We start from the raw sequence: 72,089 nt of genomic DNA, 5'->3' as shown, positions 1-72,089 counted from the left end.
CAACTTGCAATTGTAACTTTCATAACTGCCATTGTAACTACCTCCCTACTCCCAAGCCTTCAAACTTCATCAAACCTTCAAACCTCCCTGTCGAACAGCTCTTCTCTATGTTACCACATGTCCCTCAACACTTTGAACACCATATCGACAAGGGAAAGCACTCCATTTCGCACATGCTCCTTTCTGAAAATAGTCCACCAAGTCCATGACTTCATCTGATAACTGCTCCACCAGTTGGACCAGCCTATGCACGTAATCAACTTTTTCATGCCACATGTTCCTCTGACTGATGAAGGGTTCTCACTTTGACTCTACCCTGTGTCATCCTTTGATTGGTCCACCTGTCAACAAGAATTTTACAAAAATGAGTGTAAATAGTTAGTATATTTTATTTACATCTCACCTACCATTTCTCTTTCTCTTTTCAAATCTCTCTCTAAATCCTTGAATCAGATGCAGGGTGTCAATGTAATTTATCCAAAAATAATTCATAACAAAACTTTACCTTTTGGTAAAACTTGTTGCCAGCTCCATTTTAGCTTTATTTTCGATGTTTTGAAAAACTTCTCGGATTATAAACACAAATTGTCTTTTCAACTTATTATGCTAAAAAAATAAATAAACAAAATAAATAAATAAATAAATTATTAGAAACTTATTAAAAAATTCTTTTTCAAGTACTTATATCTCAATTAGTTCATAAGATATTTTTAATATTCTAATAAGTTCTATTATTTTAAATATTTGATCCACAAAATCCAAATTGTAAGGCCCCAGAAATTTATGGATAATGATGGTACAACAACCATGGTTCCTTATCATAAATCGGAATAAATCCCCAACACTTTCTTTAAATGATCATGAGGTTCGTACAAAATAGTTTCACATGAGAATATACATTTAATGGCCCCTAGTGCATGAATTTATAGCATGTAGAACATTCAATCCATAGATAAATAAACACCCACAAAGACTTACAAATTTCAAGGCTTAAGCCCGGTTACATAAAAATGGTTTATCGAACCCCTACAATTTATAGCCCTTGGCTTACAAAAAAAAATTCATTCACAACAAAACAAGAGCTTTGTGCTCTCAACACGCACATCCACACCCTTAGTTAGGCGGAACCACCACATCTTTTCCTGCACAAAATCCCATAGCGTGAGCATAAAGCCCAGTAAGAAATTCTTAACAAAGTATATACATTTTATACAAGCCTCACAAAATGAAATGCACATGCCATGCTAAGCTTTTTGAAAGAAAATCACATCTTCATCTTTGGAAAACCATCAAGCTCAATGATTTCTTGAAATTTCAACAATTCAAAATTTATCAATTTGATTCAAGGGGCGGTAAATACGACATAGGTAATCCCTAGGTTGCTGTCTGCAAGTAGGCATAACTAGCACTACCAAAACCACACTTTACCGGTAACTAACCGGAAGGGAAGTGGTACCTCCTCCGCGCGTGTTTTCGGTCTTTCGCCCCGGACACTCAGGCCAACTTAATCAATTTCATCTACACCACCTATCCAAACTTACCAACGTATTTATCCCAAAGCAATTCCATGAAAACTTATTTCACAACATTCTTTTCTCAATGCAAACGTTTTCAAATCTAATAATCAAAATTTATCATAACCAGATGAGTTGAAATGCAAATGCAACAATTAACACTGCGATGCAATATCTCTTCCATTTTCAATTCTTTCACACAATTTTTCTATTTGTGATCACCATTCCCAATCCTCTTTCCATACAAATCCCACGTGGTAATTACATATTCGTTTATATCCATCAAAAGAATGACACAATTCCACATTTCAAGCATTCTCAACAATTTAGTCTCTTCATGACTACATTCACATTTTTTAGCAATAAGCCTCAAAACCAACTGTAGACGTCCCCGAACGCCCCAGGAGGAAATCCCGTTTTGTTCATTGGGGGCTTACTACAGTTCGGACTCAAATGTCACGGTTCTGAATCTAATCCCGCAAAGTGCAATGTGAGACCGATAAATCACCAAAGAGTCCAAATCTGGCAAATCATTTTGAAAAACAGATTTTTTGAAAGAAGTGCCAAACATGGACTGCTTTGCCAGATACAAAGTCGCCACCTAAATATTTTGTTTTGGGGGAATTTAGGAAACCCTAACTCGTGCCTAAGGTCACGTGTCCGTCATCACCAAAGTTGCCTCGGCTCGGGAACTAAAGTACGATTGGGGAAGGTCATTTCATGAGCACCCCCGCTCGCCCGATCAAAGATCGGCCACTACTAAACATGATATCGAATTTTTGAAAACACATGTGCTCTTATTCCGGTTTATTAGCCTAGAATTACTATGTGATGCGCATAGCATACAAGTATAGACTGGGTTGCCTAAGTTGAAACAAAGCATCGCATATCCGTTTGTTTTGAAAATGGATTGAAGTTTGCTACTCGCAAGTAGGCTAAAACACGGGTTTCGACGAATTATTCCAATTCAAGCAACCCAACCTTCACCCACAGGCATTCAGGCAGTTTTATCACATAAGCACATAGCCTTATGGTAAGCATGCTATCATGGCAGTCACTCACACACATGCAAGGATGCTAAAGCATAAACACTTGCCGAGTACTCTGAGCCAAAGAAAGAAGCTAATTAGAAATCATGCATGAATCTTAACTATGCTAAGAATGCCTAATGCAACACATGCAAAAATGCAACTACAATAGGCTCGGCTATTCTAAGATGGCATATGAGATGCAACAATCGATACATGTATTCAACTTGGAATTGAAATACAATGCAATTAGCATGATGCGCCGAGCCCAGTGCATGCAATACAGATGAATGAATGCAAACATGCGAACATATAGATGCTAATTGAAACATGCCCTAAAACTAACCATCATAAGCTGGTAAATAAAAGGGAGAAAGACGTGGGGTTGAAAGACATACATCACACACATGCACACTTATTACAACATTGCCCTCCTCGGAGGGTCCGAATAAATAATACACAACTGAATGAATAACGAATTACAGCTAATTATTACATAACCCTAATTAATTAACAAATTAACTAAAATAAATAAGCTAGCATGCAAAACATATGAAATGGACTGCCTCAGCTCGGTCTTGAATGATAAGGAATGCATGCATGCTCGAGTCGGCTTGCCGAAAAATCCATCGCGATGCCCCGATTTGCCTCTGTTTGTAACTGGTCCCAAAACACTGTACAAAACTCCAGAAGGCTGAAACTCCGCCATGCTGTAGAGATACTACCGACCAGTTTTTGTTGCTGGATTCCAGTTTGCTGCAACAGAAAGCAAGAAAGGGGCATGGCAAAGTATTTTCAACATATGTGTGCACAACCACTCTCCCCGTCATTGCATAAGCTCTAGGGAATGTAGTCCTCGATCCTCGTGCCACCAATCACGCATCTCGATGCATGATGGCCGAGGAGTCGAATTGCATGACTCAATGTCAAATGGATGCACAAATGAACACAATAAGGCCTAAACTCCATCATGGGTAATCAAGAGTGTCGGCGACCAGGAATCGAAGCACGTTTCGTCACTTTGAGTACGACACGTCCCTCGTTTCCCGTGTTTGGACTAAACCCTACTCCAAACACTATGCAACAACTAGAATGGCATGGCATGCAAACACAATGTAACAACTAGCATGCAATCCTAAACGAAATGCAACTAAGACATGCAAACATGCAAGGAATGACATGCAAAGGTGCAACTAGCATACGCAATGCTATGAACTACGAATGACGTACTCAATGCACATGACGCTATATGGCATACACAACACACATATGATGATGGACATACACAAAGGCATAATCAAGGCATACACAATGCGACGATCAAGCATGCGACAACATGGACATGGCATACACAATGCAAGATGGACTTAAACTAAAATGAATGGGCCTCAGCCACACGCAAATCAGTGGCCAAACATGATGAAATTAGGCAACAAAAACACATGCAAATATGCACAAATGCAAGGGACCAAACCTAAGGCACCAAATGCAACTCTACCAAAACATGGCAAGGGATGAAATATGGCATACAATCACACATTTTCCAGCTCTAAAATGACATGCAAGATGGTCCCAAATCATGTAAACATCTCACACAATGCATGCTAGATGGCCCGAATACCGAAACTAGTGAAGTGCATTACACTAGAGGTAGACAAAGCGATGCTCAAATGACCTAACCAGCCCCAAACAGTCACTATGCAAGTCCAAGACAGTGGGAAAATGGTCTAAAACAATGGCTCAAAATGCATAGAAATGAAACTCATGCAATGGTCCATAAATGAGGTATTCATGCACAACTCTCAAACATGTTTAAAGAATAGAAAACATGGGAATATGGCACAAGTATAGGCTCTGAAATGACATGCTCAATGGCCTCAAAACATGAAAACACCTCAGTATAAGCATGCAATAGGCTTCAAAACTCAAGGCTAGGCAAGGGTATTACACTACAACCATGCATAGCAAGCATCATTCGACCATGAGGTATAAAAACAGAGCTAAGGAAGTCTAAAACATGCACAAAATTAGTTTAAGGCATGGCCAAAAAGTGCTAGAATCAAAGACCAAAATAGTATGCAATACAAGCTAGTAAAGAGGGTTTACACTACAAGTATATGAAGCATTCAAGAGGTCACTAAACCAGCAAAATTTAGAGGTAGACATGCCAAATAAAGCCCAAAAACTCATTGAAACATGGTCAATGCATGCAAAAAGGACATGCTCCTTTGATAGGCTATGAAGAGGGTTATTCTACACATGCGAGATGGACACCCAATATGGAAAAACAAGCTCTGGATAGAGCCTATGCAGGCCCTAAAACTCACCAAAAAAGGCCTGAAACATGGCTTGAAAGCATGCAAATAAGGGCTCCTTTGTTAGGCCAAATATGCTAGGAAACAAAACAAGGGAAGAGAGGGTCACCCCTCTCTCATTTGGCACCCCAAACAGCATTGTAGCCACTGAAAATCCATTGGATTTCAATGGCTAGAAGGCCAAACAAAGGTCAATGCAAAGGCCCTAATGCATGGCCCAAAATAAGGCAAAATGAAGCATGCAAGGGGGTAGACGACCCCCAACAGGAAAATAATCTTAAACAAACATGTTAAGGACCTCAAAATAAGACTTTTTTAAGTTTACACTGAAGCTCAAAAATATTTTCAAGTATGGCTAAAAGATGGAGCAAAATAAGACTCAAAAGAGGGAATAGGGTGTTACCCTTGTAGCTCAGCAACTCCAGCAGCTTATGGACCAAAAATGCAGCTCCGTAGGACTTCTCAAGACCCTCCAAGAAGCTTAGGTTGGTGTTGGAGGTGTTAGGCTAAGAGGTAGTGTGCAAAGGGGCAAGAACTTAGCACTTTGGAGCCAAAATATAGAGACAAGGGGGAGATGTATGTATGTATGCTTCAGCCAAATTGTCCAACCCTTGCAAAGGAAGAGGAGGCCTTCCTTTATAGACAAGAGGGACTAAAGCTTCTCCAAGAAGCTTCAAACTAAGGTGGAAGATCTTTTATACACGTGTATGGAAGATCAAGTCTGTGCCTCCCAGCTGGCACAGCTGGAATCAACTCACTAAGACAAGACAGGAGGAAAGGAGCCGACCAGTTCAGGTGGTCAGCCGACCACTTGACCTGGTCGGCCGACCAGTTCAAAAGGTTTAGGTGGTCGGCCAGCCACTTTAGGTGGTCGACCATCCAGTTCAAAAGGGTCAGGTGGTCGGCAGTCCCATTTGGTGGTCTCCCAACTGAATGCAAGCAAGTAGTATGGTGGGAGACCAGTAAATGTGGCTCAAAAACCAAGGAGACCAGCCTCCTATCAAGAAAACAGGCCGGCGAAGAGAAAGGTGGTCTCCAAGAAGAAAAGGTGGTCTCCCACCCTAGTACCACCTTTCAAACAATGAAAATAGGGTCCATGCCAAAAATGAACCAAGACGGATGCAAAACAAGAGTTCGGGGGCCAAAACGCGCAGCCGAGTGCCCCGAAAACTGACTGTTAAGCATCAAAAGTGGCGTACAACCACAAAGGTGGTCTCCCGGGCCACAGTGTCCCTCTAGAGAGAGGAAACAAGGTGTGTGCCAAAAACCGGAGCAAACGGAGAAAGTCAAGCGGTCCCGAACCGAGGGGCACGACCGACGGTTCCGAAAATCAGAAACTGGTCTCCAAACGGGAACAGTGGTCTACGACCACGAAAAGTTGCCTACGGCCACTGAGAGATGGTCTACGAGACCTCCCCTTCCTTCGGGAAGAGAAAACAGAACCTAGTTCGCAAACCGAGGCAAAGCACAAAAGAGTCCCGAAGTCCGGAGGCAAGGCTCTCAGCCGAGACTCCGTAACCTCAGAACGAGCACAACATGCGCAATCACCGAGCGCTCAATCGATGACGTCTAAGTCTTAAGGTCGGTCAAAAATGGGGTGTCTACACCAACTAGTTTTCATATTTCATGAAATTTCCCATTTTTATATATCCACAACAAAATATAATTTCCAACTATTCATTCATTTTAACATAGTAATAGGTAAACACCCCTAAACCTTCAACATCTCTCAAAAAAAAAATCTCAACTTTCTAAGTTTTTGCCCAAACTAGACATTTCTTCATCTTTTGAAAGATTCCATTACTAAAACATGTTTCCTCAACAATGTAGTTCAAACTCTCAAGAAATTTTAAGCAAAAACAAGGTGTAAACCCACATTTAAGATCACCACACTCTTGAGCCAAAAATCAAATTTCAAAGTTCATCCAAAAGAGTTCAAAAATCAACAAACCTTGCAAAAAAAAATATATATATATATATATATATATAACTCTAAGAAAATCTCTACCTCAAGTTTTGGAGAAGAAGAGAAGAGAAACCAGCAAATTTGATGGTGTTGAAATCTAATCTCCACCGCACAAACGAAGCCCTTAGTTAGCTCTCCAAATTTAATGAAGGATGTTGGGTCAAAACTCTAATGGATTTGAAGAAATCAAGGTTTTGATCTTGTTTGTTGTAGGTAAATATAGAGAGAATGTAGAGAAATTGGTTTTTAGAGAGAGAGAGGTATACAAAAAGTGATATACACACAGCCCAAGAAGAGAGAAAATTAGAATATTCGGATTCAGCAGAGTCCCGCATGTACGGAGCATACCTCCCGCATGTGCGGCACTCACCCCCACACATGTGGCACTTCCCCACACCTCCATCTGCACCTACATATATTGCAATAGAGCCCTCAACAATCCCCTATTTTCCACGCGTGCGGCCCAAGCCCCCACACGTGCGGCTTTGCCCTCCAGCAAAGAAAAATTTTCAGTTTGGCCTAAGGTACTCCAAACCCAACTTCGTACCATCTGAAACAAGAGGAACTCAGGATAAGAATAACTAAGAACAAAAATTTTTTAGAAAAAGTTTTCCAAACAACGAACCCAATAGTTAACACGACCATGCATTAAGACCCGACATTCTAACGAAAGTAAATCCAACACAACTCAAGAGGACGAGGGTACCCAGTTATCACAACCTTCCCACCATAGGAAATTTCATTCTTGAAATTAAATCAAACTACCCAAACAAAGGGGTTTCCAAACGATCGAAACCACGCTACTATATTTTCAAATCACAACATTAATTCTCAACCAAAAATTCACCATTATTATCATGGCTACCACATTAATGACAACCGTACAAGATAAGCATAAGCATGAAGCTTTCCAATAAAAGTAATGACAATCCACAACAACCTCATGCTTAAAATAACAATACAAATAACAACACGTGGTTAACAATTTTAATATATTTCCCTCAAATACTGGGGAATATTGCAAAGTAAAACAACTTAAGCATTTTTTTAAACAAATCCGGATACTTGGAGCGGACTTCCGCCTCCTATTCCCACATCGCTTCCTCAACCCCATGGTGTCTCCACAAGACCTTTACCAATGGTATAGTTTTTCCCCATAGCACTTGCACCAGGGTATCTAATATTTGAACCGGTCGCTCTTCGTAAGAGGCATTCTTATCTACCTCCAAATCAACCCAATCAAGCACATAAGAAGGGTCAGGTTTATACTTCCTAAGCACAGATACATGGAATACGTCGTGAACCCCCAAAAGTTGTGGTGGTAAAACTAACCGGTATGCCACTTCCCCAATTTGTTCCAAGATCTCAAAAGGCCCAATGAATCTCGGAGACAATTTACCACTCTTACCAAATCTCATCAAACCCTACCTTGGTGATATTTTAAGGGACACATGGTCACCAATCTTAAAAGACAAAGGTCGTCTCCTCTTATCGGCATAACTTTTTTGTCGGCTTTGGGTCGTGGCTAACTTCTTTCCAATGAAAGCAACCTTCTCAGTTGTCTCTCTAACAATTTCTGGACCCAACAACAGTGCATCATCCACCTCGGCCCAACAAACCGGTGATCTAAAAGGTTGGGCATACAAGGCCTCAAATGGTGCCATCTCAATGCTAGCTTGATAACTATTGTTATAGGCGAACTCAATCAATGGTAAGTGCCTCTCCCAAGACTCTTTGAAATCAAGGACGCAAGCTCTAAGCATGTCCTCCAAAATCTGAATGGTACGCTCTGACTGCCCATCGGTCTGAGGGTGCTAAAGGTCAACTTAGTTCCCAATGCCTCTTGAAGGCTTTGCCACAACCGGGAAGTAAAACGAGGATCTCTATCCGATACAATGGTTACAAAAACCCCATGAAGTCGAACTATCTCTCTAATGTATAACTCTGCCAAATGCTCAACTAAGTCACCGGTGCGCATCGGAATGAAACGTGTAGACTTAGTTAACCTATCAACTATCACCCAAACGGCATTATTGCCTCGCTATGTTCTAGGAAGCCCAACTACAAAATCCATGGTGACATACTCCCATTTGCACTCGGCTATCAATAAGGGTTATAGCAAACCCACTGGCCTTTGATGTTCGGCCTTCACTTGTTGACAAGTAAGGCACTTCAATACAAATAAAGTGACATCCCGCTTCATACCCCTCCACTAAAACTGGCGACTAAGATCATGATACATTTTGGTGCCTCTCGGATGTATCGCAAGGCGTAAGTGATGGAACTCCCGAAGTACCTCCTCTCTACAAGATTCTATTACAAACAAATGGTCTAGATAACGTACACTCAAATCCGAGTGAATGTTCAAACCCTTCTCTTCCTTCCCGTTGGAAATTCTATCACGGATTGACTCCACCTCACGGTCCCCTTGTTGTGCCTCTATGACCTTGCTAATCAAGGTAGGTTGAACATTCAAAATAAACAAGGTAGCACTCTCGTCGGACTCACCTAAGTGCAAATCAAACTTGCCAATATCACCTAGCATAACCCATTCCCAAATGGCCACACTTGCCAAACTACTCACAGATTTTCGACTTATGGCATCAGCCACTACATTGGCCTTCCCCGGATGGTAGTGCAATTCAAAATCATAATCTTCCATAAATTCCATCCATCTATGTTGACGTAGATTTAAGTCTTTTTGGGAAAACAAATACTTTAAACTCTTATGATCCAAGAAAACCTCAAACTTCTCGCCATACAAATAATGTCTCCAAATTTTCAATGAAAAATTACCGCCGCTAATTCCAAATCATGGGTGGGATAATTTTTCTCATGAGTTTTTAATTGTCGTGAACCGTAGGCCACAACCTTTTCCCCTTGCATCAAGACACAACCAAGTCCATCTCGAGACGGATCACAATAAACAGTGTAACCCAAACCCCTTTTCGAAATTATGAAGACCGGGGTAGTAGTCAATCTAGTCTTAAGTTTTTGGAATGACCTTTCGCAAGCTTCACTCCACACAAATCTGACACCATTCCTTGTCAACCTAGTCAAAGATGCAGCTAATCTAGAGAAGTCCCTTACAAAATGACGATAATACCCGGCTAATCCTAAGAAACTCTAGATCTCAAAAATATTTTTCGGTTGTTTCCAATCCTACATGGCATCTATCTTTGAAGAGTCCACAGTTACTCATTTCCTTGACACTACATGCCCCAAAAACTTCACCTCGGTCAACCAAAACTCACATTTCTCAAATTTGGCATACAATTGGTGCTCTCTCAACAAATTAAGTACTAACCGCAAGTGATTCTCGTGTTCCTCCTCGGAGGCAGAATAGATCAAGATGTCATCCACAAAGACAATCACGAAGCGGTCTAAGAATTCTCAAAAAAATTAGTTCATCAAATCCATGAAGGAAGCAGGTGCATTGGTCAACCAAAAAGGAATTACAAGGAATTCGTAGTGGCCATAACGTGTACGGAAGGCCGTCTTCTGGATGTCCTCCTCCCAGACTCTCAACTGATGGTACCCTGACTTCAAATCTATCTTTGAAAAGTAGCGAGACCCTCTAAGTTAGTCAAATAAATCATTTATTCGAGGTAAAGGGTACTTGTTCTTAATCCTAACCCGGTTCAACTTGCGGTATCAATACATAACCACAATGACCCATCCTTTTTCTTCGCAAAGAGGGTCGGCGCTCTCCAAGGTGATATACTAGGGCGAATAAAGCTCTTGTCTAAAAGCTCTTGGAGTTGAATCTTCAACTCATGTAATTCGGCAGGTGCCAACCTATGCGGCGCCATGGAAATCGATACCGAGTCACTAAGTCAATGGAGAACTCGACCTCCCAGTGGGGTGGCAAACTAGTAAGATCCTCAGGAAAGACATCCGGGTATTCACAAACTACCCTTGGCAATTCAACACGGGCCCCGTCACTCTCACTATCCAAGAAAGTCGCAAGAAGGACACTAAGCTTGCTCCTAATACGAGGGTCAAAAACTGGTGACAAGACCTTTTCAACTCGGTCCCCCCGAAAATAAAAACAATCACCACTCGAGGTGCACACTGTAACTCTCTGAGAGTAACAATCAATCACAGCTTGGTACGAAGATAACCAGTCCATGTCTAAAATGATATCAAAACTTGACATGTCTAGCAACACAAAAGCAAACGAAAGTCGACGCCCGACAACCTCTATCTCACAACCATGACATCCCCGATCTAAATCAATCGTACCCCCAACTGGTGACTCTACTCTGAGTGGAGACACTAACTGTGCCACCTCTAACCCCAATGTAGAAGCAAATGCAGTAGATATAAATGAATGAGACACACCCGTATCTATCAACACATTAGCCAAAGAATTACACACAACAAAAATACCTCTCAAAACTGAGGATCCTAGAAACTACTCTGGTGCGGTAACAGCATACACGCACCCCTGTGGCCTCTAGTCAACTTGCTCATCTCTCAGAGCATAGGCCTGCTGCATTGACTGAGCCAAAGCGGCTCCCTGATTAGCTCGTGAAGTCTGAACAAAATGAGCCTGCTAGTGGCTCTGAGTCTGCTTCGACCCTGATGCGCTAGATGTTCCTCCCAACTGTGGGCAAGTCCTCTTCATATGCCCCGACTGGCCACACTGAAAACAAGTAAGCCCTTGTCCTCTATTCTGGGACTAACTTTGAGACCGGTTAGGTGGTGGTGGTAACATCTGCTGCCCTCCTCCATTTTGTGGGCACGAAAAGGCCTTGTGACCCAGTTGGCCACGTTTGAAACATGAAAAACTACCCGGTGCACTCTTTCTCGGACCCGCACTAGGCAAAGGAAAAGTAGATTTAGACTGTTGTGGTTGAGACTGTGATGAAAAGGTGCTCCTGCTCTTCTTGTTAGGTCTATAGTCTCCCTGTGACTCCTGGTCCCTAGACCTCGAACCCCGAAGTCTCTCCTCCTCGGCCTGCACGATAATCTCTACATGTGTCGCCACCTCCACAAGACGGTCATAGCTCCGAATCATATTTCCAGCAACCTTGAACAAGATCTTAGTTCTCAACCTCTTCTCAAATTCAATGCAACAGAATTCTTCTGTTGCCACTAACTCCGGTGCAAACCAAGACTAGAAAAGGTCGTCTCAAACTAGGCCACGGACAGGTTAAGTTATTTGAGGTCCTGAAACTCTTGCCTCAATCTCTCCCTAGTAGTGGGATGTAGGTACTTGTCTTGGAAAGCAACCACAAAAGTTTCCCATGTCAGTTTCCACCCTACCCTTGGCACTGGCCCACATCCCTCTTAAGGTAATAACTCGCTAGAGTCACCCTTAACTCACTATCTTCAATGTGAAGCATCTCAAATGTCTTCGCCGTTTGCTCAAGCCACTCATTTGCTTTCTTGGGCTCGGGGCCACCATGGAACTCATCCGGTTTGGCTTGCAACAACTCTCTAGTGAGAAAACTCACCCCTTGTCTCCGTGACGTTCTCTCTAGCTTGGTTCTCCGCCCTTAACATATTCATTGATTCACTCAAAGCCCCTGCCATTTCTCGGGCTAGGGCCCCCATTGCGGTTTGACCCGCTTGTTCCGAAATCCCCGCTTGCTCCACTTGCTCGGCCACATTAGCTTGGCTCGCTTGCTCGGTTGCATTGGCTTGGCTGAACCCTTCCTCTTGCACCAAAACCTCATGGATCGGTACTTCATGCACACCCCGGTGAGGTCTACCACACCTTCCACCTCTACCACCACAGGCTTGACCTCTTCTTAACATCCTAATAAGGGACAAGAGAAATAATTTAGCACACGAACCCACATGTGCTCACAACTTGCCTCACATGTTTGACCACAACAATTCTATATATTTCTCTACCATAGAAACAATTTAATTTCACTCCACATAAGCACTTAGTCAAGTAAACACACACAGATTATTCTTTTACGATGACATTCGTCCCACGAAAAACCAAGAATTCTTAGTAGAACGAGTATTGGTCAAGTACCCTTTTAATAAGACCTCAAGGAATTTAATAGGCGCAAACAACATCCCAAAAGTCCAATCCCATACCCATCTAGTCATATAAACATGTTATCATATAGTCACAAAATATACAACACTTCATAATCATGCAAAATGAACCCCATGTGGTAAAACAACCACTTCCCACGAGCCCCAAGTATTCAAACCCAGTAGCTCTAATACCAAGTTGTAACGCCCCAGAAATTTATGCATAACGATGGTATAACAACCATGGCTCCTTATGATAAACCGGAATAAATCCCCAACACTTTCTTTACATGATCATGAGGTTCGTACAAAATAGTTCCACATGAGAATATACATTTAATGGCCCCTAGTGCATGAATCTATAGCATGTAGGACATTCAATCCATAGATAAATAAACACCCTCAAGGGCTTACAAATTCCAAGGCTTAAGCCCAGTTACATAAAAATGGTTTATCGAACCCATACAATTTATAGCCCATGGCTTACAAAAAAAATTCATTCACAACAAAACAAGAGCTTTGTGCTCTCAACACGCACATCCACACCCTTAGTTAGGCGGAACCACCACATCTTTTCCTGCACAAAATCCCATAGCGTGAGCATAAAGCCCAGTAAGAAATTCTTAACAAAGTATATACATTTTATACAAGCCTCACAAAATGAAATGCACATGCCATGCTATGCTTTTGAAAGAAAATCACATCTTCATCTTTGGAAAACCATCAAGCTCAATGATTTCTTGAAATTTCAACTTGATTCAAGGGGCGGTAAATACGACATAGGTAATCCCTAGGTTGCTGTCTGCAAGTAGGCATAACTAGCACTACCAAAACCACACTTTACCGGTAACTAACCGGAAGGGAAGTGGTACCTCCTCCGCGCGTGTTTTTGGTCTTTCACCCTGGACACCCAGGCCAACTTAATTAATTTCATCTACACCACCTATCTTGACTTACCAACGTATTTACCCCAAAGCAATTCCATAAAAACTTATTGCACAACATTCTTTTCTCAATGCAAAAGTTTTCAAATCTAATAATCAAAATTTATCATAACCAGATGAATTGAAATGCAAATGCAACAATTAACACTGCGATGCAATATCCCTTCCATTTTTAATTCTTTCACACAAATTTTCTATTTGTGATCACCATTCCCAATCCTCTTTCTATACAAATCCCACGTGGTAATTACATATTCGTTTATATCCATCAAAAGAATGACACAATTCCACATTTCAAGCATTCTCACCAATTTAGTCTCTTCATGACTACATTCACATTTTTTAGCAATAAGCCTCAAAACCAAGTAGTTTTCATATATCATGAAATTTCCCATTTTTATATGTCCACAACAAAATATAATTTCCAACTATTCATTCATTTTAACATAGTAATAGGTAAACACCCCTAAACCTTCAACATCTCTCAAAAAAAAAATCTCAACTTTCTAAGTTTTTGCCAAAACTAGACATTTCTTCATCTTTTGAAAGATTCCATTACTAAAACATCTTTCCTCAACAATGTAGTTCAAACTCTCAAGAAATTTTAAGCAAAAACAAGGTGTAAACCCACATTTAAGATCACCACACTCTTGAGCCAAAAATCAAATTTCAAAGTTCATCCAAAAGAGTTCAAAAATCAACAGACCTTGCAAATATATATATATATATATATATAACTCTAAGAAAATCCCTACCTCAAGTTTTGGAGAAGAAAAGAAGAGAAACCCCCAAATTTGACGATGTTGAAATCTAATCTCTACCGCACAAACGAAGCCTTCGGTTAGCTCTCCAAATTTAATAAAGGATCCAAAACTCTAATGGATCTGAAGAAATCAAGGTTTTGATCTTGTTTGGTGTTGGTAAATATAGAGGGAATGTAGAGAAATTGGTTTTTAGAGAGAGAGAGGTATACAAAAAGTGATATACACACGGCCCAAGAAGAGAAAACATTAGAATATTCGGATTCAGCAGAGTCTTGCACGTATGGAGCGTACCTCCCGCACGTGCGACACTCACCCTCGCACGTGCGGCACTTCCCCGCACCTCCATCCGCACCTACATATATTGCAGTAGAACCCTCGACAATCCCTTGTTTTCTGCATGTGCGGCCTCACCTCCCGCATGTGCGGCCCAAGCCCCTGTACATGCGACTCTGCCCTCCAGCCAGGAGAAATTTTCAGTTCGGCCCAAGATACTCCGGACCCAACTTCACACCATCCAAAACAAGAGGAACTCGGGATAGGAATAATTAAGAACGAAAATTTTTGAGAAATTTTCAAAACAACGAACCCAATAGTTAACAAGACCACGCATTAAGACCCGACATTTTTAACGAAAGTAAATCCAACACAACTCAAGAGGATGAGGTGGACAACGCTCCCAGTCATCACACAAATTCTCATATTTCAAGTATTTTATGGATTATTTTATCTTTAAAAATATTTTTTGATCCCTTAATGGCCCTGTTTGGTAGAGCTGTAGGAAAGTGCTTATAGCTGATTTCTGACTTATAAATTAAGCATCTCCTGCCCCACTCAAAGAATAAGCTGATTTCTGACTTACAAAAAGCTATAAGCTGCATTGTTAAGCTAAACCAAACACATCAAAATAGCTTAAATTAAACTGAAAGCTGAAATAAGCAGCTTTTAAGCTGCACGAAACAGGCACAATAACTTGGTGATGTGAATATTCATATTAAATAAATTTTATAATGTGAATGTTCACAATAGCAGTGTAAATGTTCACATCAAGGAACATTTACATTGTCAATATGAATATTAATACACGATCCATCCTATTATTATTAAGAATATTTTGATAACTATGTCACCCATATAACTTATTGTAACATAAAAAATAATTTGAACTAAATGGAACATAAGTAGGTAAGAAGTAGGGCTGAGCAAGGAATCCGAAAATCCATAATCCGAACCGGTCTAGTCCAGGTTTGGATTGATTTTTTGAAGTCGTGGTTTAGTAAATTGGGGAACCGGTCTCTGTGGATCGGTTTCGGATTTGAGTCCACGGTTTCATATTAGAACTGAACTGGACCGTATATACCTTAAACCATACACTTTATTAAACCATACACTTTACTGTTGTTCTTGCTGCTATTCATGTAGCGTTTTTTTTATTATTTAGCATAATTTTAGTTTTGTAATTATTGTCATGACAAAATATTTGTTTGATGTGAGTTCTATATTTGTTACATGTTGAACAATATGTTTATTTATTAGACATTATGTTTGTTTCAATTATGTTTCGAAAAATCATGAGCAGATTAATGTTGAACAATTTATGGTAGGTTGAATTTTTTTGAAAATGTTATATGATTTTTCTTGTGAACACAATATGTGAAACCGTGATTCCAAGCCGAGCCAAACCGTATTTAAATGGTTTGATTCGGATTGATTCCATGATTTAAATGGATTGGTTTGGTTCTAATTTTTATGGAACCGTAGACAACGGATTGGTCCTGGTTTTACCCTAAATTAAACAAATTCAGATCATGCTCAAGACGAATTTATGAATAAATGCCCCTGAAAATAAACTTAAAATGCTAGCTTTTCTGCATTTGGGATGATTTATTTATTTAAGCTAACTAATTTTAAAACATTAATAAATTTTACCAAACAAAGGCCTTAGAGCATCCGCATCTCTCTCGCCAAATTTTTATTATTTATTTTTTTGTGTGTGGCTATATTGATCACCACCAACAATCCAAAAACAGAGCTACATTAGTCTCGCTGCACCAACAATGTATTCTAAAGTTGCTATAGTTGTTGGTTATATCCAAGGAGGCATTGTTCATAGGCTATTTTCATATTATATTATTTACATTAGACAACGAATTGAGCTCATCATTTCTTGCGCCGACACGAACAAGGAGTTTCTTTCTTGTACCACCTTCTATCAGCAATACTACAATCTTAAAAAATTGGGTAAATTACATCAATACCTCTTGGGTTTCTGTTTAGTACAGATCTCTCCTTTACGTTTGAAAAATTACCGAATGGGTTAGTTTGTTGGAAAACATAAATTTGCAAAAACTACATAGAAGATGGTGTAGGTCAACTTTGGTCCCTGAGTTGGGCTGAGCAGCAATTCTTTAACCATATTGATTCTTTAATAATATAATTGACCCCAAAACTTGGAAATCATTAATCTGAAAGAAGCATCATTTAGTAGCAGAGGCATGGCAGTTTATAGTGTTAATCCCAATTAACACTAGTTAGAATCATATAGTAATTAATCTTGCAGACAGCTAATCTCAAGCACTTTCAACTCAAAAATTTGAACTCTTTTCTAACAATTGGCCTATAGACTGACAGGTCATACCTGTTGGAGAAATCTTATGTGTGCTTTGTATGAAACAGATAAAAATCTGTATCAGATTCTGAAATTAATACAGAAACTGAAAATAAATTTAATGCAATTGGAAAAGAATTTAGAAAAACTCAGACAGAATGTATATTTCTGGAAACGAAAATAATTTGATTGAGGCTCATGTTAGACAGAATGTCCTTAAGATGAATTTTGCCCCATGCTCTGGTGCTCACAAGTTTGTGTGGGCATCCGTCTTCCACGATACAAACCTTGCAGAAGCAGCACTTCAATTTGCAAGTCTAACGAACTTCAATTTGCAAGTCTAACGAACGTCATTGTGCATGTAATGACCCCAAAATGCATATAAGAAATCATTGTATTTAACTATGAGATGAGGTGTTTTAATTTAACTATATCTTTTGGAATTGAAGTATTACCTGTTGAGTTACGGATTTAAAATTGAAATTACCGACCTATATGGGTTCAGAAATCAAAATTGAGTACTTGGATATGTTAATGGGAATTTTTGGAACTATTTGGGAAGATTAATTGGAATTCTAATTTGTCTTATTCGTTAATGCACGCTTGGGTGGTTAATTTTGTACCGCAAAATTGAAGGTCATAGAGGCTTCAGAAACCGGAACAGATGACATATTTATGATCAGCATAATTTTTAGAGTCATCTGGGAAGTTTAATTGAAATTTGATTTTGTGCGATTCGTAAGGGCACGTTTGGTTTCCCTTGGAATGGTGAACTTATGTGTGTATTATATATGCATAGATATATGAGTTATTGAACTCATCTTTTTGGGAAAATATCTAAGGGAGAGAGGAAGTAAACCGTGAGAGTGAGAAGGAGAGGCAAAACTCAACATCCATGGGGGATTTGAGGATGATTGAAGAAAGTAGAAGAGAGAGGAAGGAGATCAACCAAGAAGCTTGGGAAAATTGAAGAGATTAAAGGGAAGAACAAGGATTTGGGTAAGGTATGTGGCTCTAACTACCATCCTTGTAGAGAATCCATCTATATGAGTGGATTGGGTTGAATTTAAGAAATTGAACCTTGAGTTTCTTTAATTTGTTTGATGTGGGTTCAATCTTAGGAATGATTTATAGAATAACAAGATTTAATGTGAGAATCAACCATGGGTAAGATGTACTAGCATGATTTTGAGCATATGTTATGGAAGTGTGAATATATGGAAAAGATGGGACTTGAATTTTAATCTGAGGCAAAGATTGATTTGTTTGAAATGGGGTTACACTTGAATGTTGATAGTTTATCACCTTGTGGGTCAATTTTACATGTTTTTGAGTTATTTATGTTTAGAACCAAGCTTAAGAATGAAAAGAATCAAGTGTTTGAGCAAAAGAACCATTTTCGGACTAATGTTTTTTGCCCAGACCGCACGAGCGGAGCATGAGGGAAAAAAAGAGGTTTCCATTCTGCTTTTGACCGCACGAGCGGCCGGGTTTCTCCGCTCTAGCGGAATTGGGCCGCACGAGCGGCCAAAGTGGACGCACGAGCGCCCACCCCTGTTTCAACATGCACTAGGTAACTTTGAACAAGCATATCTTTTGCATCCGGACTCTGTTTTGAGTGATTCTTGAGCCTAAAATCAAGCCCCGGAAGTCTAGTTTCCAATGGTGGTAGTCTCACTTCCAAATTTTAAACACAGAAATAGTTATGCCCAAATTAGTGATGACTGTTCACTTTCTATTTACCGATTTGTACCGTTTCTTCGTCTGAACCTTTCTCCTATCGATTCCTCCTATCTTATGAGGCATGGATTATAACCTATGGAGGACTAATAAGTCTAGAACCACCATAGCTATTGAGTGAGGAATAAAAAGAGATTGGCTTTATTCTCATAATCTATTATGTGCATTGTGTTTGTAGGTCAAGACGAGGATATCGTTCCACCGCTATCAGAGACCTACCACTATGAGTAATAGTACGGTTGTTACTAACGTCTTACCCTTGTAAGTGATTACACTAATAGTTATGTCAGCTGGAAATCAATGCGAATGTTGAAAGATTTACATACGTCGGTATGACTTTGGAATCATTTTGTTCTGTCAATAACGGACATTAACTCTATGTTATCTATAAACGAACTATGTCGTCTTTCAAGAACAAAGGGAACTTATGTTCATCTTAGAATGATGAAATTTGGGTGAATTTAAGATTATTTTGGGTTGCCACTAATGAATCAAGATTATTCTGTTATATGACACATGAACTTGAGATCGTTCAGATCCTATGACATAAATGCAAAGGTCTAATGTTATCATATAACCCACGTTAGAATGTGAAGTGTTCTATCCTCATGAAATGCAATGGAATGACATGTATGCCCTCTGTTAATGGTATATTCGCTCTTAATCCTCGTTAATGTTTATGTTCTGCTATTTACGAGACAACTATGCTGATAGTTAATATGCACATTCTGTTATCTGCAAGTTAGTGGCATTAATTCATGATGAACAAGTGAAATGTGGGTACATTATGAAACTACAGTATTTCTGTACCTTTGGAATCGCCCAATCTGTTAATAGTTGTTGTTAGCACTTTGTTAAATGTAACTTAATTATGCTAACTCATTTGAATGATAAAAAGAAAACCGTGTGCCTCTGTATGACTATAAGACTAGTCTGTTCTGATGATATCTGTGGTTATTCCGTTATGATGTTCATTTCGTTTATATTATGACATGATGCGACTTATTGATTTCTGGTATGGAACAAAGTGCTGTACGGAACTAAGTGCTACACTTTGGTGGGAGCCACCTCTAGAATCCGTGCGAGCCACCTCTTGAGTCCATATATATATGAATTAGGCCGATGGCAGTTCTGTTATCTCTGGGCCGATGGCCGTTCTGTTATTTCTGGGCCGATGGCCGTTCTGTTATTTCTGGGCCGATGGCCGTTCTGTTATTTCTGAGCTAATGGCCATGTTGTTATTTCTGGGCCGATGGCCGTTCTGTATCCGTTAGGCCTATGGCCGTTCTGCATAATCTGCTAGGCTTATGGCCAATCTGTGAAATCTGTGGGCTTACTAAACAAGATTAATTGTATATCCTCTACATCAATCAACGCTATAGTTACATTTAATTGCTGATTATTTATGTACTATTATTCACTAAGTATGACTCACTTTATGTTATGTCTATTTCTGTAGGCATTCGATATGGAGGTCAGTCTTAACCTTGACATTCGTTTCTCTTTTGACAACCTCAATGTGTCCAAGCACTTAGATGAAGCCTGCTCATTTTTGTGGAGTTTTTGTTAAGTTTTTGGCTTGTAAATTTAACTATCTGTGTAAGGTTGAAATGCATATAATTCCTCTACTTTATTATGCGCCCAATTATGGGGCTGGGTTTCTGTATGTATATATGTATATGTATAGCTGTCACTGTGTATTCATCTACCTTATGCGATGTTTGCGATCCTGGCATGGTAGGGGTAGCTCAATGGATGATGTTTTATGTTATTTTACATTATTAATGCTTTCGTTCAGGCCCCATGTCTTTTGTACATCGAGTTAAGTGTCCGTTTCTGAAGTGGTCATGCCCAAACTTTTAGGGGCGAGTTTGGGGCGTGACAGTGCATCTACTCTCTCTTTTATACTCGACTTCATGTATAATGTATGAATCCTAAAATTTCTATCTTGAATGAATGCCACGGAAATAATATTTATAGTCATATTGACAACTATTTTGGAAGGTCATGACTCTTTTATGAAGAATTATACCTTTTCATCTGAACAGACATCATAAAAAATTGCACCTTCCGATTTCTACGGAGTTAATTTCCACTCATACTAAAATATCCAACATACTATACCCTAACCTACAAGGAGAAACACCCCAAAAACAATGATCACATCAATAAATATGTCCAAATTTTTGTTGACCTTCTAGAATATTAATGCTACTTGGCCAAGTTTGGCTAACCTAAAAAAGTACATTTATTTTATCTTTTTATCTTTTTTGTGTCACATCAATCAACATCTTCTCTCTACTTTTTCTACACATAATACAAAAAAAGTTAAAAAGTGCACTTATTTATACAAAAAATCAACATCTCCTCTCTACTTTTTTGGGTCATATCAATCAACATCTTCCCAAACTTGGCCAACTTTTTTATTTTTTATGAAGAGTCTTTTTGAATTTATCTTTTTCCAGAATAAACTCTAGATATTTATAATTACTCGCAAATCACAAGTGTTATTCGTTAAGTTTACAAATACAAATGAGATACAAGATGTCTAGTTTACTAATGTTGCTAAACTTTTTATCACTATTTGAACTTTAGTGATGGAAGAAAAGCTAGATGTCATAGCACTTCCCCTAGACATCTAATTGGCTTGATGATAATTGGGCTTGTGCGCATCTGTACTAGTTCCAGAACTCTAAAATTAACGATCGGACAAATCTCCAATAACCCCTTAGAATGACTTGAACGCGAAACCTTAAATCTTATCACCAAGTTTATCGCTCAGCCAACCTCTTGAGGTTAAAAGTGACTTCAATCTCATGCAATACCAACACTTGGACGGTTAAAACAAATTCAACTCTAAAACTATACATTGAGCAGAATTATCAAAAATTATAAAGGAGAAAGAAAAGAATGAAAGAAGAGTTATATGACCACACATAAAGGGTTATGAAGTAGACTACTGGTCCATACTCTAAATAAGAGAGTTGAATACATCTCATTTAGAACAAAAACATATATCGAGCAACATCACCACACCTCACCTCACCTACTGTGTCAAATTGACAACTGAATCTAATCCCACGGATAACAACTTGCTTGCTAGGGCCTATTTGACATCATTTTCGGCTTCTTCTTTTTTTTTTTTTATTGTGTTTTAAAAAAATAACTCTTTATGTTTCTTGAAGCTGGCTATTTTTAAAAACAGAGAGAACAATTTTAAAAAATATTTGGCCAAAAAAAAAAAAAGGAAAACAATTGTTTGGTTCCAGTTTTCAGAAAACAGTTTTTAAAAAATTCTATTTTTTTATTTTTCGTATTTTAATGTTTTCAATGAATTTTTTTAATATTTTAAGCTTTTTTTTTTAATTTTTAGACACACCTAACATAAATACACTTAAAAAGTATAATATTTGTGAAAAAGAATCTTTAAAAAATACACTAAATACCAAAAAATACAAAAAAAAAAAACGAAAATTCAGTACATTTTCGCATTTTGTGTATTTATTAATTTTTTAAAATATTTTTTCACAAATATTTTACTATTTTAGATACATCTAAGTAAGTTGTATCTAAAAGAGTAAAAAAATTACTTAAAATTTTAAAATATTCACTAAAAACAAAAAAACACGAAAAATAAAAAACTCAGTTTCCAGAAAATTAAATTCAGAAAACTTAAACCAACACATTCTACCCCCTAAATAAATATTTGGAGGCCAAAACACCCGTCAAGAAATTCTGCCTCCTCTTCGAGGATAGCTTATGTTTGGATCAGAAATTTATCAAGGTGAAGACAAAGATAAGAAACAATATTGTTAATGTACACCTCCTACACCACTAAAACCTACCACTACCACTACACACCTCCACTACTCCTCACCCACTCCACCTACCACCTCCACTTTACCTACTACCACCACCCACTCTACACCTACTACTCCCAAAACCTCTCTATATATAGGACTTGTAATATACAGATACAAATAACAATACAAACAATCTTGTAACAATACAATCAATAATATACATTAATTTATTTTACATGGTATCAGAGCTAGGTTAAGAACCTAATATTTTCGCTTCACCGGCGGGCGGCAGCCTCGCCTTGGCCGCCCGCCGGACCTCTCATCTTCCAACTATTTCTGCACGCCGGATCTCAACCACACAGCACAATCAAAGCTACACACACACACTGCCATCTCATTCTCTCTCTCTCGGCAAACCCACAACACACATGCATTAAGACTCACACAGGACCATACACTCATTCATACACAAGAGACCCAGCTCATTCAACTCGGCTGCTTCATGTTCCTTCCACAGTCTTCTCAGGCCGAACCTTAAACCCATCCAACACACCAAACCGTGGTCTCTCTCTCTAGCTGGCTCAAAACCAACCCATCTCCAGCTCTCTCTCTATCTCGTGCATGAACCCATCTCGTGGTAGTACTCCAGTCCACCACAGTTTTTGTGCAGGAACGGCACGTGCCAATAGAGGTCTCACAGCTCGCAAACGATGTCGTTCCCTCCCCAGCGTCTGCATCGCCACCTCCGGCCCCGGCGCCACCCACAAGTCAGCAGCCTCGCCGACGCCTTGCTTAATCCTACACCGGTCCAGTCTCTCCTATCCTACACAGCTCACGTCTCTCCTTTCTGGATCCGTCCACACACCAGTTTCGGTGGCAAGATCAACGACGCCACCATCACCCAGCCACGTGTCTGCTTCATGTGCAGCTTCGGCGGCAAGATCCTCGCCACACCCTCTTCTCCTTCTCTTTCTCATCAAGTGACCGCCAGAAAACAACCCATCAATGGCTCCCACGGCCGGCACGACAGCTGCGAATTCCAGTGGGGGGAAGCGGTTCAGAACAAAATTCACGCAGGATCAGAAGGAGAGGATGCACGAATTGGCAGAGAGAGTTGGGTGGAAGATGCAGAAGAGGGACGAAGAGTTGATCAACGAGTTCTGCAGCGACGTTGGGGTCGACAGAGGTGTGTTCAAAGTCTGGATGCACCACAATAAAAACACTTTTGGGCAGCACTAACATATACTAAGACCACTTGTTTGAATGAGTGGAGTTTGTTGAGGTGGACACACAATAAAAACACTTTTATTTATTTTATAATTTTTCACCTTTCAAAGTCTGGATGCACCACAATAAAAACACTTTTGGGCAGCCATATCATCCATTCCCTTTTGCCCACACACACATCCTCCTTTTTATTTTTTAAACCAATCTTGCACACACACCCATCCTCTTTTTTATTTTTTAAACCCATCTACCTTTTGCTCACTTTATTTTTTAATCAAACTTTATTTTTTATTCTAAACCTTCATTGATGGTAGACATCATGTTGTTCCCCACTTTTATATATATATATATATATATATATATCTTTAAAAAAAAAAAAAAAAAAAAAAAAAAAAAAAATCAAACAATTTACAAATTTACACAACACCCATATTTTATTCATCTCCGGAATCAACCCCGATCATCATTTTACAAAAAAAAAAAAAAAAAAAAAAAAAAAAAAAAAAAAAACAACAACAACAACAACAGCTTTGTTTTCTTTTCTGCAGCCGGCCACCAACCGACCTCACTTCTTCGCCTATTCCGCCGGTCTCTTCTTTTTGCCCCCGTCCTGAGCGGCCCTTGACGGTGTTGCCTCCGTGTTTCTCACGCCACCGAGCACATTCACTTCCCCCTGCTCCTCCACTGCAGCATATGGCGGCCCTCCAAATCGGAACATCACGGTGGCCTTCCGCTTCAGCTCCTTGTTTTCTGCCCTTAGTACGCTTATCTCTGCTCGCGCATCCTTATACATGCGTTGGAGCAGAGCCAGCTGGGAGTTTAATTGCTGCACCTCATTTGTCCTACTCTGCAGCCGGTGCGACAAGTTTGTGACCGCCGTCATGGACTCCACACATGCCTTCAAAGTATACTGATTCGCCTCCACATCCGTTTGCACTGCCATTTTTTGCTCCACCGACTGCATCAGAAAGTTCAACGGAGCAAACCCAGTGGTGTTTGGTTGGGGTTCACGGGACACCGCACCCGTTATCTCTCTTGTTGACTCGTTGAGATCGGGAAAGAGAGTAAGCAGACCACGGGACGAAGAGGCCATTTTTCTGGGCAACAGAGTGTTACAGAATATCTCTCGCCACAGAGTGTTACAGACTCTCTCTCTCAGCACAACGAAGATTTTTTTCAGAGGTTTCTCTCAGTTTCTTGCCTCAGCCTCTGCCTCGGCCTCGGCCTCCGTCTTGGTTAAATAGCCGAGGCAGCCACGCGCATCGCGCGCCTCTTGACGCCAGACAAACGGGCACGCCAGCCAAGGCACTCACGTGCCTCGCCATCATATCTGGCACGCCTTTTGATGCATCGGGCACGCCTTTTGATGGCACGCCTTTTGACAGATTGGGCACACCTTTTGAGGACACGACTTTTGAGGGCTCGATATCTACATCCATGTATATCTTTTGGGCAGCCTATCTACACACTCTCAGTGTCTTCTACCCCGGTCAGCTTTATCAATCCCTTTGTTTCAACCTCAAATAGGTTTCTCTCTTCACACCTATTTGAGTTTGAGGGGGGGTTATACACAGTATCATGTATAAGTCACTCATGGCGCACTCCCTAAGTCGCCTCCTCGGTGCACCACCACAGCTTCTACAACGGTCCAACATGACCCCGTAAACTGTCCTGCTACATCGGTCCGACATGACCCCGTAAACTGTCTTCTACAACGGTCCGACATGACCCCGTAAACTGTCCTGCTACATCGGTCCGACATGACCTCGTAAACTGTCTTCTACAACGGTCCGACATGACCCCGTAAACTGTCTGTCTTCTACAACGGTCCGACATGACCCCATAAACTGTCTTCTCTAACGGTCCGACATGACCCCGTAAACTGTCTTCAACAACGGTCCGACATGACCCCGTAAACTGTCTGCTCCAACGGTCCGATATGACCCCATAAACTGTCTTCTACATTGGTCTGACACGACCACACAGTGTCTTCTACAACGGTCCGACATTACCCCGTAAATTGTCTGCTACAACGGTCCGACATGACCCCGTAAACTGTCTGCTACAACGGTCCGACACGACCATACCGTGTCTCCTATCCTGTTTTATTTATCAGTTTACTTTCCTGTTTTGTTACTCTCTTCAAACTCAAGTTGGTTAGTTCCTATCCTCCTTGAGTTTGAGGGGGGCTGTTAATGTACACCTCCTACACCACTAAAACCTACCACTACCACTACACACCTCCACTACTCCTCACCCACTCCACCTACCACCTCCACTTTACCTACTACCACCACCCACTCTACACCTACTACTCCCAAAACCTCTCTATATATAGGACTTGTAATATACAGATACAAATAACAATACAAACAATCTTGTAACAATACAATCAATAATATACATCAATTTATTTTACAAATATGAAGAAAGAAACAGAACTAATTTTAATAAAGCCAAGATCAAAACACAAGGGAATAATCCAAACTTCATTGAAGCGTATAAGGTCTATGAACTGCCAATTTAACAAGAGTAAGTAGAATGCTATACAAACCAATAAAGCTTGGTATGAACCTTCTTTACTTAGTGGCTGATGTAGCATTTAGGTGCCAAGGTGACTGAGGTTTTACATTAAAATTTACGGAAAGACATTAGCCAGAGTTGTAATTGAACTACTGACATACTAACTGTTATCTTAACGGAGAAAAAAATGATGTGTCATTTATCATATTATTCTTGATAAACTCTTTATACGATGTAACATTTATCACATTGTTATAGTGAATTCCAATTTCAAATTCCAGTCTGCCAAGAAAAAAACACATCATAAGATTTGTTGATTCCTTTCATAGAAAATTAGACCATACAACCATTCAACAAATTTAACAGGAACTTCTGTTGAATTCAACATCTGCTGAGTGTTTTGGGTGAATAACTTCTGTTAAGTTCGTTTTGGGAGAAGTTGAAGAAATTAAAACATCTAAAATCTTCCATATAAATTCCAGGTGAAACATACCATTCAAATTTGTTCATTATAGACATAATCCACCTCACCACTTGTAAAATTGATTAATTAACCTTCTTGTAAGAGTATGGTGAACAATAAATTTGAAGTCCCTCCATGGCTAAGCCAAGGAATACACAGAGAAGTCCTATATAGTAGCAGGTACACTAAAAATCAACAGTTCCTCCGACTAGTGTTCACACTAAACAACTTTAGAAGCACATTTTCCTGTAAAAAACAATCTGAAACAGCATATGATCAAATATACAAGGAAATCGCATTGTGATCACATCAATGATGTTAGCATTCCAAAACATAAAAGTTGGAAGCTAGGCCCTCGCAAAAAGGAGAGCACAGAACTAGCAAAGCAGCAACTCGAATTATAATTGCATTTTCTGCCGTATGAATCATCATTGAGAATATCCTGCTCTTGATCTTAGAATCTACTTAATAACCTGTCAAATGCTTTGTCACATGTAGTTTCAGATCCCACCAGACAAAACTGGACCAACCACAAACGCATCCAAGGGGGCAGAACCAAACCACAAAAAGGAGGACCCACCACTCCACACCATCTAAACAAGATCACCAGCAATGTTCTTTAATAAAAGGTGAAATAAGAATGCTACTGTGCCTCACTGCTCGGTGATGGGGGCAGAAGGGAAAAACCTCATAAGGAAGCTCGATAGGGACCAGATGCAAATCACCCCAAGGAATTGAAGGACATTCAGAAGTGTGCCCAATGAACTGTTTATAGCCAGGTTGTGCGATGTCATTTCAGCTCCTCTCACTGTGAATGAGAGAGCCGTCACCAGTTGTGCTGCTCTATTCAATTGGTGCAATCTATAAATCTGTAAGTAACAAAAATTGAATCTTTAGTTTACAGATAAACTTCCACCCTCTCAAGGATTTTAGAATTTTGGAGAAAATTTAATACATGGAAAATCATTGCTAAATAAATCATAATGGACGGATGAGAATCATAACCTTTCCGTCAATTGTACAAGAGAGAACAAAAGTTTAATGTGGTACTTTAATGAAGAACTTCAGTAAAACTTAACTGCATTCACTGAAATCTTAATTCATTCACGCATGTTAAATGAATTATGCATATAATACACGATATGTTGAGTTACATAATTTGAACACAAGTTAAGTGAACTATAGATAGCTAATAACGTGTGACATAATTTTAACAAGTAAAGATTACAGAAGTTCAGATTCAATTTATCTCCATAGTCCATCCAAACAGAGATTGTCAACTGAGATAATTAACAGTAAATACTTACATGAAAGATAATGGGAATGACAGGCCATGAAGGTGACTTTACATATCTCGCATACTGCTCAAATGCAAACTGCACAACTATACCAACAAGGTATGGGGCAAGAGTAGCGGAAGCAGCAGGGCCAGTCCAAGGCCAGACAAAGCCCATTGTCACCATTGGAATTATCAGACTAAGTACTAAGACAGCAACAGAAGAGATTCGGTGGCCCAACCGAGGGTTTAGGTTACTGTTATATGCAGAAACCAGCACAATGGACCTTCGTAAATGGTCTACTAGCAGAAGAAACACCGCAACCCCACAGTAAAAAAGAGCCTCCGTAAAAAACAATATAAGGAAATCTGCAGATACAGAGCAACAGATTACTGAGAATAAAATAAAATAAAAATAATTCCAATGCTAATCAAATCAAATTTTCATATGTCTAGTATATCCTCTCTTTCTCTCTCTACAAAAGTGTGTGCCCATGTGTCCTTGCATGTGTTATGTGATATATGTTTCTTTTCCAAATACTTGCATGAGTATATTCATGAATGGGTAGAAGTAGTACCGATAGAAGATAAGTTGAGAGAGAATAGATTGAGATGTCATATACAACGAAGACTAACAGAGACAGTAGTGAAGATATGCGATACAGTGACGATAAATGGAAGTGTTAAAGGAAGGGGCAGACCTAAATTGACGTGGACTAGTATAGTAAATAGAAATATGAATCTTTTTAATTTGACTAACCAAATGGTCATTAATAGAGTCGAGTGAAAAAGAAAGATTTATGTAGCCGACCCCATTTGATGGGACTTAGTTTGGTTTGGTTTGGTTTGGTTATTTTTTATTTTTTATTTTTTTTTTTGATAAATAGTTTGGTTTTATTTCTCTTTCCCTTTTCAAATCTCTATCCAAATCCATCATCCAAACCTTAGTAGCAAGAATCGTTGAAGATGATCACGTTTTTGAGGAAGAAGCGCAATTTTGCAATTCCGAGGAAGAATTGTATAAGAATTGCACTTCTAATGTGAGAGAAACGGAAATCTATCCAAGAAGGAAGCGATCGCAATCGCGATCTCAACCTCTCATTCTCACTCTCGACCTCAATCTCTCTGTCTCTCGAGCACAATCTCTCGATTTCCGGTGGCGGAGGGGGGAGAGAAAGAAGGGAGACTAAGGTTTTGAGATAGGTGAAGAGAAACTACGGAAAATGAGGCTTTATTTTAACAGAAAATTTTAACAAAATAATTTTATTTTATTTTTTAAAGAAAATAAATAAAATAAATCATCTATTTTTTAAAAAGAAATCTAATAAAATTATATAACTAGAATATTTTAACAGATGACATTTTTTTTTTGGGGGGGGGGGCGCGGGGGGAGAGTTCATCTCTTCTAAAATCAATATTTATATTTTCCTCTACATCTATCATAGATAATATAATTTTTTTTATTTTTTAATTACCGGTAATCTATATTATATAATATAGTTTATTTTATGCCTGAAATAATTTTTATAAAATTTTATTTGTTATTTCTTTTTTCCTTTTTTCTTTTTTTTAACAAAATCTGTTATTTGTTCTAATTTTTTTTTTATTGATAATATTTTTAATTTATCTATATAAACTTCTCTTTTTTTTTAATTTTTCAATGGTGCCAACCTACGACTCTTCTAAGTGAGCACACTCCTATGCTCCCGCTCCCATTTTGTGCAACTAAGATCCAAACACAGCCTAACTGCCCCAGGATTCTAGCTCTAAATTCCAAAGGATTCATCTAGGTAAGAGACCATGATTCTTTCAGTCCATTCTATGCCAAACCATGTTTTCATATTAGTTTGTGAACTTTCATATCATTTCTCCATATGTTCATCTTTTGTATCCCTTGCAAATATCACTAGGGATGGCAACAAGATGAGGTTTTTTGGGTTTCGAGCACAAATTCTTGATTTTGAACTCAACCACTCTAGTGATACAATTTCATACCATTTACCCTAACCTAGGAAGTTTGACCTACCTACCCTTGTACTCGACCCTAATCTATCAATGCTCTCCCAAACCCTTTATATTAGAATCTGGTTTGGTCAAATACAATCGGGTCAGGGAAGATATTCACATCTGTACAATAACACTTCAGCTGTGCCATTCAATAGGTCTTATATGCTTATCTTTGCTGGAAGATCTTTGAACCTTGATACCTTTTCTGACTGACAAAGTTAATACCCCTTTTTGTCATCCTCCATTCCAACTTACCAGCCAAGTAGTATTACATGGACTCTTCTATTTCTCCCAAAGTATCCATATCCACTGGATATTGTGAAACGAAATCCCACATCGCCTAAATACTAAAGTAATATGTAGTAGATAAGTGTGAGGGCACACCCTCACCTCAATTGCTAGCTTTTGGGTTGAGTTCTACCCAAAACCAAGTAACAGGGTAAGGGTGTGGGACTATGAAACATGGGTGCGGATACGGATACGGGGTACGGGTACGGGTACGGTACGGGACGTCGATACGGCAAATTCTTAAAAAAGTAAGGTACGACTACAGTCGGAGTACGTCAAATACATATTTTTTTAATTTATAGCTAAACATTCAACAAACAAATCAAACAACTCATCTAAAAAGTTATACAATTTTTTCTTTTTCTTTTTCTTTTATGATTGTCTAAAACACGATGTAAAATAGAGCAAAATCATGACTCATGGGTAAAGGGTGTTAGAAATAAATTACTTGACATTTTCAAAATTAAAAGAAGAATAATAAAGGCTGCAATAAATTCTAGCAGCTGCAAAAAAAAAAAATTCACCTCACCGTACAGCTATCGTACCTATGTCGTACCCACGGCGTACCCAAATGTATTTTCCGTACCCAGCATGTATTCGACATACCCATTACGCTTACCGCACCTAGTAAGTACCCGGTACTCGTACGGCGCTATTTTTGGAGTACCCGTGCTTCATAGTTGTGGGATATGTGTCAAACATTCATAGCCAATTTAGACACATAGATTCTCTAATTTTATGTGATGATTAAAGAAGAAGAAGCTCACATTAAATATTTGTTGTCATCCAGGTGGATGGGAGATAGAAATTCCATATTTTTCTTAAATATTGTTTAATTTTTCAAGAATATTTCTAAATAATATATACCATCTTATCTAAGAATATTATACGATATGTAATATATGTATGTGTGTGTTCAAAACATGCCCCCTATACCCATACCCAACTTTTGGATGCATATCAAATATCCTAAGAGTTTGAAGGTTTGACGCTTAGGCACCAACCCACTCCACAGAGTCGTGCCCGATCCATGTAACACAGTTTCCAAATGGTAAACACCTTAAATCATCTTCACTATATTTATGAACAATCAGTTATTTTTCCATAAATAAGAAGAATAAGAAGGGTTGTATATGAAACAAGAACTCAACGACAGCATAAGTTAAATGTGCCCACCTGTCAATAGAGAATCTTCAAATATAGCAGACAGAATCCTTCGCAAATAAAGTGAGGGAAAAACGAAAGAAGCTACAAGGACAGCAGGACCAACAAACCATAGCAGATCATTCTGATTCCCTCTGGGGCTGGATATATGGATTTCCTCTTCTCTCTGATAAGAACGATTATAAAATGAGATTAAACCTGGTCTTCCCCCAGTTCCCTCCGAATGGAAAGATAAACTGTTTACAGGAAACACATCTTCAGCTAGAGGTTGGTCCTTTTCTTGCTCCGTGGCATCTGGTTTGAGCTCAGTGCATGGCAACTGATCTTCAGATGCAGAAAAGAGGATATATCGCCTCTTAGGAAATCTGTCTTTTACCTTCTTTATTCCATGTATGAATTGGTACATCCTCACTACTTGCAGTAACAAAAGAAAATATAACCAAGAAAACAAAAGAAAAATGTATACTACTTATGACAACTGCACTCTATTTCTGAAAAAATATAGGCCTTGTTTGGTTTGTCTCTTGCGAGACAATTTTTGAGAAAAAATTTCAAAAATTTGTTTGGATGAAATTTTATAAAAAAAAAAAAAAAAAAAAAAAAAAAAAAAAAAAAAATCACTTTTCTCTCTACTATACATCAATCAATCACTTTTTCTCTCACACCCATTTATTCAACTACAAAAAAAAAAAAATATATTTAAATGATTCAAAACTATTTTCAAAACATACAACCAAACAATTTTTTTTGTAAACTCTTTCCAGAAAATTATTTTTCAAAATTATTTCCCAAATACAAACCAAACATGGCCATAAAGTATAAAGTATCATCGTTCCTTTCATGTTTAGACAAGTGAAAACAAATTTTAGTGACAGTCAACTGCAGCAAAAAAAAGTTTCCCTATCACTATGATTCATATGAAATCTGCTGATTTCCTATCCAGAAAAATATCAAAATGCAAAACCCTTTTTTCTTCCAAAATCTTTGCCAAAAGGCTGCACTAAAACAGGATTGTAAATGTTTGGAATTTTAAATAAGTCATCAAAGCTACCTTTATCATTTCTCAGCTGATATGCACCAAGTTGCTGCCTATCAAACAATCCTCCTGATAAGCTGATCTGCAGGTGAAGCTTAAAAAGTTAATATGAGGCTACTTTCATACTCCTAGTGGACTAGACAAATAATGTTAAAAAGATATGTCTATATATGTATATACATAGATGTATCATATAAGAAACTGTTCCCAGAAAAGCAAAAAGAAATTATAATGAATGATTAAATGATGCAAGACATACAATGGGATGCAGTTAGAATCTTAGTTGCATGAAGTAAGTGGGTGGGTGGGTGGGTGAGGGGGCAACGCGGGAGCGTGAACACAGAAGTTTCTTAAGTTGGGAGCACAGAGGAGCATTTACATATATTATGTATATATATAACTAAAATAATTTTAAAAATACATATATATATTTTGTGACTTTATTCAAATATATTAAAGTTGAACTATTACAAAATATCATTAATTCTTAGTCATGTAATACAAAAAAAACTTCACAATCACAGGAATTTTCACTTTTAATTCCCATTCTACACACAAACACACACACAAAAACAAAAACCAAAAAAAAAAAAAAAAAAGAGCCAAAATTTAAGGTGAAAAACAGAAGATTACAATTCCAATACAACAAAATATTTTTCATTTTTTTTGCCTTTTGCCATGTGCTTTTTCAAGCCTCTTTTGTGCTGCTACTTGCTCCATTGAAGACTCTTGAGAAGTTGGAGATGAAGATGTAAGCACTGAAGTTGGACATGGTTGAACATCCATATTTGCAACATTGATGTCATCGTCACTATCTAAAAGTGACACATTATCTTTCTTCAATTGCCATAATATCTTCTTCAATGTTTGGCATTTTCCAGATACACATCCCAAATTTTTAAAATCTTCATAGTCCTTCATGTACCTTGACAAGAGTCCATGATTGTAGCGCACAAAAACTAACTTCTTAGCTTGATCAACGTTTAACCTATTCATTTTCACATTATGAATGTAGGAATAGGTACTCCAACACCTTGCTGCACAAGATGTATTCACACTTTGAGATAACACTTCCAATACTAAGAGTATAATTCAAGTGTTGCCCCACCATATAGATGTCATCATGATAGTGCATTCATGGTTGCTCTATCATTTACTGCTTGAGGTTGTGCAAAAACACCCTTGCTACTAATAAAAGCATTAATTTGTTGTCTTATAACAACAATTTCACTTGGGTCACAAATCATTTTATCAGTAGCCTCAAGATACCACTTTTGGACATCAACGTCAAAGCAGTTTTCTCCTTCTCACACCACCTGGGCTAGACTTTGACAACCAACAAAATGTGTAATATTTGGGGACAAGAATATATGCAGACAATGCAAAGGAATGTTCATCTTATCCCATCTTTCCACCACATTTATTAATCAAATCATAAGCTACATGATCATTTGAAAGAGAATCTTTGATGTTCCCCAACATGGCATTGGTATTCATTAACTTATATACCTCTCTAATGACAGCCTTATCAAAATCTGAAAATCTAAGCATCTTGTATATGTGTTTTGTGATTGTGAAGAATTTCTTTTCTCTCTTTATTTTCTCCAAAAATCATAATCCAAAACAGTTTGGTGGACAATGTCATGTTGATTTGGAGATGTTGTAATTTTTCTCAAAAGCCATGGACAACAAAGCAGGTCTTACTTTAACAAGACGTCGTAAAACGATGAAATGATGCCCAAACCTAGTTTTCTTTGCTTTGAGAAGATCCAGAGCATAGAATGTCTTGAACAAGAATTGACAAGACTTATGATTTTTTTATTTTATTTTATGTATTGCACCATTGCTTTACCCCTCTTATATAATTCATTAACAAATGACAAAGCTGGATCCTCACACTATGCTATGTCTTTCATCAACAGATTCAAAGTATGGGCTAAGCAACCTGACCAGAATATAACCCTTTTGGAGCATTAGATTGGAGCACACATGGAGCTTCCATTGTTTCTGATGGTTGGTCAAAATTAAAAAATCAAACTCTGATTAACATCATGGTTGCTTTTGGTGGTAACGCCATTTTTATTAATGGACATGATGTTTCTTCGAAAGAAAAAGCTGCAATAAGCATTGTTATTTTGGATGATGATTTTTGGAGAAAATCAGAAAGAGTTCTCACCATACAAAACACATCTATAAGATGCTCAAATTTTCAAATTCTGACAAGGCTATCATTAGAGAGGTATATGAGTCCATGGATACCATGTTGAGGAACATCAAAGATTCTCTTTCGAATGATCATTTAGTTTATGATTTGATTCATAAATTTGTGGTGGAAAGATGGGATAAGATGAACATTCTTTTGCATTGTCTAACATTATTCTTGTCCCAAATATTACACTACTTCTAGATTGCCAAAGTCTGCCCTAGGTGGTGAGAAGGAAAAAACCTCACTTTGATGCTAAGGTCCAAAAGGGTATCTTGAGGCTATTGATAAAATGATTTGTGACCCAAATGAAATTGTTATAAGACAACAAATTAGTTTTGTTAGTAGCTGTTAAGTGTTAGGGGTAGTTTGGTCTTTATGTATTATTCTTATTAGTATAAGTAGTTGTGTGTAAGGGGGAAACCCTAAGTTTTTGAATCAATAATCTACAGAAGCTTTCTCTTGTTCTATTCCTTCTTCTTCTTCTTCTTCTTCTTCTTCTCATCTATACATTTAACATGGTATCAGAGCACTATCTTCCTCCTTGAAGATTGTTCCTTAGAGCCCCATATTGTTCCTGGTACGTCTGTTACAGCCAGAAAAAAAAAAAAAAAAAAAAAAAAAAAAAAAAAAAAAAAAAATTACAGTATGCTCGAAATTTAATGGGTAATCACCCTATAATCTCATTTTGATTGTTTGGTCATTATTGATTGAATTTTCTAATTTTTTTTGATTTTTCGTCAAAATTGGGTGATTTTTCGAAAATCACTGTTTGACCCTCTTTTTTCTGGTTTTGTCCCTTCTTCTCCTATCCTTGGGAGCCGACTGGAACCCTAAGGGGGTTTGTTGTCCCTAGTTTGATGTATTTTGGCCCTATCTTGGATTTTTATCGCTGTTTAGATGCTCTGCTTCGGTTTTCTGACTTGTAGTTGATCTGGTTGCTCTGTTCTGGGCTTCTTTTGGACTGTTTTAGCCTTAAAAGGTGTTTGGTGTGCTGGTTGGGTGATTTGTGAACTTGTTTGATATCCGGCTTGTGTTTTTTGCACCCTCTTTTCTCATCTCATGGCTGACAGCTTGGGTCAGGACTCTAAGGGCAAGGAGGAGAGTGGACTGAGTCGTGGTCTGACTCTTGGTGATAGTCCTTCTCTCCAGATTAGTCCGGTCAAACTTAATGGTCTTAATTACTTGATTTGGTCCCGCTCCTGTAGTCTTGCGATTGCCGCCCGGCGTTTGACTGGCTATATTACTGGTAGTAGTTCCCAGCCACCTACTGAGGATAGTACTTTATCTGCTCAATGGATTTCTGAGAATGCTTTAGTTATGACCTGGCTCATCAATTCTATGGAGCCTACCATTAGTCGGACTTTTCTCTTGATGGATACTGCTCACAAGATCTGGATAGCTGCCTCTCAAATGTATTCTCAACAAGGGAATAATGCACAGGCCTATGAATTGCGTAAGACGATTAGGGGTTTGGATCAGAAGGATCGCTCTCTGGCAGTCTACTATGCTGAGTTGAGTGGTTTGTGGCAAGAGCTAGATTTCTACCAGAGTTTCCAGCCAGTTTGCTCCAAGGATGCCACTATGTTTCAGCAGGCTGTGGAGAAGGAGCGGGTGTATGACTTTCTTGCTGGTCTGAATTTGGAGTATGATCAGATATGGGTTCAGGTGTTGGGTCGCTCTCCGTTTCCTACATTGCGTGAGGCTTATGCCCTGGTTCAACAGGAGGAGAGTCGTCGCAGTGCTATGGTGCATGCTCCTGTTCTGGATCGGTCAGCGATGGTTGTCGGCCCCAAGTCACGTGATACTCCACCTTTTCTGCCTCCAGGTGGTGGTAAGGGTCCATTGGTTGATCGGGACCGGTTGAAGTGTGAGTATTGTGGGAAAGATAGACATGATAAAGAACACTGTTGGAAGTTGCATGGCCGCCCTACTCGAGGCCGTGGTCGTGGTGGTGGTGTTCGTCCTCAAGCACATGTTTCTGAGACTACTGCTAGTGCCTCGAATGATGCTAGTTCTCTTTCCCCGGATGAGCTTCACACTCTCAGACGTTTGATGGCTCGACTTGATTCTTCATCTACCTTAGCTCCTTCCTCTTCTGCCTCTTCCAACTTTGCTCACACAGGTATTTCTGCTAGTGCCCTCAGTGTTTCTTCGTCGTCTCCTTGGATCATTGATTCCGGTGCTACCGATCACATGACGGGTACTTCTAGTTTTTTCCATTCTTATTCACCTAGTTCTGGGCGAGATAAGGTTAGAGTGGCTGATGGCACTTTATCTTCTATCTCCGGCAAGGGTTCTGTTCGTTGCACCTCTTTACTTTCGCTTTCATCTGTTCTTCATGTTCCTAATTTTTCAACTAACTTACTTTCTGTTAGTAGCCTTACTACTGCTCTCAATTGCTCTGTAACCTTTTTTCCGACTCATTGTGTCTTTCAGGAACTGGCTACGGGGAAAATGATTGGCAGTGGTAGAGCACAAAGTGGTCTGTACTTTCTGGATGCCATGCCTGCCTCACCTTTGTCCTCTCAGGCTCTGCAATGCTCTTCTGGCTCCTCCCTTCGTCTCCTTCATCAGTGGCATCGCCGTTTGGGGCATCCTTCCTTTAGCATTTTAGAGAAACTTTTTCCTTTATTAGTTCGTGATTGTCCTAGGAATAACTTTGTTTGTGATGCTTGTGAGCTTGCTAAGCATAAACGTCCTTGTTATCCTTCAATTAATAAAAGAAGTACTTTTCCTTTTATGCTTATTCATACCGATGTGTGGGGTCCTTCCCCTGTTGTTTCTACCTCTGGTTATCGATGGTTTGTCACATTCATTGATTGTTATTCCCGTGTGACTTGGCTTTATTTACTTCGCACAAAAAATGAAGTTTTCTCATGCTTCAAAAGTTTTCATAAAATGGTATCCAATCTCTTCAATGCTACTATCAAAATTCTTAGGAGTGACAATGGGACTGAGTATGTTGATGGCGCTTTCCGGGCATACCTCGACGACCATGGCATTCTTTATCAGACTAGTTGTGTTGGCACTCCTGAACAGAATGGAGTTGCTGAACGTAAGAATGGCCATCTACTTGAGGTTGCTCGCTCTCTCTTGTTTACCATGAACGTTCCTAAGTCCTTTTGGGGGGATGCGGTTCTTACCGCGGCTTATCTTATTACCCGTATGCCCTCTAGTGTCCTCCACTTCCAAATTCCTCTTGAGCTTCTTCCTGTGACGTATCCCACTTCTTCTCTTCCGCCTCGGGTTTTTGGTAGTGTCTGTTTTGTTCATCTTCACCCTCGGCCTCGTGGGAAGCTTGATCCTAAGGCTGTCCGGTGTGTCTTTCTTGGTTATTCTGCTACTCAGAAAGGCTACAAATGCTATGACCCTCACTCTCATAGGTTGTATGTTAGTATGGATGTCACCTTCCGTGAATCTGAGTCTTTTTTTCCTGGTCCTCCGCCATCTCCTCAGGGGGAGCGTGGTATCGATGAGATTGCGGATGAGACGGCATCATATCAGCATGAGTTGTCCTTTTTCCCTCCTCCTCAACGGGCTTTTATTTGTGGTGAGGGGGAGCCTAGGAGTTCTGTTGATGAGGAGTCGGATATCAGTGGTCGTTTGGACAGAGCTGATCTTAAGACTTATTCACGGCGTCAGAAAGAGCCGGCTTCTCTTGTGCCACCAAGTCAATCATCATCTCCTATGCCAGTTCCACACCAGTTTCCACTAACTCTTCAGGTAATGATCCTCATCTCATTTCTTCACCTGTTGTTGATGGTCCTATTACGGATGATTTGAGTGTTCCTATTGCTCTCAGAAAGGGGGTTAGAGCTTGTACTCAACACCCTATTTCTAAATTTGTGTCATATGATTCGTTGTCTTCTACGTATCGTGCTTTTGTTTCGTTCCTTTCTTCTGTGTGTATTTCGCAGGGTTGGAAAGAAGCCATCAATGATCCTAAGTGGAAGGTAGCTATGGTAGCAGAGATGCAAGCTTTGAGTAAAAATAACACATGGGAGTTGGTGTCTCTTCCAAATGGGAAACACCCAGTCGGATGTAAGTGGGTGTTCACCATTAAGCACAATGCAGATGGGACGATTGAACGGTACAAAGCAAGACTAGTGGCCAAGGGATTTACCCAAACATATGGAATAGATTATCAAGAAACTTTTGCCCCGGTAGCAAAGATGAATTCCATTCGAACTATTCTGTCATGTGCGGCTAATTTGGGATGGTCTCTACAACAACTAGATGTGAAGAATGCTTTTCTTCATGGGGATTTGGAGGAGGAGGTATATATGGATGTACCTCCAGGATTCTCATCTCAGTCTACAGTTGGAAAGGTTTGTAGATTAAAGAAGGCTTTGTACGGTTTGAAACAATCTCCTAGAGCCTGGTTTGGTAGATTCCTCAAGGCAATGGTGGGATTTGGATATCAGCAAAGCAATGCGGATCACACCTTGTTTGTCAAACGCAATGTACATAAGGTAACAGTGCTTATTGTATACGTGGATGACATAGTTGTGACAGGTAATGATGAGGAGGAGGTGACCCATCTCAAGATGCAGTTAGCCAAGGAGTTTGAGATAAAAGAACTTGGTCCATTAAGATACTTCCTTGGGATTGAAGTTGCTAGATCTGACAAAGGCATCTTTATTTCTCAAAGGAAGTACATTCTAGATCTTCTTGAAGAAACGGGCATGTTGGGCTGCAGACCAACTGATTCACCAATTGAGACTAATCATCATCTTTGTAGTGGAATTGGTGAGCTTGTGGAGAAGGAAAAGTACCAAAGACTTGTGGGAAGACTGATATATCTCTCTCATACTCGTCCAGATATTGCCTATGCAGTTGGAATAGTGAGTCAGTTTATGCATGATCCTCGTGTACCTCATTTGGATGCAGTCTATCGCATTTTGAGGTACCTTAAATCTGCCCCTGGAAAAGGAATTTTGTTCTCTAATCATGGTCACTTGAGGTTGGAAGCATTCACAGATGCAGATTGGGCAGGCTCTATAGATGACCGACGCTCTACATCTGGTTATTGTGCTTTTGTAGGGGGAAATCTAGTTACATGGCGTAGTAAGAAGCAGGGGGTCGTTTCTAGATCTAGTGCTGAAGCTGAATACAGGGCTATGGCACATGGAACATGTGAACTAATGTGGCTTCAATCTTTGTTGAGTGATATAGGGCTTGATTGGAGTGGTCCCATGACTTTGTATTGCGACAACAAGGCTGCTATTAGTATTGCACACAATCCTGTTCAACATGACCGGACTAAGCATATTGAGATTGACAGACATTTCATTAAGGAGAAATTGAATAAGGGTGTGATATGTATGCCTTTTGTTAAGTCTGAAGATCAACTGGCGGATGTTTTTACTAAGGGTCTTAGTAGTAAAGTCTTTCACTCTATTTGTTGCAAGTTGGGCATGAGAAACATCTTTGCACCAACTTGAGGGGGAGTGTTAAGTGTTAGGGGTAGTTTGGTCTTTATGTATTATTCTTATTAGTATAAGTAGTTGTGTGTAAGGGGGAAACCCTAAGTTTTTGAATCAATAATCTACAGAAGCTTTCTCTTGTTCTATTCCTTCTTCTTCTTCTTCTTCTTCTTCTTCTTCTTATCTATACATTTAACAGTAGCAAAGGTGTTTTTGCACAACCTCGAGCAATAAATAATAGAGCAACCATGAATCCACTATGGCGACATGTATATGGTGGGGCAGCACCTAAATTGAACCTTTTAGCATTAAAAGTGTTGTCTCAAAGTGTGAATACATGTTGTGCAGAAATGTGTTTACCTATTAGTACATTTATGTGAAAGGAATAGGATAAATGTTGATCGAGCCAAGATGTTGGATTTTGTGCACCACAATCATAGACTCTTGTCAAGGTACGAGGAGGACTTTGAAAATTTCAAAAATTGAGATGCGTGTCTAAAAAATGTTAACATTGAAGACGATATTATGACAATTAAAGAAAGAGATCTAAAAAGCACGGACACGGACACGGACACGTGACACGACATAGACACGCGGACCGGTAAATTTTCAAAAAATGCAAGACACGACATGTTGGGAACACTTGCAAAAAATATAATTTTATATATTTATTATATGTCATTTTTTTATATTTAATATGTATTTTTTGTCAAATATTTAATTTTATCAAATTTATCAACTTTAGATATGCTATTTTAATAATAAAAAAATTTAAAAAAAAGTTAATTTTTTTTTGAAAAAAAATAGTCCTCAACTTGTCCTTAACGTGTCCTCAGCGTGTCCCCGACATGTCCCCAGCGTGTCCCAGCGTGTCTGACACGTGTCCGACACTCATACGTGACCTCCGGAGGTGTCCGTGCTTCATAGAATGAGATCGTGTATCACTTTCAGATAGTGTTTGCAGCTTTGGATGTTCAACCATGTCCAACTTTAGAGCCTAAATCTTCATCTTTTCCACTGCCAACATGTTAACAGTCTTCAATGGAGCAAGTTGCAGCACAAAAGAGGCTTGAAAAAGCAAGTGGCATAAGACAGGAGAAATGAAATATTTTTTTTTTTGTATTGAAATTGTAATCTTTTGTTTTTTACCTTAGTTTTTGGTTCTTTTCTTTTCTTTCGTATTTTTTTTTTTTTTACTATTTTTTTTTTTTGTAATATTGATGTATTTTATAATGAAGATCTATTATACTTTTTGCGTAGTTGTGAAAGTGTTCAACTTCAATATATTTTAATAAAGTCAATGTATATATGTATGTATTTTTTAATTATTTCAATTATATACATACATAATATATGTAAACGTTCTTCAAGGTGCTCCCAACTTAAGAAACTTCGATGTGTTCATGCTCCCCCGCCCCTACTTCGTGCAACTAAGGGCTTACATTATACGCATCTTCAACTTTCCTAATTTACTTTCATGACAATAATGACAAAATTATTAATGGAAGGAGTACATAAGGAAGCTCTTTATCAAGAATTTGCAACCTCTATGCAAAACAAAATCAAATCGTTGACTATTTAAATGCTTAGACTCCAAAGTCGGAAAAAAGTACAAGAGACAATGTTGTCCTTTCCTCTACAACTAGAAGCTATTAGCTCATTTTGAGCTCTTCTTTTCCCAATTAGGGGTGTTCAAGGAACCGAACCACCCAATGAACCCGTCTAAACCGCCCAAACCAATGAAGAAATTAACAATTTCGAATTTTCGCACAGTCAACAGCAGTTGATTTAATGCAAAGTTATCTATTTCACGATCAACAATCACATAGCCATCGAAACTGTACAAACCCAACTACTTGAACTGAACATCCATACGTGGCAATATATCACCTATTTTTCAACTTACATCCTTACATGGGCTTATATACTTCGATGTTAACTCTCTCTAACCAATGAAGAAATTAACAATTTCAAATTTTCGCACAGTCAACAGCAGTTGATTTAATGCAAAGTTATCTGTTTCACGGTCAGCAATCACATACAAGGTTGTTAAAATCGGGATCCTAAGTAGGATCGGTGAGAGGGTCTGGTGGATCGGATCGAGGATCGTAAGATCCTACTTTCTATTAAAAAAAAGATAAAAATAAAAATAAAAATAAAAATGATAAATATTAAAAATAAGGTGAAAAATCATAAAATCTACGATCCTACTTGCGATCCTACCATACGATCCTACACGATCCCATGCGATCTTACACGATCCTACTTGCGATCCTGTTATAACATCGATCCTACAACGATCTGGATCGTTATGGCAAAGTAGGATCGTAGGATCGTACGATCCTACGATCCGGATCGCGATTTTAACAACCATGATCACATAGCCATCAAAACTGTACAAACCCAACTACTTGAACTGAACATCCATACGTGGCAACATATCACCTATTTTTCAACTTACATCCTTACATGGGCTTATCTCTCTCTCTCTCTCTCTCTCTCTCTCTCTCACACACACACAAATTTGCAACTCCCTGATCTCCCTACCTCCCTCACCCTTTCCCCTAAATCTCCCCTCCCCAATCTCCCTCTCTCATGTTTCCCTTTCCTGATCTCCTTTAACACCCTCCCCTTGGATCGTCAACTCCCAACATGGTGGTTGGACTACATATTCACAACAAGTCTTGGTGGAGGAACGATGAAGATGTGAAAAACCAAGCGGATAAGTGATATTGTGCTAAAGAATTATTTGGGCAGTGGATGATGAAAATGTTCTGCTCGCCAAACTCACTCAAATTCTCTCCTCTTAGATGTTTTCAGGTTCTTCTCTTTCACAAGTTTTCCTTTTTGATTTCTTACCCCTTCGTTAAATTTAATTTCTAGAGTTTTTGAGGTATTACCCTTTTTTTAAGTAAAAAAAGGACTGATAAATTGGTAACTGAAAAGTATGAAGGCTAACTATTAAACCGACCGTCAACCAAATGACTTGAGTGAACGGTTTTGAATTAAGCATTCAGTGAATATAGGTTGTTCATAGTTAACCCAAAGATGGTCAGTCAGTTGATGGGTCAAGGACAAACCCGACCCGTGAACACTCATATAATATTCCAAATTCACTGTGCCAGTCCTAATAATCAGTAAGAATAAATGATGCGGAACAACTACACCAATTTTGAAATTATAATTTTGTCTTTAAGATTTTTATTTATTTATATTTAATTAATTATAGTTTGATAGGAGCCTTTTCTTTCCAAATAATATTAGGAATTAGTTTACCGATTTAATTGATTTTTATTAGGTGTTTACTTTCCAAATAATGGTAGGATTTGGTTCTTCAATTTAATTGAGTCTTGTTAGGAGCCTTTGTTCTCCAAATAATATTATAATTTAGTTTCCTAATTTAATTTGGGTTGGTGGTCTATCCTACGTTTTTGGCGTTGTATTATTCAGTTTGGATTATTGATATTGAGTGTTTAGACTGTGGCTATCATGATTAGGGTTGTGGCCCTTGGGTTATTCCTTTCTCTCTCTCTCCTTTCTCCCTCTTACGTGCTACATCAATAAATGTATATTTGAAGGAATACTCAGTACGAATGATCATATAGTTCTTTAAATAACAATTCATGTAACCTGGTTGAGAACCAAGAACTACCTAAAAGTGAATATTTTCGTTATTTATATCACAACAGCGGGAAAGATTGATGTGGATGTGCCCCATAGGATTAAAGCGAGATGGTGTAAGTGGAGAAGTGCGTCTGGGGTACTGATGTGTGATAAACGAATACCCACTAGACTAAAAGGTAAGTTCTATAGAACGGCTATTAGACCAGCGATATTGTATGGAATAGAGTGTTGGGCAACCAAGAAACAATATATAGATAAGATGAGTGTGGTTGAGATGAGGATCGTAAGGTGAATGAATGGCAAGACTAGACAAGACAGAATTAGGAATGAGTGTATTTGGGAAAAGGTAGGAGTAGTACTGATAGAAGATACGTTGAGAGAGAATCGATTGAGATGGTTTGGTTATATTCAACGGAACAGCGGCAATAGTGAAGAGATGCGATGTTGTAACGGTAGATAAAAGTGTTCAAGGACGAGATAGGCCTAGATTAACGATGGCTAGCGTTGTAAATAGAGATATGAATCTACTTAATTTGACTAATGAAATGGCCTTCGATAGGGCCACTTGAAGAAGAAGGATTCATATAGCCGACCCCATTTGATGAAACTTAAGGCTTAGTTTGGTTTGGTTTGGTTCGGTTTGGTTTGATTTGGTTGATACATGCCCCTGTCAGCAGTCAAATGCAGAAGGAACAGCTTTTGGCTGCATATCACACACACAAGATGGAAAGGAAAAGAAGTGCAACCCAAAGCTAACCAGCTCAAAGCAAAAGTTGGTTGTCAATGGGAATCATCATTTGGGGAAGGGGAAAATTAGAATCATTGTTATGGGGAGGGGAAAAAAAATAAAAAATAAAAAATAAAGGAAGGGAACCGATGATTGCCCTACATATGTCTAAGGTTGTCTAAGCAATGGCACTTCAAGAATGCATGCCTTCCTGTGCAGATAGTTTGGCTGCAGAGTGCAAGAAATGCAGAAGGGCTCGATGTAAGGAATTTTTGCAAGAGCAGAACTTCCTAAGGAGATTGAAGCACTGTTTTAAAATATTAAAGAGATAAGACTCAACCTATGCATTTAAAAATCGTTGTGCACCTGTAAATACTGCAATAAGCCAGTCCATGACTCAATTAGGCATGGCCTTCAGGATGCCCATACTGTGGTCTAGGAACCAATCAACTATTTACTTTTTAGAGTCCTAGAAGAAGATATACATTACAGGTAGATTGTTTAAGTCATCTACTGATTGTTTAACACAGGTTAAAACACCTTCCATTGAACAGGAAGATCCAGAAAACATAGGTACAAAAACAACCAGTCAAGAGACCCCAAAATAATCTTATGATTCAATTTCTTCTGGGGAAACCATACGTGCCAATAGTATTAAAATTTATTTATAATATATATCTTATGATTAATTTAACAAAGACTCCATGTATGAATCATATGACTTCTGAAATCTTTGAGAGGGTGGGGAGTTCATCTGTGAACTAGAGAGGCATTCTTTGATACTTTACAATTAATAGTTGCCATTCAAAAGAAAAGTCTGCTGTCCCCTTGATTAAAAGGGAGATAAAACATCATAATTAAATATAATCAAGATATTTTGGGCAATACATTAAAATAAAAGGCTTAAAATAACATTGCAATGTAAAAGATAATGGATCAGAAAAGCTCATCAAGATTTGATCACGTGCTACAGTGGTAGAAGTATGAGTGCCTAAATTCATCAAATACGCAATTCATTTTCTTCTCTCCATAAAATAAAAATTTTATATAAGATGTATTTTGTCGAGTGGAGGGAAGGGGGTGCGACGAAAACAGTAAAGGAGTGATAATGATGAAGTTTAAGGCATTGCAGGGAGTGTTGGCAAAACATAAAGCAGTAATATGAAAGAAAAAAGTTCCTTTAATTTAAGTTGGCATCAGGATTCCAGTATTTAGATGGGATGGATTTGATTTAAGTTTTAACCAACAAACCCAAATCTTTAGTTAGGAAAAACTTTTCTAATGCAGACATAGATTTCAGGAAAACAACCAAAAGAGGTTTTTCTAAAATCCCCTCTAAAACCCCCAATCTGTGGATTTGACATAACAACTGGGAGGAGCTATTTGAAAACCCACAAATGCAAATTCAGATTTCCAATTCACTCTTAATCACATCTAAAGTCCTAGTTTGGCTAAAACAGTCAACTTTGCGACTGAACCAAAATAGCTGGGACAAGGTTTGTGGAGCTAATTCAAATCTAGCACCAGAGTACAGATTATAAACTTCCAAAGAATCATGTAAACTACAGATTCATTCATGTACCAACCTGGGCTAGCGTAGTTGGCCAATTCTGGGGAGTCTCGCTCCCACTTTAGGAGTAGTATATTTGTGATTTCCTTTCAGATGTATCAAAAAATCAGATTAAAATTGACAATTTTATATACAGTCAAACGAAGCACACTACGAATTTCTTTACTCAAAAACAGCTACATCAATGAATGTGACATTTGCAGAATTAAGGCAATATAATATACATACTACTAGAATCTGATACACCGACTACCTCCATTTCTCGTGTTTATGAAAATATTTAGCTTTTAAAAGAAAACCCTAAGATACAGACATTCATACACTAACAAAACGGAGAGCATAAAGAGCAATTTCAAGTGGATACTCTGAGAAATCGAATACGAAATACCTGTGAACTTCTTCTTCTGTATTGAGAAGGAGAAGAAAGAGAGGTTGCAACGCAAGAAAATGACGAACCGATTTTAAACGCCATAGTTATAAGCAATGGAACAAACCAGCAATCCAGTCCGGGTAGAGAGAGACTCGAGGATTGCTCGTGAGCTGATTTTAAAGAGAACCCATTTGATTTGGAGGGAATTTAGGGAGACCCATTTGAGGAATTTTCTCGAGAAAGATGGGAAGCGGTAGGAAAATAGAGGAATTCGGAAATTCTGAGGTGGGGTTTTAGGAGCCGAGAGGAGGGTACGAGAAACCGGCTTCCATGTGTTTTTTCTAGCGTTTCTATGTGGATTTCAAGCGGCTGGTGGGTTTCGGACAAGCCCAGGCCTTCCAGTGGTTTTTCTCAATTTTCTTTCCGTTATACTTATTGAAAAAAAAAAAAAAAAAAAAAAAAAAAAAAAAAAGAAGAAGAAAAGAGAAAAAGAAGAAGAAGAAGAAGAGTGGTCTTTCTTAACCCTTTAATAATTTATTTTAATTATTAATTTAACTAATTTTATTATTATATAAGAAATTATTAATTTAACTAATTTTATTATTATATAAGAAATTAATAGAGGTGTAAAAATAAACTGAAGTATGTGGACAGCTCGAAATTTACCCACGACCTGAGGGGACCCTGTTAGATTTGGATCTGGCCCAATTTGAGACTCTAAACTAGGGTTTTGTCATTTTGAAACTCCGACCCGATCTGACCCAGTAATTCACTCGCCCTCCCTCTCTATCTGACTGAGCAAATGGTCAAAATTTAAAGAAAATAAATAAAAAATAATAATAATTAATATTCATTGTCTGCTCATATAGACTGTTGCGCTGCCAGCAACGGGAAAAAATAGTAATAATAATAATTCAAATGTCTACGGCTGCAGGCTAGCGGTAAAAGGAAAAAAAAAATTAATTAATTAATTCAAACAGTCACATGACCGGGCCCAAATTTTTTTTATTTACAAATTAACCCCATCCTCCCAAACTGCTATAAATATTCCCCCTCTTTCATTTTATTTCTTACAAACAATTCTCTCTCTCAACCTCTCAATCTCTCTCAACTCTCTCAATTAATTTTAAAGTCTCATCCCCTCAATCTCTCTCAACTCTCAACTCTCAACTCTCTCAATTAATTTTGAAGTCTCATCCCCAGGTGGCAATTGCAATTATACAATAAGAAACTTTTATCAAAAGAAGTTCATTTGTGTATCACATTGTCTAGTCGGTAACATCAATTAGTTTAATTAAATTGATTAGTTACTCAATTTTTTATATTAATTATTTCTTAACATATATTAGTTGTTATTATTTACTCGTTATTTAAATTAATTGTTAGTTTTTATATTTTATTTTACTTACATTATTATGGATCCTAATATTCCAAATATTTATGTTGATATTGATGTATATACTACACAATATAAATCTATCGATTCTCTTTCTAATGTACCTAATATCCATCTTCAAACAACTAGATCCTAATCTAGGGGCACAACTAGTGGTGTTTTGGAACATTTTGAAAAAATATCTATAAATAATCTTGATAGTATAATTACATTTAAAGTAAAATGTAAATATTGTGCACATTTACTTAGTGATGCATCTGCAGAGGATACTAGTCATCTAAAACGGCATGCTAACAGACATATACAAAGTTAACAACCTAATGTTAGAAGTCAAATGCAATTAGGGGTTTCATCAATTGGTCATTTGCAAACATTTTCATATGATCTTATAATTGCGCAAAACTTTGTAATTGATTACATTATTAAAAAAGAACAATCTTTTACTACTAGTGAATGTCCCGATTTTTTCCAAATGAGATCAAGAAATGCTACTAGAAACAGGATTTTAAAGAAATTTGAGGATATAACCTTCAAAAATTGGAATAGAATAGTTTGTTTAACATCTGCTCTATGGTAAAATAATGGTTTAAAATATCAATGTATCACTGCACATTTTATTAATAATGATTGAAAATTAAATAAAAAAAAATTATTTTATTTGGATTAGTTGAACTTACATACACTGGTCATTCGCTTGGTGTAGAAATAAGAAATATATTATATGAGTAGGTTTTGCAAAATAAAATATTTACCATTAGTTTCAACAATGTAACATATTACAATCAGGCTATAGCCCTTTTGAAATCAACTTTAGAAATACTTGTTAGTGGTGATTTATTTGATGTTCATTGTTATGTGCATATTTTAAACTTGATTGTTAAAGAAACAATCCATGTATACAAGACTTCTGTATTAGTAATAAAAAATGCGGTTGTTACTATTATGTCTTCTGTTAATTGAATTTTAGAATACAGGAAAATTTGTTAACGAGAAGGTATGATATTTAAAAAATTAATTTTAGATATAGACAGTAAGTAAAATTCAACGTATAATATGTTAAAAAGAGCTTCCAAACAAAGAAAATCAATAATTTATTTTTTGCAACGACATCAATAGGAGGAGTACTGACTCTCATAGAACTTAATTGGCATCAAGTAGCCTTGTATAAAGATTTTTTTAAAAGTTTTTGAAACTACAACAAAATTGTTTTCTTATATGTATATATATATATATTACTATTTCACCATTTGTTTTACATGCGTTAATAGAAATAATTAAAGTTTCATAAAATATATGGGTGATGAATATTATAACGTCCCAAAATATTTTCTTTTAAATAGTCAATGCGTAAATTAATTGAGTAATAATTGGATTTGAGTGTTGTGTAAAGTTATGTGCGAACATGGTTTAATTTTGTAATGAATTTCTTTTTAAAATATAATTTTTGATCTCAGAAATTATGAAATTTTTATTATGTTGTTCTTATAAGAGTCTAGCATGTTGGATAAAAATTTCAGAATTTAATGGGGAGTATTTATTTTATGAAAATTCGCAGACTGATTCAGTTTAATTTATAGCAGAATTTGAAATTGAGTTTTGGGTGTCTGGACCATGATTTGAGATAAATTTGTTGGGTCTATTTTGATATATAATTGGGTGATGTTTGGTTTATAAGTAAGAATTTAATTCAAGCTCCATGACTTAGATTTAATTTAATTTGAATTTGTTTAATTACTCATGTTTAATGTTTGATTTTTTTTAATTATGTGATTGGTTAGTTATTATTATTTATTATATAGGGTTATAATAAATATTTGAAAGTTGAATTTATGGTGTGTACCATACGATGAAAAAATTTATATATTTTATAAGGAATGAAATGTGTACGTATTTCGTAATAAGCAAAATCTTATATTTTGTGATTTACAAAAATATTATATTTTGTGGTGAGAAAAATTATATCATTTTATAATTTATATAATAAAATTCGGAGGTATTATTACAAAAATTAAATTCAATGTGTTTGGTTTGAGTTTTTTGGATTAAGTTTTTTGAAAACTGAGGGTATGTTTGGTTTGGTTTGATTTTGGGAGAGTAGTTTTTAAAAATTATTTTGGATAGAAAGTTTAGAAATTTTTTTAATTTGTTTGGTTGTGTATTTTGAAAGTAGTTTTGAAGTTTGGAAGTTTAAATGTTTTGATATTTTATTAATTGAGTAGATATGTGTGAGAGAAAAAAGTAATTGAGAAGGAGAGAAGAGAGAGAGAGAAAAAATGATTGATCGGTAAGAGAGAGAAAGTGATTTTGGAAATTGTTTTGGAAAATTTACAAACCAAATAAATTTTTTAGAAAAAATTTCCCAAAATCACTCTACAAATCCAAACCAAACATACCCTGAGTTTTTTGGTTTTCGTGTTTTTTTGTTTTTAGTAAATATTTTTTTTTACTTTTTTTAAATTTACCTTATTTAGATGTATCTAAAAAGTAAAAAATTTGTGAAAAAATATTTTAAAAAATTAATAAATATATAAAAATGCAAAAAAAAAAATGTGTTAAATTCTCGCTTTTTTTTTTTTTTTGTTATATTTTTGGTATTTAGTGAATTTTTAAAAGTTTTTTTCACAAATTTTTTATTTTTCATATATATTTATATTAGATATGTCTAAAAATTAAAAAAATTACTTAAAATATTTTTAAAAATTCAATAAAAATAAAAAGAAACACGAAAAATAAGAAAATAATTTTTTTAAAAAAAACTCATTCTTGGGAAAGCAAACCCACATAGGGGCGCTTCCCCTTTTTTTTTTTTTTTTTTTCCTTACCCATCATTTCCTTTTCTTTTCATTTCTTTGATTGGTTTGGCACAAGAGAGGGCTTCCGTCCCTTTCTCTCTCTCTCTCTCTCTCTCCCTTTATGTCCTCCTCCCTACTCCCTCCGAGTTCAGATCCTCTCCTTGCAAGACTTACGAGCATGCGTCCTTGCAACGGCTGAGATCAGCCGTTGTACATCCAACGGCTGAGATTAAAAAAAAAAAAAATTCCAATTTCTATTCGTTCCCGCCCAAAACAAAACATAGAGTTGGTCTGCACTCTTCGTGGGAAAACACATACTCATTCAACACAGTCAGTGGTTCTTGTCCGAACGGCGACTGAACGGCGACCCAATACCGGCGGCGACCCAGTGTACCCAGTCTCCACGCCGTTGCAAGGACCGACGACGCCACAGGTCAGTTCCCCTTTACCTCTGTAAATCAGAAATTAATGTATATGAAGCTTAATACTGTACTACTCTCCAGACTTACTCTCTCCAGACTGCTGCGTTTTTTCCTTATGAAGCTTAATCTTAACAGATAGGTTCATTGATAAAAAATAGTAACGGCGTAATGGAAATGAACCTTAACGGATAAAAAATATGGACAAATCTGTTAAGGTTCATTTCCAATCTGTTAAGATTAACCTATCTGTTAAGATTAAAAAAAAAAATAGATAAAAAAATTAATGGACAAATGTGTTAAGAGACAAAATCTGTATTTGAAGATCTACAGATTGAATATTCAATCAGTTTCTATATTTTAAGATTTTAATCAGTTTCAAAATCTATTTAATTAGTTTCAGTATTTGAAGATTACTTTTAATGGACAAATGTGTTAATTTATTTTGTGTTAAACCACAGATTTTGAAATCACAGATTTTACTTTTAATTCAAAATCTGTGTTAATGAAATCAATAGGGTATGTTACCACGTGGTTATGTAATCAACATTTAAAATTTGTGAGTATGCTAGTAGCAGATCCTCATCAAAATTCCTTATTTTTAATTCAACATTCAAAAATTGTGAGTATGCTAGCAGCAAATCCTCACTCATTCATTGTTATGTAATCAATAGGGTTTTTAAATATGTCCAAAATTAATTCAACATCTGCACTATCTGCACTTTATTTTATTTCTAACACAGATTTTGAAATATAATTGATCTGCACTCTATAAAGTAAATATGTTGAATTGATTTCATTGGTCTAACACAGATTTTGAAGATTACTCTATTTAATCAGTTTCACTCTATTTAATCAGTTTTAGTATTTAATCAGAGGTTTGCCAAATGATTTTGTAACATAAGTTATTTAATCAGTCATGTGAACAGATAAGGTGTTTACTGGAATGTGATAAATTTTTTATTTATGTAGCTAAGATTTTATTTATATGGGTTTTCAGTTACATTTTCATATGGATATGGAACCTGAGAATGATTGTGCTTGGAAGCCAAAACAGGGAATGACATTCGATTCTGAACAATGTGTGTATGATTTTTATAATACATATGGAGGAAGAATGGAGTTTAGCATAAGAAGGGATTTCTGTAGGAAGAACAAGATCAATAACCAACTTATTTGTAGACTTTTGGTTTGCAACAAGGAGGGATTTCGGAAGGGTGACAAACGAGATCCATTGTCAAAAAACCCAAGAGCTGAAACTAGGACCGGTTGTAAGGCTCGACTTTATGTCAAATTAGATGAGGGTACTGGGAAATATGTTGTCATTGATTTCAAAGAAAAACACAACCATGATCTTGTATCACCCGAGTGTGCCCACATGTTGCCGTCACAAAGAAAGATATCGACTACCCAAGCAATTGAGTTAGATTTGGCGGCACAATCTGGTCTTCGTTTAGGCCAATCTTTTGAACTCATGGGTAGGGAAGCTGGTGGGAGGCAATGTCTTGGGTTTACAAAATTAGATCAGAAAAATTATTTGAGAACCAAAAGACAACAAAGTTTAGCATATGGGGAAGTAGGCAATGTATTGCAATACTTTAAAGAAAAATCTTTGCAGAATCCTTCCTTCTTTTATGCTTTCCAGTTAGATAATGAAGAGCAAATAACAAATATGTTTTGGGCTGATGCACAAATGATCATGGATTATGCCCAATTTGGTGATGTTGTCACTTTTGATACTACTTACAAGTTAAACAAAGAACATAGACCCTTCGCGTCTTTTGTGGGATTCAACCATCATAGGGAAACAGTTATATTTGGTGCAGCCTTGTTGTATGATGAGACCGCCGAATCGTTTGTATGGTTGTTTCAAAATTTTCTAGAGGCTATGTCAGGAAAGGCACCAAAAACGTTGTTCACTGATCAAGATGCTGCAATGGCTAAAGCCATACCCATCGTTATGCCGGACACAAGTCACCGTTTGTGTACTTGGCATTTGATGCAAAATGCATTGAAGCATGTTAATTGTTTGTTCCAAGATAAGGGGGTAAAGGGTGTACTAAATAAGTTCTTCTTTGACATTGAAGATGCAAATCAATGGAAGTTAGAGTGGGCGGAAATGCTTGATAAATATGATGCGCATGAAAACCATTGGTTAAAATTGACATTTGCGGTGAAAGAAAAATGGGGTTGGCCATATGTTAGATCAACATGGGCTGCAGGAATGAGTACCACACAACTTAGTGAATCTTTTAATGCTTTTTTGAAGGATTACATTCGTTCTGATTTTAACTTAAATGAATTCTTCATGCATTTCGAAAGGGTACTTTACGAGAAGCGATACAAGGAGTTAGAAGCAGGATATGCTTTGTGCCAAAGGTTGCCAAAGGTGAAAGCAACAATAAGAATGTTAATTCAAATGGGTAATGTTTACACAAAAAAGATATTTGAAGAATTTCAAAATGAGTACTTTCGATCCATTGAATCGGACATAGAAGCAATTGAATATGGCGAGGCTAGTACCATTTACACAGTTGTTGATGTTGGTAACAAACATGCACGGAAAGTGAAGATGGAGAGGGATGGGTCATTAGGTTGTAATTGTACAAAGTTTGAAAGGGAAGGAATCTTGTGCTGTCACTCATTGAAGGTTATTAGAGACATATTGAAGATGAAAGATGTTCCTCCACAATACATTCTAAAGAGGTGGATGAAACAAGCAAGAGCCGAAACTGTGAAGGACATTAAGGGGAATGACATTCAAGTGGATGTGAAATTCCAACAAGCCTTGCAGTATAAGACATTGATGACCGCATTTAGAGCACTAGCAAGTAGAGCTGCTGAAACTGAAGAAACTTATGATTTTTGTGTTGCACACCTTGCTACATTAGGTGCAAATATTGAAGGCAAGTTAGGTGCTCTTTTTGGTGCTGGAAATGAAGTAAGTAATGATCATGACACCCAAAGCTTTGAAGTGGATTGCGAAGATGTGAATCATGTTGTGCAACCAAAAGGATTTAAGAAAAAACTGGCAACTAGTAAGGGCAAAAGGAGGGTAAAAGGTGGATTCGAAGTGGCGTTGATAACGAACTCCCAAAAAAAATCCCGTGCTAACAGCTTCGCTTCGTCACAATCTATTGCAAGTCCAACAGTTGCACCTTCTCCATTATCTGTTGGAGGAGAGATCTATGTTCGTCAAGATGTTCCTCCTCTTCAACCTCTTCCTCCCCGTCGTCATTTTCCTCCATCTTTGCCCATGGGTGGTAATTCTATTCCTCCGTCATTGATGAATCCCACATATCATGTAAGTGTTAGTACAATATATGTATTTTTTTATGGATATAATATGTGACTCAACCCGTAATTGTGAAGCGTAATATATGACATTGTTCTTTGCCAATTTGCAGGACATGTACGTAGTGCATAATTCAGTGCCAAATTTAATGCCGCAACGGTATCCTGCTGAACCAACATTCCAGTCACTGCTTCAAGGTTCATATGGATATGACATTGGGTTTCGATATTCTCAAGAATCAAACAGTCCAATGTGGAGTCAGGTTTGTCGTTAATGTCTTTTGAATCTGTTGTTGAAATTTGTATTTGAAGTAGCTTTTTTTTGAATTTTTTTTTTCCAATTAAATTCTGTGTTTCTCCATTTCAGGCCATGGAAAAGCACAAAGACAAGCAAACTGAAGATGAAAATGGCATGCAAAGTGAAGTGATACCATCTCAAATTGTGAAGCAAACTCATGCTGAATTGGTGCACAAATTTTGATGTTGCTCAGAAGTGATGTTGAAATTGCTGTTCAAACTCCACTCCAATGTCTGTTGAAATTGTGTTAAACATGTGTGTTCAAACTACTGTTGTATGTGTGTTGAAATTCTGATTTAGTTTAATGAGAATGCTTGTGTTAAAATTCTGATGGTATGTTAATGATAGAACCAAAATGTGCCATAACATGTGTTGCATCTCAAATTGTGAAACAAACTATTGTGTTTTCAAATAGTAACAGATAGGTTCATTGATAACATTAATTGATAACAGATAATAACAGATAAGAGAGGTTCTGCTATGTTCTAGTCTGGTCTGGTCTGGTTTCGTATGGTCTGGTCTGCTTCTGTTCTGAATCTGCACTCAACAATGCTGTATTGGTTTGTGATTGTGTTTTGAAATAGTAACAGATAGGTTCATTGATAACCTTAATTGATAACAGATAATAACAGATAAGAGAGGTTCTGGTATGTTCTAGTCTGGTCTGGTCTGGTTTGGTCTGGTCTGGTCTGGTTCTGGTCTGGTCTGGTTGTGGTCTGCATCTGCTAGTTTGGTCTGCTTCTGGTCTGCATGTGCTAGTCTGGACTGGTCTGGTCTGTTGTGGTCTGCATCTGCTGGTCTGGTCTGCATCTTCTACTCTGGTCTGGTTCTAGTCTGCTCTGGTCTGCATGTGCTAGTCTGGTCTGGTCTGGCCTGCATTTGCTACTCTGGACTGGTCTGGTCTGCATCTGCTATAGTTCAACACAACCCTTGATAGAATTCAAAATAGTATTACATAGCATAAATAATGGTTTTGTTACACAACAAAATAGTATCAGATAGCAACAATACTGTTTTGGCACTAAATAATATCAGATACCATAAATAATGGTCTGCTTTGGTCTGCTGGAAATGGACTGCTCTGGTCTGAATCTGCACTCAACAATGCTGTATTGGTTTGTGATTGTGGTTTGTTCTAGTCTGCATCTGTTCTGGTCTGCATTTGCTACTCTGCATCTGTTCTGGTCTGCATCTGTTCTGGTCTGCATCACTGTTCTGGTTCTGGTCTGCTTCTGGTCTGGTCTGGTCTGCATCATCTACAGATAATAACAGATAAAAGAGGTTCATGGTTTTGGTACAGGTTCATTGATAACATTCATTGATAACAGATAACAGTAATGGTTCAAATGCCATACATGGTTGGTAACAGAGCTGTCTTGGTTCCATCATTCATTGATAACAGATAACAGTAATGGTTCAAATGCCATACATGGTTGGCAACAGAGCTGTTTTGGTTCCATCATTCATTGATAACAGTAATGGTTCAAATGCCATACATGGTTGGTAACAGAGCTGTCTTGGTTCCATCATTCATTGATAACAGATAGCATTCCATCATTCATAACAGATAATATGGTACATTCATTGATAACAGATAACATTCCATCATTCATAACAGATAATATGGTACATTCATTGATAACAGATAACATTCCATCATTGGTTCCATCATTCATAACAGATAATATGGTACATTCATTGATAACAGATAACATTCCATCATTGGTTCCATCATACATTGATAACAGATAACATTCTATCATTCATTCATTCATTCATTCCAAAATATGCCATACTTCATTCAGAAGCTAATAGATAATTCATTCATTCATTCGAAAATGTACCATACTTCATTCCAAAATTCATTCCATTCATTCATTCGAAAGTTGAGGCCACAAGTTGAGGAAAATAGATAGTAGATAACAAGCTAACAACTTCATGTACATACAAGCCAAAATGCTACAAACTTCCAAGTTACATCATAAAGTAGAAAATCGTAGCAAATACAATGAAGTACACCATCGCTTTGATATTCCTTTCCATCCTTTGAAGCCTTCGACCATAGTTCGTTTCCATGGAATGAAGCCTCGTCCTGACATCGTTAAAGTCTTGTACTGTTATACCATCACAAGCTGTATAGTTCGTACGGATTCTGGACGTAACGTCTTCATCATCTTCATCCACGAACTTGAAGTAATTGCAATGGGAAGTGGGAGTCTTACTCTGCAATGCATGAGAATAAGTTAGTCGAAGAAGACAAATATTAATTTGACTACTAAACGAAGAAAACAGCTAGAATTACAAACTTACATATCTTGATGGGCAAACAAAGAACAAACGTCCTTCATTTCCATTCTCATTGATTTTTACAATACGTATGGCAGCGGTTCTTCCACAATTGCACACCCTCGGTTGTAGTCTTATGTTGCTAATGTTAGAGGAAGATACCATTTTTCAAAATCTGCATACATGACAAATATTTGAACCATGGTAGTTCCATAGAGGAAAAGGGACATTTCAACTTTGAAATGGTAGTTCAAAAAAAGCCATACTCCGACTTTTGAAATGGTAGTTCAAAAAAAACCATAGTTTAGGTAACCCTTTTAAAATTTGGCAATCTATATAAGACTAATCCAAAATATCTATATTTGTGATTCATTTTCAATTACTCTCTCAACACTTCCTGATTTATGCTCCTATCTTTGTGATTCACTATTTGCAAAATATCTATATTTCTATGAATAAATGAGTATTTACTTGTGATTACTTGAACACGAGAGTCTAGTGGTGGGATACAACAAGTTGAACTTCCTATCTACTTGCATAGCACTTCAAACCAAGAGGCATTCTTTATCTTTCTTTCTTTTTATTTTATTTTATTTTTAATGTTTTTTGGGTATGCTGGTGAAGCTCCTTATCCTCTTCAATGTTGAAAAATTACATATAATTCTTTTATTTTCTTAATGTACTCTAGTTCTGTTCTCATTCTTCCTCTAAACCTATGTGTTTAGCTTTCACACAACTTTTTCTTCAAATGCATAAAAACATTAGTAATACCCATCCATCTAATGCAAAAACAGCCATAAAGCCATTATATAACTATCCCTCTCAAACTAACCCAAGTTTGGTTGAGCATACAAAGGAGATGACATAAAAAAGCAAAAAAATTCATAAAGACTTGCTTAATATATTCCTTCACCCACTTGATAGGTAAGTGAATATTACTTTCCTCCTATCTAACTGAATATTGCTACAATGTATGATTTTAAGTAATGGTTCAGCTAAACCAAAATGTGCCATACTTAGATAATTACTTCAACTATCATATTGCCATAATCAGATGATTAGTTCAACTATCATTTCATACACAGAACAAACTAATTAACACTGAAAGCAAATACTCAGATAATTAGTTCAACTATCATTTCATACACAGAACAAACTCATTAACACTGAAAGCAAAATCAAAGCCTAAATGAACACTGATTTTTATTATTCATGTCAATGTTTCAGAGATTTGAAATCAAAGCCCTAATTTCTCAATCCCAAATCAAAGCCCTATTCAGAGATTTGAAATCAAAGCCCTAATTTCTCAATCCCAAATCAAAGTCCAAATCAAAGCCCTATTTTCTGTTCGAATCCCTATTCGAATCAAAGCCAAATCAAACCAGTTTTTTCTGTTCGAATCTGACATCGAAGCCCCTAATTTTCAAATTTAAAACATATTTTCTCAATCTCAATCACACAATCCTAACATCTTCAGTTCAGAGTTTCGAATACTAACCTGCTTCCTCTATGGTCTCAGAACCCACGTTCCTGGAAGTGGGTCGCCGGTGCCGCCGTCTGGGGGACTGGTCGCCGGTGAGAGTAGATTCAGTGGAGGGGGACGAGTGAGTGGGAGGAGTGCAAGGCTGAGTGAAACTGAGGAGTGAGAGTGATTCTCATATGAATGTATAATACTAACTATAGCGACGGGCGGGAACGAATAGAAATTGGATTTTTTTTTTTTTTTTTAATCTCAGCCGTTGGATGTGCAACGGCTGATCTCAGTCGTTGCAAGGACGCATGCTCGTAAGTCTTGCAAGGAGAGGATCTGAACTCCCCTCCCTCCCTCCCCCCCTCTCTCTCTCTCTCTCTCTCTCTCTCTCTCTTCTCTATAGTTGCTTAAACTTTGAGCTTAGAGTAGGAGTTTTTAGAGTGAGATTTTGCAAAAGTGTTGTAAATGAAAGTCGGAGAGTTCGTCGTGATCTTCGCAATAGTGGTCTTGGATCCATGATCGGGAGATGTTTGCATTTTCAGATTTGTTTTTCTTCATATTTGAGGTAGGGACTTTCTTCATATTGTTACTTTAAAGCTATGTTGGGGTTATTTTGAGAAAATATGCCATTGTAAGAGGTAATGCATGCATATATACTTTTTTTTTTTCAGATTTTTGTTTGAAAATTTTTGGAAGAAAAATTATGTTAAAATGTTAAGAATGTTAGTATTTTGAGATTGATTTGGGAAAATCATCTTGTGTTGAAATTTTTTTTATAAAAAATTCAAAAATTAAATTGTAATAGTAGTATGGATTGTATCTACATCATATTATGATTAGATAATTTATTTTGAGAAATATAAAGTTGAAATGTTTTTTTTTTCTTTGATTTTGGAATTTATTTTTGAGAAAAATAAATTGATATTGAGGAATATTGTGTAAATTGTTATGTTGAGATTATAGAGTTGTTTTGGGATTAAAAGCTCTAAAAGTGTTATATTCATGATATTTTATGAAAGATGATATGTTGATGATTAAGTTGTGTTCATTTTTGTGAAAATAAAAATGTGAAATGTGGACTTTTGAACTCACAACCTTGAAAATGTTACTCTTGGGCATATTTCATAATTTTTGTTGTGAATATCATGTTGATTAGGTAATTTAGGAAAAATTGGCTAGGCATGAAATGTGGGTGTATTTGAGAGATGAGACATGTGAGGTTAAGTTTGGTGTTATTAATTTGGAAGATGGTGAATGTAATGAACTTTCTAATTTGATGAATTAAATTAGTTTGGTTAATATTTTAAATCCTTCGTAATTAAAGGGGTGTTATTGGGTTTAATTCCTAACTTTAATATTATGAGATTAAAAGTGATGAAGTTGACCAAATATGAGATTTGGAGAAATAAGAGAATAAATTGATGTGATATGGTATTAGGTTCCTAGTTTTACTAGTTGAGTAATGTTATAATAATAATTTCATACTTTAAAATTTTTATGAGATATTTGAATTGTTTGGCAGTTTTTGACAAGAAAAGAATATAATATGATTTTAGCTCGTTAGGAGCAAATGAATGAATTGGATTAAAACAAAAATGAATTATCAAAACTTTTATTTATTTATTATTTTTCCTTGGTTTAATTTGATGGGGTGGATGTTGATAATTGGAAAGTGAACACTCGTGCTATATTTTATAATTATAGTCAAAAGAAGATTTTGGTATAATTGATTAAGTGTTAGAATATTCACTTATGCTTATTGAGAATTATGATTGAACTTGAAGATCCCAAGATTTCACTTCCATGAGAAAAATGAGAATTTGATTATATTTAATGTTTGGGATGGGGATGAGTTTTGGAAAGATTGTAATTATATTTCATTGATAAAGTATGTGAGTTAGAAATTGATGAAACCTTGAACCCACCTTGGTATTATATGTTATTGCTATTGATGAACTTATTGTTTAAAAGTTTTGATTTTGGTATCTGGTAGAGGATTTCCATGTTGGTACTTAAATGAGGAGATTCTTGGAAAGAAAAGAAAATATTTGATTTTGGAAGTTTGTTGTGTATAAAGAATATTGTTGAATTGTCTTGAAAAGACTAAGTTGGAAGTTGTTGATTTGCATGTGGTAAATACATGAACATTGACATTATTATATTATCTCTTAGGATTGTATCATGATATTACATTGATAGCGATATGGAAATTGATCACAATGGAGCATTGTGTGGTGGAATTGAAATTAAAATTATTCTAATGCATTGTTACATATTGCATTGCCATTCCATTTCATTGTTATCATGGATTTCGAATTGCAATTGAAAACTATTGTTTTGAGAAAGGAATTATTTTTGTGAAACAAGATCATTTGGATTTGTTTTGGATAAATACGTTGGTAAGTCCGGATAGGGGGTGTAGTTTGATATTGGTTTACGTTGGCCTGAGTGTCCATGATGAAAGACCGAAAACACGCGCGGATGAGGTACCATGTGCCTTCCGATGAGAGGCCGATAAAGTGGGGATTTGGTAGTGCTCGATATGCTTTCTTGCAGACGCCAACCTAGGGATTACCTGAGTCGTATTTACCACTTTTGAATTTTATTGAAATTGTTGGATTAATATGTTTTCAAATTGGCATTGTGCACAAGATTTTTAAAAAATGAGAAAAGTATTTTGAACATGACATAGCATACGTATTCATCTCATAAGATTATATAAAATGTATTTGATGCTTTGTTAGATGCCATTATGAATTGTTTAATTATTTGATTCAATTGACAATGAGATAATTGAATAAATTGAAAAAGTATGTCCTGTTACTATTGAAGCATGTTTATTTATTTAAGTTAGCTAATTGTGGTTAATTAAATAAATTGAATTTAAGAGATGATGTAATAGAATCGTATGGTTTTGACATGGTATGATTTTAAGTATATGTATGACTATCTTTGTACCCGCATATATTCTAACGTTATAATATGAGATTGTTTGGTGAGCTAGTGGTTTGCTCACCCCCTACCTGTACATATGTACAGGGAATGTTTTCGGATTTGAGGATCAAACAACTTGGCATGGTTACAATGTGGTGATGAGTCGTAGTTCTTTTAATTGTTTTTTTGGTTGAGTTCTATGCTTTGTAAAGCGCAGCACTTTCTAATTTATTGTAAGCCTCAGGGAATTTCTTCTAGTTGTATATAAATGACATTATTGTATCACGAGAGGGAACATGTATATTTAATTATTCATCATTTCATCAAAGGATGAATTGTCATTTGTAAATTGACTTAATTAATGAATATTGGTAATGTTATCCAAGTAATAAAATACGGGGCTTGACAAATATTATGTAACTATTATTACTGTAATAAAAAAATTGATAAACATTTTGTTCAATTGCCTCATGTTTTAGGTTTAGCCATAATAATTGATCTTAGGTGTAAAAAAAAATTAGTTTAGAAGAATTTGTACAACGTATTTTCGCAGGTCAAAAATAATTTGCCCATATTATGCGAACATGCAAAACATTATTTGAAGAATACAAGGAAGCTACATCTGTAAAAACACCTGCACACACTACACCAACAGCCTCAGCTTGAGACATAAGATTAAGTGTTTTTTCAACAATAAAAAGTAGAAGAATATCTCAACATACATGCGTAAGTAGTTCTAACTACAATGTTATTTTAAAAGCCCATCAGTGGATGATTTCAATAATTTTGACATTTTGGATTGGTGGAAACAAAATAAAACTATGTGACCTGTGGTTTCACATATGGCCTGTGATATACTAACCGTTCATATTTTTATAGTTGCTTCGGAAACAACTTTTAGTGCAGTTGAAAGGATGTTGAGCAATTACCGCAGTAGACTTTTACCCCAAATAGTTAATGCACTGATGATATCCAAAGATCATATGCATGCACTTATGAGAAGACAAAATTATAGTGAAAATGAGAGAATTCAAAGCGATTTGGATGACATATCCTCAGGCAACGCGAATGAATTGTCTGCCTCCTTCGATGATTGATCAACAATTTGTTTTTCATTATTTCATTTCATTTTTTTATTTTTTTATTTTTTTTGGTATCAGATTATTAAAGTGGAGTATAATGCAAATGATTGGTAGGCTAGTTGGTGCCAACCTAGTTGGGATGTACTTGACCTATAGTGATACAATTGCTTTACTATCATCAATAATTTACATCTATTTTATTTAATGATATAAATTTTTGTAATATTTTACTAGCATGTCACCCGTGCTATGCACGGTATAAAATAATATATTATTTATTAAAAATATAATAATTATATATAATTTTTTTATATTTTGTCTGTCATAAATAAAATTATAGCGATTCCAGTTTTCAACCGTCACTTGGGTAGTTCAGACTCGGGTTAGTATGGTTTCGAATAGTGATTCATATCTTATTTCCCTTGTCTTCCCTTTATTTTGATTATTGGGTTATGGTTGTGCATTTGAAATAGGTTAGTTACTTGTTTTTCCAAACCTGTGTTGCCTAGAATTTTGGTCTTCCGTTCGAGCGGGCCTTCTTGTGCTCGAGCGGGTTTTGCAAACACTCAATACTTTGTACGTCTGCAAAATACTGGAGAGTGTTTTCTACGCTAGAGCGGCGTTTCCTACACTCGAGTGAGTGGGCACTCGAGCATCCTTTCTCGTGCTCGAGTGTCCTTTTTCGCGCTCGAGCGGTTTGTCTTTTGTCTACAAAAGTACTGAACGTGTGTATTCCGCGCTCGAACAGGTCCCTTTTTGCGCTCGAGCGGAATAAATTGTTGTGTCTGACGCTCAAGTGTCAACTCTTCCGCTCGAGCAGACTGCGCGTATATTAGATTACGAAAAGTACTTTTTACATCACTTTTTCCATCACTTTTTCATATATTTTCATCCTAAACCCTAAAGTTGAGAGCCTCTCCTTTGGTAAAAAGATTGAGCTCCTCAAGATCTTCTTTTTCATCCGATTAGAAGTTGATCTCAGCATTTTTAAAGTTCCATCCTTGCGTGGCTCATCTTCTCTCTTTGAGGTAGGGATTTTCTACACTTTGTTATGATTTTTAACCTAGTTATTTGTGGTTGTGTAACAATGGTGGGATTTGGGAGTATTTTGAGTCAAACCTAGGGTTTGGGTGAAATGTGAAAGAGGGGTTTGTGGTGGAAATGAAATAAATGAACATGGGGTTTGAAAATGAAGACATGCTATGTCAAAATGGGTGATTTTGGTATTTGGATGGGTATTTTGAGAAGAGGGATTTTGGCCATAAATTGATTATCATATCTATTTTGTATAAATAGTTGAAATTAGTTTTGCAAATATGGGATTGAGTGAGTATAGAAATGGATGATGGAATTGAAAATATAATGCTTCACACCCTAAAAATTTTGGATAAATTATCTGTCTTGAGCCTATTTAGAATATTTGTATTGGGCTATCGGTGGAGGATAGCTTTGCTTCTTGTAGAAATTGCATATGGATTAGGTGAATTGAAACTAGTCCATGGTTGATTATCATTGATACATTGTATATGTATAATTATTTGGAAGGAGAAAGGGATGTACTCCATATGTGTGATTATGTGTTTAAATACATTGCATATGTATGATTGTTTGGGAGGAGAAAAGGGATGGACTCCATTGTTTGGGAAGATAAAAGAGATGGACTCCATTATAATTAAGTTGGCCAAAGTGTCCTGGGTAAAAGTCTCGAAACTATACATGGGTGCCGATCCTGTGGACGAAATATCCATAAAATGGCGATTTGAAACTATACATGGGTGCCGATCCCGCGGATGAAATATTCATAAAATGGCAATTAGAAGTGTTTGTATGTTGATTGTGAAATTATTGAACCATTGACTTGTAGTCTCATTTGCGTTATTGAAAAATAAAGGAATTGACTCATACATTGAAATGAATTGAAGAAAAAATGTAATTCAATATGATCTTAGCATTTTATGACTATATAAAATGTGTATGTTTATTCCTTGGCATTGTATATGCACACCGCACTTATATCTTCGTTAAACCTCATATACTGTGTTAGATTATTTCTACTGGGTTGTGGCTCACCTTATTTGGGAAAAACATTTTTAGGAAATGATGACATGCCTCCACCAAGGCAATAGCATTGGAGAGACTTTTGGGAAGCAAGAGCTTCTTGTTTTGACTATGTATTTTGTATAGCCAAAGGGCTTTATTTGTAAGGGCTAGTCCCATTTTTGTTGTAACCAAGTCCAGACTTGGAAAGGTGTAAGCCGATAAGGCACTTATTCATGTTAAAATCTTTTGTATCATTAACCTTATATAATGAAAGGACTATTAACTCTGATTTATGTAACTATTAACAAATGTTCTAGGTTGTATTTATTGTGTTATTTGGGGGCGTTACAACTTGGTATCAAAGCGTACCGGGTTTGAATACTTCAGGTACGTGGGAAGTGGTTAGTACCATAATGGGTTCGTCTTGCTTACTACAGACTTAAGTGCGAATGATTTGTGTTTGTATGATAACATGCTTATGTGATTATTTGGGTATGGGATTTGGTTCCTGAGATATTGATTGGGTCTACGGGTTTCTGGAAGTCTCATTAGAAGCATTTGATCACTGTTGTTTCTAATTGGAAATCTAGCAACGCTGCGGGACAGTCATTATCTAGGAAGGAAATTCGTACATGTTTACGTGATTATGTACTTATGCGGAGTGAATTATTGTTGTCCAACGCATTAGGACCCGAGTGAGTTAGCTTTGGCACTTTGTGAATGTACTAATCTCTTGTGTTACCTTTATTAGGATGTCAGGACGTGGTCGTGATGGTAGGCGTGGTCGTGGTGGTAGGCACGAGATGCCCATACCGGATAATATCCTGGCAGAGGAGGAGGGAGTTGGTCAGGCCAACGTAGCCGAACCAGTTGGTCAGTAGGCCATGAGCGCCTTAGCCCGCGAAATGGCTGGGGCATTGAGGGAATCTATAGACATTCTTAGAGCTGAGAACCAAGTCCAGGCCCAAGTTGCTGAGGCAGGGCCATCTTTCCTAAAGAGGGAGTTTTTCTGGTCGAACCCGGACAAGTTTTTAAGCGATCTTAAGGAGCCACTGAAGGCAGATGAGTGGCTTGAACAGATAGTGAAGACGTTTCGAGATGCTTGGTATCGAGGACGACCAGTTGAGGGTGACCTTGCCGTCTTTCCAGCTGAAGGAAGATACGGGTCAGTGGTGGAAGTATGCACGTGGGCACATTGGAGGGACTTGGGAGGCTTTTGTTAGCGCTTTCCAAGACAAGTTTTTTCCTCCCACTGTTAGGGACAAGAGGAGAGGATGAGGGTCTCCAGGAGGAGTCAGGATAGTCAGAGGGATGGTAAAAGATAGAGGGGTTCTAACCCTCAGCAGTCCCAAGGAGTGCAGTCGAGGTCTTGTTTTAAGTGTGGTCAGCTGGGCCACAAGTCTCCTGCTTGCTCACAGAGAGGAGGAGGGCAGTGAGTAGCTTCGTCTTCAGCTTGTTCTCATGGCTAGAGTCAGGGTAGAGGGCAGCCACCCACTTGTTATTAGTGTGGGCAGGTGGGGCACTTGAAAAGATTTTTCCCTAAGTTGGGTGGCACATCTGGTGCGTCTGGTTCGAGGCAGATTTAGAGTCACCAGCCAGCATAGTCAGCACAGGCCCGAGGGCCAATCAGGAAGCCTCTTCAGCTTAATCCGTACAGTAGGCTTATGTTTTGAGGGGTGAGCAGGTAGATCAGAGGTCGATAGGGTGTGTGTATGCTGTTATCGCTCCAGATCTTGTACTAGCTCCATCTGTAATGAGAGGTACCTTTTTGTTTTGTAATTCAATTGCTAATGTGTTGATTGATACGGGTGCATCCTATTTTTTTATCTCATCTGCATTTGCATCAATTTTGGGATTGGAGTTAGCACAGTTAGCATCTCCTATTTGTGTAGAGTCACCTATTGGTGGTGAAGTTATTCTAAAACAGGGGTGTTGGGGTTGTGACATAGAAGTCGCCGGTCATCGACTTCCATTTGCATTTGTATTGCTTGACATGACTAGTTTTGATGTTATTTTGGGTATGAACTGGTTATTGTCATACGAGGCTGTTATAGATTGCTACCGTCAGAAAGTTACTGTATGTATCTTGAGCGATGATTGCTTTTATTTCTTGGTAGACCGGGTGGATAGGGTCTTATCACCGGTATATGATCCGTATGGGTGGAGTGAACTTAGTTGTGTCCTTGCTAGCTTCTTGAGTGGTAAGTGTGATGAAGTCCGGGTTGAGTTGCCAAGGGTGGTTTGTGAATACCCCGCTGTCTTTCCTAAGGACCTTACTAGTTTACCACCTCACCGGGAGATCGAGTTCTCTATTGATTTAGTGCCTGGCACGACACCGATTTCTATGGCATCGTATCGGTTTGCACCTGTTGAGTTGAGTGAGTTAAAGATTCAACTCCAGGAGTTGTTAGATAAGGGTTTTATCTGCCCAAGTACTTCACCATGGGAGCACTAGCTCTCTTTGCTAAGAAAAAATATGGAGCGTTGCGACTTTGTATTGATTACTGAAAGTTGAACTAGGTAACTGTTAAGAACAAGTACCCAATGCCTCGTATAGATGATATGTTTGATTAATTGAGGGGTTCTTGTTGTTTCTCTAAGATAGATCTGAGATCAGGTTACATTAGTTAAGGGTAAGGGAGGAGGATATCCCAAAGACGGCATTTCGTATGCGGTATGGCCATTGTGAGTTCTTAGTGATGCCTTTTGGGTTGACCAATGCACCGGCTGTATTTATGGATTTGGTGAACTGGATCTTCCGTGAGTTCCTAGATCGCTTTGTGGTCATCTTTGTAGAAGATATTTTAATCTATTCCCCCTCTGAGGAGGAACACGAGGAACACTTGCGGGTAGTACTTGAGTTACGTAGAGCCCACAAGCTGTATGCAACGTTTGGTAAATGTGAATTTTGGCTAAGGGAAGTTAAATTCTTAGGCCATGTGGTATTCAGAAAAGGGGTGACTGTAGATTCATCTAAGATAGAGGCAGTACAAGACTAGGCATAACCCAAGAATGTCTTCGAGATCCGTAGTTTTCTGGGGTTGGCTGGGTATTATCGGAGATTTATAAAAGATTTCTCTAAACTAGCTTCACCTTTAACCAGACTGACGAGGAAGGGAGTCAAATTTGTGTAGGATGAGACTTGTGAGAAGTCGTTCCAGGAACTTAAAGTTAGACGGACCACTGCTCCAGTTTTGATTATTCTGAAGAGAGGTTTGGGTTATTCAATAAATTGTGATGCCTTACGAGAAGGTTTAGGTTGTTTTTTGATGCAAGAGGGAAATGTAGTAGCCTATGGCTCGCGGCAGTTGAAAACACATGAGAGGAACTACCCCACTCATGATCTAGAACTAGCAACGGTGATATTTGCCTTGAAAATTTGGAGACATTATCTGTATGGTGAGAAATTTAAGGTGTTTTCCAATTATAATAGTCTGAAGTACCTGTTTACACAGAAAGATTTGAATTTGAGGCAGAGAAGGTGGATGGAATTCATAGAGGATTATGATTTTGAGTTGCATTACCATCCGAGAAAGGCCAATGTTGTGGCTGACGCCTTGCGTAGGAAATCCATTAGCAGCATAGCTTGTATTGCCATCTGGGAATAGGAGATGTTGGGTACTCTTGGGGAGTTTGACTGGCATCGTGGCGAGTCCGTTGAATCTGCGGCCTTGTTTTCTATAGTTGCATAACCTACACTTGTGAACCGAGTGTTAGAAGCGTAGAGGAGTCATCTCGAGGTAGAAACCATCAAGGAAAATATCTCCAATGGGAAAGTAGAGAGGGGCTTAAGTGTGTATCCTAACTAGAGTGTGAGATACAGTGATCGTTTGTTCGTGCTGGAGTCTTGCTGAGAGGAAGTACTCCGAGAGTTTCACCATTCACGCCTTGCGGTGCATCCGAAAGGCACAAAGATGTATCACGACCTTAGCTGCCAGTTTTGGTGAAGAGGTATGAAGAAGGATGTGGTGGCGTTTGTATCGAAATGCCTTACTTGTCAGCAAGTAAAGGCCGAGCATCAGAGGCCAGCGAGTTTGTTACAGCCCTTGCCTATAGCCGAACGGAAATAGGAGCATGTCACGATGGATTTTGTTGTGGGCCTTCGGAGGACTTAGCGGGGTAATGATGCCATTTGGGTGGTAGTTGACCAAGTCAGCGCACTTTATAGCTATGCACGTGAGATATTCGGTAGAATTCCTTGCTGACTTGTATATTCAGGACATAGTGAGGTTGCACGGGGTCCCTGTGACTATTGTTTCGGATAGAGATCCACGTTTCATAGCTCGGTTGTAGCAGACCTTGCAGAGTGCCTTGGGTAGTAGATTAACTTTTAGTACAGCGTATCATCCTCAGATTGATGGGCAGTCCAAGCATACTATTTAGATCCTTGAGGATATGCTTCGAGGGTGTGTCCTCGACTTCAAGGGTTCGTGGGAGAAGCATTTGCCCTTAGTGGAGTTTTCCTACAACAATAGTTTCCAATCGAGTATTAGTATGGCACCATTTGAGGCCTTGTATGGCCGACCGTGTAGATCTCCGATGTGTTGGGCCGAGGTGGGTGATGCATCTTTGTTGGGCTCAAAGTTAGTTCGGGAAACGATGGAGAAGGTAGCACTTATTCGTAAGAGGTTGGTTATGGCTCAGAGTCGCCAAAAAAGTTATGCCGACCGTAGGCAGAGACCCTTGTCTTTTGAGGTGGGAGATCATGTGTTCTTGAAAATATCACCTAGGCGGGGTTTGATTAGATTTGGGAAGAGTGGGAAGTTGTCCTCTCGGTTTATTGGCCTTTTTGAAATCCTTGAACGGATTGGGGAGGTTGCTTATCGTTTGGCATTGCCGCCACAACTTTTCAGAGTGCATGACGTGTTTCATATTAGTATGCTTTGGAAGTATGAGCTAGATCCATCATACGTGTTGGATTGGACCGACTTGGAGGCAGATGAGGATGCCTCGTATGAGGAGAGACCAGTAAGAGTCTTGGATAGACGGGATCAAGTTTTGCGAGGTAAGACGATTCCCTTGGTCAAGGTATTGTGGAAACACCACGGAGTTGAGGAAGCAACTTGGAAGCGTGAATTGGAATTCCGAGAGAAGTATCCGAACTTATTTGTTGATGTTTGAACATGTATTGTATTGCAACTATGATTGGTAATATGTGAGAACATTGTATATGTTGTTTACATCTTGGAAGCATTATATATGCGGTGTAAAAATTTTGAAAACTCGGATTTTAATTAAGCATTGTGAATGTTTTGGGAAATTGTATATTTCATTTTTATGTAGGACTTGTGTATCGAGTCGATGAGAATGGATAACCGGAGAATGGGTCATGGCCTTGAATTTGTGAGAATAACATTGTTATGAATGGTTTAATGTGGTTTTCGAACTTGATTTGTAATTTCAATGATGAAATTCTTTAAGGGGGGGAGGTTATAGCGATTCCGATTTTGATCTGTCACTTGGGGTAGTTCGGACTCAGGTTAGTGTGGTTTTGAATAGTGATTCATATCTTGTTTCCCTTGTCTCCCCTTTATTTTGATTATCGAGTTGTGGTTGTGCTTTTGAAATAGGTTGGTTGCTTGTTTTTCCAAACCTGTGTTGCCAAGAATTTTGATCTTCCGCTCGAGTGGGCTTTCTTGCGCTTGAGCGGGTTTTGCAAACACTCAGTACTTTGTACGTTTGCAAAATACTGGAGGAGTGTTTTCCACGCTTGAGCAACGTTTCCTACGCTTGAGCGGATGGGCGTTCAAGCGTCTTTTCTCACGTTTGAGCGGTTTGTCTGTTGTCTGCAAAAGTACTGAACGTGTGTATTTCGCGCTCGAGCGGGCCTCTTTTTGCACTCGAGCGAAATAAATTGTTGTGTCTGACGCTCGAACTCTTCAGCTCGAGCGGACTGCACGTATATCAGATCGCAAAAAACACTTTTTGCATCACTTTTTCATATCTGTTCATCCTAAACCCTAAAGTTGAGAGCCCTTCTCTCTAAAACTCACATCCTCTCTACTTTTCCACCTAGATCTAGTGATCTATCCACCCTCCTTCCTTTGATAAAAAGATTGAGCTCCTCAAGATCTTCTTTTTCATCTGATTGGAAGTTGATCTCGGCATTTTTGAAGTTCTATCCTTGCTTAGCTCATCTTCTCTCTTTGAGGCAGGGATTTTCTACACTTTGTTATGACTTTTAACCTAGTTATTTGTGGTTGTGTAACAATGGTGGGATTTGGGAGTATTTTTAGTCAAACCTAGGGTTTGGGTGAAATGTGAAAGAGGGGTTTGTGGTGGAAATGAAATAAATGAACATGTGGTTTGAAAATGAAGACATGCTATGTCAAAATGGGTGATTTTGGTATTTGGATGGGTATTTTGAGAAGAGGGATTTTGGCCATAAACTGATTATCATATCTATTTTGAATAAATAGTTGAAATTGGTTTTGCAAATATGGGATTGAGTGAGTATAGAAATGGATGATGGAATTAAAAATATAATGCGTCACACACTCGAAAATTTTGGATAAATTATCTGTCTTGAGATTGTATATCTATTTAAAATATCTATATTGGGCTATTAGTGGAGGATAGCTTTGCTTGTTGTAGAAATTGCATATGGATTAGGTGAATTGAAACTAGTCCATGGTTGATTATCATTGAATATGATCATGTTGTGAATACATTGTATATGTACGATTATTTGGAAGGAGAAATGAATGTACTACATATGTGTGATTATGTGTTTAAATACATTGCATATGTATGATTGTTTGGGAGGAGAAAGGGGTTAGACTCCATTATAATTAAGTTGGCCGGAGTGTCCTGGGTGAAAGTCCCGAAACTATACATGGGTGTTGATCCCGCGGACGAAATATCCGTAAAATGGCGATTTGAAACTATACATGGGTGCCAATCCCGTTGACGAAATATCCGTAAAATGGAAATTGGAAATGTTTGTATGTTGATTGTGAAATTATTGAGTCATTGACTTGTAGTCTCATTTGGGTTATCCAAAAATAAAGGAATTGACTCATGTATTGAAATGAATTGAAGGAAAAATGTAATTGAATATGTATAGACGCGTCCGAACGTCCCGGGAAAATCCCGTTTTGTTCATTGGGCTCACTACAGTTCGGACTCAATGTCACAGTTCTTAATCTGATCTTGCAAAGTGCAATGCGAGATTGATAAATCACCAAAGAGTCCAAATTCGGCAAATCGTTTTGAAAAACTGATTTTTAGAAAGAAGTGCCAAACATGGACTGCTTTGCCAGATACAGAGTCGCCACCCAAATATTTTATTTTTGGAAAATTTAGGAAACCCTGACTAGTGCCTAAGGCCACGTGTCCATCATCACCAAAGTTGCCTCGGCTCGGGAACTTGGGTACGAGAGGGGAAGGTCATGCAATGAGCACCCTCGCTCGCCCGATCAAAGATCGGCCTTTACTAACATGATATCTTGTTTTTGAAAACACATGTGCTCTTATTCCGGTTATTAACCT

General features: G+C 37.7%; 2 protein-coding genes across 2 annotated transcripts; one reads left to right on the top strand and one right to left on the bottom strand.

The window, feature by feature from the left end:
* Window positions 1-26,941: 26,941 nt before the first annotated feature.
* Window positions 26,942-47,060, bottom strand: LOC114270417 (uncharacterized). Its single transcript, XM_028211893.2, has 5 exons — window positions 46,605-47,060; window positions 32,679-32,745; window positions 31,640-32,038; window positions 28,200-28,537; window positions 26,942-27,761 (listed from the first exon to the last, which is right to left on the bottom strand). The coding sequence occupies exons 1-5, from the start codon at window positions 46,686-46,688 to the stop codon at window positions 27,546-27,548; spliced, it is 1,104 nt and encodes a 367-aa protein (XP_028067694.2). The 5' UTR covers window positions 46,689-47,060; the 3' UTR covers window positions 26,942-27,545.
* A 5,151-nt stretch (window positions 47,061-52,211) lies between these two features.
* Window positions 52,212-56,191, top strand: LOC145813106 (protein FAR1-RELATED SEQUENCE 5-like). Its single transcript, XM_082908373.1, has 5 exons — window positions 52,212-54,497; window positions 54,601-54,750; window positions 54,855-54,953; window positions 55,925-56,020; window positions 56,114-56,191. Exons 1-5 carry the CDS (start codon window positions 52,212-52,214, stop codon window positions 56,189-56,191), a joined length of 2,709 nt encoding a protein of 902 aa, XP_082764499.1.
* The last annotated feature ends 15,898 nt before the right edge of the window (window positions 56,192-72,089 follow it).

This window comes from Camellia sinensis, chromosome 15 (assembly GCF_055761805.1).
Source record: "Camellia sinensis isolate YWXY chromosome 15, ASM5576180v1, whole genome shotgun sequence".
Classification (NCBI taxonomy): domain Eukaryota; kingdom Viridiplantae; phylum Streptophyta; class Magnoliopsida; order Ericales; family Theaceae; genus Camellia; species Camellia sinensis.
Note: the sequence above shows the minus strand (reverse complement) of the source record. Positions and strands in the feature narration are given on the sequence as shown.

What these genes read in the sequence shown, in the direction of transcription:
- LOC145813106 (XM_082908373.1), top strand. Translation starts at nt 52,212, where the DNA reads ATGGAACCTGAGAATGATTGTGCTTGGAAGCCAAAACAGGGAATGACA. An exon ending in TGATGAATCCCACATATCAT is followed by an intron (nt 54,498 to 54,600) that starts GTAAGTGTTAGT and finishes GCCAATTTGCAG; the next exon opens with GACATGTACGTAGTGCATAA. An exon ending in CTGGTTCTGGTCTGCTTCTG is followed by an intron (nt 56,021 to 56,113) that starts GTCTGGTCTGGT and finishes CATTGATAACAG; the next exon opens with ATAACAGTAATGGTTCAAAT.
- LOC114270417 (XM_028211893.2), bottom strand. Translation starts at nt 46,688, where the DNA reads ATGGCGTTTAAAATCGGTTCGTCATTTTCTTGCGTTGCAACCTCTCTT. An exon ending in ACAGAAGAAGAAGTTCACAG is followed by an intron (nt 32,746 to 46,604) that starts GTATTTCGTATT and finishes CTTCACCTGCAG; the next exon opens with ATCAGCTTATCAGGAGGATT. An exon ending in TGAAGATTCTCTATTGACAG is followed by an intron (nt 28,538 to 31,639) that starts GTGGGCACATTT and finishes CTGTATCTGCAG; the next exon opens with ATTTCCTTATATTGTTTTTT.